Source organism: Gasterosteus aculeatus, chromosome X (genome assembly GCF_964276395.1).
Source record: "Gasterosteus aculeatus chromosome X, fGasAcu3.hap1.1, whole genome shotgun sequence".
NCBI classification, from domain to species: domain Eukaryota; kingdom Metazoa; phylum Chordata; class Actinopteri; order Perciformes; family Gasterosteidae; genus Gasterosteus; species Gasterosteus aculeatus.
The window spans coordinates 5,668,548-5,729,495 of NC_135698.1; the positions used below are offsets into that span (position 1 = coordinate 5,668,548).

General features: G+C 42.4%; 4 protein-coding genes across 8 annotated transcripts in view; all 4 read left to right on the forward strand.

Annotated features, from left to right (window-relative positions):
* Nucleotides 1–1,647, forward strand: part of LOC144382962 (uncharacterized) — a 7,255-nt gene extending 5,608 nt beyond the window's left edge. The window contains exon 2 of the mRNA XM_078082100.1: nucleotides 1–1,647. This exon is cut by the window's left edge and continues 1,308 nt beyond it. Within this exon, the coding sequence (XP_077938226.1) occupies nucleotides 1–1,183 (1,183 nt within the window). The 3' untranslated portion in view covers nucleotides 1,184–1,647.
* Nucleotides 1,648–10,833: 9,186 nt separating this feature from the next.
* On the forward strand, nucleotides 10,834–15,115 carry LOC120831733 (putative RNA-directed DNA polymerase from transposon BS). Its single transcript, XM_078082062.1, has one exon. It carries the CDS (start codon nucleotides 11,258–11,260, stop codon nucleotides 15,011–15,013), a length of 3,756 nt encoding a protein of 1,251 aa, XP_077938188.1. The 5' UTR covers nucleotides 10,834–11,257; the 3' UTR covers nucleotides 15,014–15,115.
* LOC120809814 (cytochrome P450 2F2) lies at nucleotides 15,104–26,589 on the forward strand. Of its 5 annotated transcripts, none has more exons than XM_040163910.2 (13): nucleotides 15,120–15,206; nucleotides 16,289–16,319; nucleotides 16,983–17,234; nucleotides 17,818–17,980; nucleotides 19,046–19,198; nucleotides 19,320–19,480; nucleotides 23,025–23,093; nucleotides 23,227–23,331; nucleotides 23,897–24,032; nucleotides 24,128–24,213; nucleotides 24,428–24,529; nucleotides 24,652–24,793; nucleotides 25,199–26,589. In XM_040163910.2, the coding sequence occupies exons 3-13, from the start codon at nucleotides 17,073–17,075 to the stop codon at nucleotides 25,396–25,398; spliced, it is 1,479 nt and encodes a 492-aa protein (XP_040019844.2). In that variant the 5' UTR covers nucleotides 15,120–15,206; nucleotides 16,289–16,319; nucleotides 16,983–17,072; the 3' UTR covers nucleotides 25,399–26,589. The 5 variants fall into 5 exon arrangements, with proteins under 5 accessions (XP_077938228.1, XP_040019844.2, XP_077938229.1 ...); XM_078082103.1 differs by having other exon boundaries at nucleotides 15,134–15,206; nucleotides 17,141–17,234; XM_078082102.1 differs by lacking the exon at nucleotides 16,289–16,319 and having other exon boundaries at nucleotides 15,104–15,206.
* A 12,108-nt stretch (nucleotides 26,590–38,697) lies between these two features.
* Nucleotides 38,698–53,096, forward strand: LOC120809833 (heat shock factor protein 4-like). Its single transcript, XM_078082104.1, has 14 exons — nucleotides 38,698–38,822; nucleotides 39,018–39,168; nucleotides 40,932–41,040; nucleotides 41,135–41,262; nucleotides 42,323–42,447; nucleotides 44,250–44,325; nucleotides 44,700–44,767; nucleotides 46,219–46,318; nucleotides 47,361–47,479; nucleotides 47,621–47,851; nucleotides 47,958–48,075; nucleotides 48,261–48,326; nucleotides 48,765–48,859; nucleotides 50,492–53,096. The coding sequence occupies exons 2-13, from the start codon at nucleotides 39,043–39,045 to the stop codon at nucleotides 48,822–48,824; spliced, it is 1,326 nt and encodes a 441-aa protein (XP_077938230.1). The 5' UTR covers nucleotides 38,698–38,822; nucleotides 39,018–39,042; the 3' UTR covers nucleotides 48,825–48,859; nucleotides 50,492–53,096.
* Nucleotides 53,097–60,948: the final 7,852 nt, after the last annotated feature.

The window sequence follows — 60,948 nt, forward strand, 5'->3', positions numbered from 1 at the left end:
TCTGTTTAAGTCTGTTCTGCCGTGGGAGGTAAAGCATCCTGTGATTCTGTCAAAGGATTTGCATGTTTCCCAGCTCATATTGCGTTACATCCATTGCCAACTTGGACATGCTGGACGCAATTACATGCTGCACAGATTGAGACAGAAGTATTGGATCATAAATGCCAACTCTGCGGCCAGGAAGATTCTCTCACAATGTACAGTGTGCAGAAGGTACAGAGGAAAGCTTGGAGAACAGAAGATGTCCGACTTACCGGAGGAACGAGTTGTGCCTGATAACGCACCCTTTACAAATGCGGGAGTGGACTATTTTGGACCATTGGAGGTGAGGAGAGGGAGAACTGTGCTGAAGCGATATGGAGTGATATTTACCTGTATGAGTAGCCGCGCAGTACACCTTGAGGTGGCACACTCCCTCGACACAGACTCCTGCATTAATGCTGTGCGAAGATTTATCTGCAGAAGGGGACCTGTGACAAGTATAAGGTCAGATAATGGCACAAATTTTGTTGGTGCGAAGAAGGAACTGAGGCAGGCATTGGCCGCTTTAAATCACTCTAAAATTGAAAGGACTTTTGTGCAGGAAGGAATGACGTGGAGTTTTAACACCCCAGCTGCATCTCACCAAGGTGGCGTTTGGGAGCGTCTGATTCGCTCTGTGCGCAGTGTACTTACCTCTGTTATTGGACATCAACTGCTGGACGAGGAAGGCCTGCAAACGCTGTTTTGCGAGGTGGAGGCGATACTCAATGACCGGCCAATAACTAAGGCTTCAGAAGATCCCAATGATTTAGAAGCGCTTACTCCAAATCACATTCTCCTGTTAAAAGGCAAGCCCATTCTGCCATTAGGTCTGTTTGAGAAATCTGATCTGTACATTAAGAGGAGATGGAGGCAAGTGCAGTACGTTGCGGAGCTTTTCTGGAAAAGATGGACAGCGGAGTATTTGCTTGTAATGCAAGAAAGGCAAAAATGGACGAAGCAAAAGAGAAACTTTATTCCAGGAGATATTGTCGTAATCGCTGATGCCACAGCTCCAAGAGGCTCATGGATGATGGGCAGAGTGCTAAGCGCCATAGCTGACTCCCGAGGACTGGTTCGCTCTGTGAAGGTCCAAACGAAGATCAGCGTCCTGGACAGACCAATAACCAAGCTCTGTCTTCTCTTGGAGGCTAATAATTGACTATACAACTCATTCTTTCTCCTATCTCTGTCTTCCATCTGTTTGTTTCTTTCAGATATGGAGAATCCGAAGATGTGAAGATTCCAGTTTAATGCTTAAGCTACAATTAGAAAATAGCTCCTTTGTGTTAAAGCTAAGGTTAATTGTGGGTAAAGTACCGTTACAATTAGGGGCTGGGTTGTTGGAGCTATATTTTTATTTTTGTTTATTTTGGGTTTAAGTTAATTTATAGCCTTACTTATTTCTTTTTCTTTTCCTGTTAAAGTTAATTTGGTGTATTTTGTATTTATGCTTTACTCGTATTGTCGTTTATTGGTCACATGGTGTTATGTTCATTTGCATAAGTAGGTCAAGGTGGGAGGTACTTCAGGCACGAGGGCATATGGTTTTTTACCAGCGTGAGAGAGGCAGCAGAAATGTCTGTGAGCTTGCTTATGTGTGTGAATAAACCGCCTCAAACTCAATCTTGTTATGGACATTACTTTGCTTTGGTACCTCTGAACCTGCGTAAAGCCTAACCATGACGTAGCCTCGAGTGGCCATTTGAGAAGTTTGTTATTATTTGTTTTTGTTTAAGTTTATGGACAAATAGCCACTACAGGGGGTTAGAGACACACCAACACTATTCAACATACACACTCTGTTTACGATGTTTACGTTAAGTCAGGAGTCTGGACATTGGATGTGACCGGATCTTAGATGCGGGAGGTGGAAGGTCCTCCTCTACGCCAGTTTAGGGCCAATAGAAATATTTCCTTCTCTGTCTTTCAAGGGTTATAAAACATGATGTTCTTGCTGATGTTAGTTAGTTGTTCTTCCGGCCTGTGTGCTGCCTGAACTGCTCCTGCCTTTGCAAACGCAGCGCTGATACTTGACCTGTGATCTGACAAATAAATTTTCCAGAACGAGAGAAGTCATTCGGCTGAATTTTTGATAACCCCGACCAGGCTCCAAATCTTGAACACGTATTCTTACAATTTGGTGACCCCGACGTGATTTGCTGACCTGGACAAAGAAAGACGGGGACGTCCGTTTTCCGGACCGAGCCGAAAGGACCGGCGGCGTGGTTCAGCATTGACAACAGGCGCGCAAACAGAATCAGGTGAGCAGACAACCTTTTGTTCTAAATGAATAAAATGTCTGTGATTGGATACTTCTAAAAAGATTTGTTGTCAACTGCAGAATTCGTCTCTGTCCATTGACTGAATAAGGTCGTTATAAGACCATTAAATTTAAAACTAAATTTGAAAATTTCCTGTTGATCACATGTAAAGTATAAGCACATACTCACACTGAATTCAACGTTAGGGAAAGTGAATAAGTGTCCATAGGTTTAGGGATTTAGGTAAAAATATATATAATCTTAGTCGGTAGAAATCCAAGTTGCAATCCGTGTGGTACGTAGATACCTCTGGTAACTGCAGTCCCACGTTTGCATGCAGTGGACTGGCAGTTTAGAATAGTGTAGGGATTTAGGTTTAGGGACTTAGGTAAATACATGAAGAGTTTAAAAAGGAATGACGGGGCTCACTTGAGTTCCCTGAGGTCGACTCTTAGTCTGTAGAAATCCAAGTTACAATCCGTGTGGTACGTAGATACCTCTGGTAACTGCAGTGCCACGTTTGCATGCAGTGGACTGGCAGTTTAGAACAGTGTAGGGGTTTAGGTTTAGGTTTAGGTTTAGGGACTTAGGTAAATATATGAGGAGTTTAAAAAGGAATGACGGGGCTCACTTGAGTTCCCTGAGGTCGACTCTTAGTCTGTAGAAATCCAAGTTACAATCCGTGTGGTACGTAGATACCTCTGGTGACTGGGGTCCCACGTTTGCATGCAGTGGGCTGGCAGTTTAGAATAGAGCAGGGATTTATGTTAATCTTAGTCTGTAGAAATCCAAGTTGCAATCCGTGTGGTACGTAGATACCTCTGGTCCTGCAGTCCTACTCGTGTGATTCTTGGACTGGCAGGTTAGAATATTAGATGAAGAAATAAGGACACAGGGAAAGATTTGTTGTTTTTCATACTGGGAAATGTGTGGGTGGTTGGTGTAACTCCTGGTGTTTTACCGAACCTGGAAGCTGGGCGTATCAGGACTTGAAAAAGGACTGAGAATCCGACAGTGAAAAGTGTTTGACCGGATTACACATCTGTGGGGATATGTATTAAAGGGTAAAAGGGAAAATCATAGTTAAATGATGGTGGTATAAATACGAGAGAAATAAAACAATACGAGTGAACTGGTGTTATAAGCCTCAACAATCGAGCGCTGTATTCCTCTAATACAGTAGAAGGTTCTTGATTGGGTTCACAGTATTGGGCATTGAGTCCTTTCTCTTGTGTTCAAAAACCACGTGTGAATAAATAAATAACCTGTGATGAAAATGGAGGAAACCATAACGATATGGGAGAGGTGTAAAGAAGGCACTCTGGGTTTCGCCCTATTTAAGACTTATAAGAGACATATGGATAAAACCCTAGAAAAAGATAGGAAATGTGTAACAAAAATATGTGAAGTGGGTTGCACAGATGCAGGAAAGAGGAATGTTTGGAAGGGAGACAGATTCTCAACCAACAGGCGAGCAGCTGCAGGACCATCTTAGGATGGCGAGAAGAGGAAAAGACCAAGCGCATGCGCTCCTTGCCGTTAAGGGGAGATTTTGTGGAAAAGAGAAGGAAAGTGCAGAAAAGGCAGATGAGTTCTTAGTGGACTGTAGAACATTTCTGGGAGAAATAAATGCGGTATTCGTGAGTAAGACGGCAATGCAGTTGCCGCAAACCAAAGCAGGAGAAGAGAAAGTGCATGAGACCGGTTGTAAATCTAGTGCGCCTCCTCCCTACTCGACAGGCCCATATGCGGAGGCTAATCGGTTGTTAAATGAACCACATCAGATGCCACTGAGGCAAGGGAAAGCTACTAATCCAGGAGAATCTCAGGTTTTGGTAGTTCAAAAAGGGTTGTTACAGCAGCCAGAGCGAATGTGCATCAATGTAATGATTTGAAGTCAAAAATCAGACGGGATGCTCAGGCCTCTCATCAACTACCACTGTTAACGGCTATTTGTAGAGACGGAAGTGAAAAAACAACATATGCGCCACTCGCATTGTCAGACCTAAGCATGATGAAGCTCGCATTACCTAAAATAGAGGGTGGTGCAGCGTGGATTCGTGGGTTCCTTGCTCAGTGTGCGGGTAGTGTTCCCGGTTTGGGGGATCTTAGAAGAATTTTTGTGGCGTGTGCCTCACTAGCTGACCTCCAGAAGTTAGAGGGGGAAGCCGGGACCTCTGACCTCCCTGACGGGGAGCCTCTGGCAAATTGGGTGTCAGTGCTCTGGCCAAAGCTCAGACTCCAATATCCTGTGAAGGTGGCTACCACAGAACTCACTTATGTTCCCCCACACGACGGTGAGGGTGGAAATAGTTATTTAAGGAGAGTCAGAGAATTATGGGACAACAAGTTAGGGGAAGGTGTCATGGATGATCACAGAACCGAGCTTCTTCGCGGCGCCATAGAGTCATCTGTCTCGGAGACAATGAAGACCCAACTAAGAGGAATAGTGGGGTTGTCTGACATGAATTTTGATGCTTGGTCCTCACAGATTAAACACTATGTGGACCGGAGCAAAGAAAAATATGATAAGGAAAAGGGTGAATTAAACAATATTCAGTTACAATTGGCGAAAGCACAGCTAGAGTAAAGCAGAAAGAAGTTGAACCAGGGCAAGAGTGAAGCCAAACAGATGACCCAAACAACAGCGCCATCTCAGGGGGAAGGGCCACCTCAATATGACCCTGATCCAGACCCCCCTCCCTTCCCATGTGCGCCAGCCTGCCAGCAGCCACAACAGGCCGCGTACACTCCTCCACAGGCTTACTATCCCCAACCTTATGCCCCGCAACCACAACACATGATGGGGGCCCCACTGTACGGTGGCTTCAGGCAACCGAAAAGACAGTGGGGAGGGGGAAATTGTGGCCGAGTTCCAAACAATTTAGGGCAGTTTAGACAACGACAGAATACTTGTTTCAGCTGTGGGCAGCTTGGACATTGGTCCGACGCATGCCCCCATCCACCTCAGGGTCAGAGGCCTCAGTCCAACCCAGCTCAATACCCTTACGATATCTATCCACCACAAGCACCACATACACTACAACAGGGTAATAGCCTGCGGCATCAGGCCCCAGGTCATCAGCAAATGCCATAGGGGTTCCCAGATCCGACGGCTGACGGTAACCTGTTTCCAGAACCCATGGTGACTCTGACAATCAACGGAAGAGATTACAGATGTATGCTGGACTCAGGTGCTAGGTATTCCACAATAAACACGCCACTGCCACCATCAAGGAATACTGTGCCAGTTATGCAAATGACGAAGGGATGTATCACTGTAACATTCCCGGATGGGACACAGCAACGATGTGCCACACCCCACTCTTATGGCCACCAGTTGCTGCAAGCTGAAGTTCAACAGACGCTGAATGACGAAGCAGAGGTCTGGTGGGGGAGAGTGGAGGACTATGATGGAACTGTTCTGCATGAGACTGTCCGCCGTTGGGGCCCATGGTTCAAGGTATTACACCCGACTGAACCACCTGCGGATCCTCCTCATTGCACGATGAACTATTCGCTGTCTCCTGATGAGAACTATGACACCCTGTGGAGTGGACTTGAGTTTGAAAGCGAGGTCCATGGACATCCTGCTGTTAAGGTCCGAGAGATCTATGTGGGGAAACAAGGTGTGGCAGCTGCGGTGGAACTAACCTCTGAGTTACAAGTTCTATATGCGCTACAAGAGACCTCTGCTCCTCACATCACCTTGCTCATCCAAAGCGGAGGAGAAGCCGAGAACATGGGGCCGATGGTTAAAGCGGGGGTTGATGCCACGGACTGGGTGCCCACTCAAAATGTTAACTTACATTACTCTCAGGCTAATGACATGTACCGTATTGCACATACCTCAGAAGTAAAACTTATACCAGAGAAACACCTGCTAAGCCGCACACATGGTAGGGAAAATACTGACCATGAGAACACACAGCTCATGCTAGTTGATTTTCCTGATACATTTTGGACAAAAGGGGGAGCTGATGTGGGATTGATTCCAATGGCCCCAGTGGTAATTGAATTAAAAACCGGAACGGTCCCAATTTACCGTCCTCAGTACCCCTTAAGGGAGGAACAAATCGCAGGGATAGAAAAAACAATTGAAGTGTTGCTGCAGGCAGGTGTATTGGAGAGGACGGGGTCCCCCTGGAATACCCCGATTAACCCGGTCCCTAAACCCGGAAAGCCTGACTATAGAATGGTGCATGATTTGAGGCTCGTCAACAAAGTTGTAGTACCAACTCACTATGACACCCCAAATCCTTATACAATGTTAAATGCAATAGGCCCTGATAAAAGATGGTTCACCTGCATTGACCTGGCGAATGCTTTTTTCTGTGTCCCTCTAGCTGTGCGCTCGAGACAAATGTTTGCGTTTACGTATGAGGGGCGCCAATATACATATACGCGGTTACCACAGGGTTATGTGGACTCACCATCGATTTTTAACCATGTTCTGGAGACCATTTTGGCCGAGTTGGAACTACCAGAAGGAGTTGTTTTACTACAATATGTGGATGACATCCTGCTAGCAGGGACTAGTTCAGAAACGATTATGTCTACCAGAACGGTTCTGCAGTGGTTACAGGAAAACGGCTTCAAAGTGTCTAAATCGAAATTGCAGATTGGGAGACAGAAGGTGAATTTTCTGTGGAGAATTGTGTCACCATCAGGGCAAGCTATGACTGACACACAGAAGTCGTCCATTTTGCAACATCCTCGGCCCACGACGGTTAGAGAAATGATGAAATTCTTAGGACTTGTAACATGGAGCTAGAATATTATACCTGATTTCTCGGTGCAGGTGGCTCCCTTGAGGGCGCTAATATTGGGTGCAGGCTATAAAACTACTCAAAGCCTTTGGTGTGGACCCGGGAGGCGGAGACTGCATTTATTGCCACCAAGCAGGCCATGGCCAGCGCAGCCACGTTGCGCCCCCCTGACTACTCGAGACCCTTCCATCTGGATGTTGATGAAAAGAACGGATTTGTGAATTCCGTTCTGTTTCAGAAGGGGGAGGGTAACACAGATCGTAAGGTTTTGATGTACTATAGTGGTAAGCTGGATAACGTGGAAATAGGGCATCCCTCGTGTGTCAGAAACGTAGCTGCTATTGGAAGAGCGTTGATTAAAACGGCCCATATAACAATGGAACACCAGACTGTTGTGCACACATCGCATGGAATAGTTGCGTTCTTACAGTCAAACGCGTTCACACTTTCCACGGCAAGACAATCAGTCATTGAAAATTAAGAGATAAGGTTGTGTAAGATTTAAATGAGGAATGAAGGTGATAAGGAATTAGGAGAGTTGTTGTATATATTGTCCATTTTTTGGATTAATGTTTGTAGTTTTTCGAGTTTTCTCCTAAATTCAGAGATGGGCGGTAAATTGTTGAGTGCTGCTATTGAGTGTATAGTGCACGATACACTTGATACAGTATCTTGATGATGGAAGCAAATGTCTGATCAAAGGAACATTTATAGCACCAGTACACGAAATATGGAAACTTGTTACAGACGGTCATCCTGTAATGTTCAACAAGTAGTACACCCTTACATTTGGATACGCTAACCATGAGAGCTTGGTGATCTATCAGTAATGAATGAATGGATTGGATCAAACTGAGCATGAGCTGAGTTTTATCTGCAAGTAACAGACATGTCTCCCACCCTCTGCTTTGCTTTTGGGCTGAAGAGCAATAAAAGTGGAGATTAACACTGAAGGCTGGACTTGGAAGTTTCCCTGCCCCTATGGCACCATGGAAAGAGGTGGTAATTGACTTCACAGACATGGGAATGAAGAATCGAGTTGAGGGCAAGAGGTATTTGTTGGTATGCGTTGATCCTTTTTCTAGGTGGGTGGAGACGATCCCCACAAAATCAGAAAGAGCAGCAGACGTAGTAAAATGGCTGACCAGAGAACTAATACCCAGATTTGGAATTCCAGAAGTCATACGATCGGATAATGGTTCACACTTCTCGAACGCTGAACTACAAGAAATAGAGAAAACGTTTGGGATCAAGCATAAATTTGGGGCAGTTTATCATCCTCAGTCTCAAGGGCTAGTTGAGAGAGCTAACAGAAAGAAGGTTTGGCTAAAGTCTGTGCTGAAACGAAGCTGACGTGGGTGGCAGCCCTGCCAATAGTGCTGTATGGGATAAGATCATGTCCTAACTCTAAGTTAGGGATAAGCCCCCATGAGGTATGAACGGGAAGAAAGATGCCTTGTCCGTTAACAACCACTTTGCCTACCACTGTCAGCCCATTGCAGTACCAACATGTGGAAATATCTTACTATATGAGAATGTGTAATAATACTGTGATGAGTATCTCTCAACAGGTGACAGAGATCCTTTCTGAAGAAGAAGGAGAGGGTGCACCAGTGGAGGTGGATGACTGGGTACTACGTAAAGTAGCCAGATTCAGTTGGACTGATCCCCGCTAGGAAGGTCCATACAATGTTGCAGAAGTAACCACGCACTGTGTGATAGTGTGCCGAGAGGGGTACCTGATCAATACAAGTTAACGGATCAGATAGCGGCCGGATGGGAATCATTGCTCCCTTTTTATAACTGTAAACAAAAATGTGGATCGACTAAATTATGTACATTTCAATATCCAGCGGCTCACCGATATGACAAGAGATGCTCTGGAAGGGGTGCACAGCCAACTATCGGCCACCTCATTGATGACTTACCAGGACCGGATGGCTTTGGATATGTTATTAGCTGAGAAAGGAGGAGTGTGTGCGATGTTTGGCCAAGCGTGCTGCACTTTTATCCCCAATAACACCCAGATGGATCCTTTACTAGACCATTACACGGACTAAGAGCCATGTCTGTTGAATTAGCTGAACACTCTGGTATAGACGGCACCGTCGGTAATTGGTTTGGTAAATACTTTGGACAATGGAAGGGCTTCTTACTGTCAGTTTTTCTGACCTTAGTAATCGCTAACCAATAGTGGTTTTTGTGGATGCTGCTGCATCCCCTTTATCAGACAACTATGTCTCCGACGCATCACCTCTGCAATAGATGCTAAAATACCCCTGCCATACCAGATGGCTTTGTTACATGAGAGGATCCAATTGTTAGGGCCGGAGGAGATTGGAGAGGGGATAGGTATGGTAAGAACCGACTTCGAGGGACCTGAAGAAGAAATCCTTTTAGGTTCAACATTCCTGTCCGCGTGATCTGCTAACTGTTGCACACATCATATATAGTGGATGCATACACGTAGATGGTGTGATATTTCTAGGCTAGGATGTATTCTGTGTCTATTATACTCGGTTTAGATTTTTTGTACTGTTTAGGGATTTCCATGACTGCTGCATTCACCCGTATTCACTGATATAGATATTTAGCGTTTAGATTGGTGGTTTCTTTTGATTTTTTTTGGTTTACATAATGAATTATGTAAAAAGGGGGAATTGATAATCAAAAGTTATTTTCATGGGCTTAGTTGGGGGTTTGCTGTCTTGTCTTGATTTAAGAGTTAGGTAAGGGGGAAGCAGGATCTGCCAAGCAGGCAGACACGAGTCTGACAGGATGGGGAGTCAGTTTGTGTCCTGGCTGAGGAATGTAAGGTCTGCGGGTCAACTAGAAGATTTACCAGCCAAAGGGGGGTTAGAGACACACCAACACTATTCAACATACACACTCTGTTTACGATGTTTACGTTAAGTCAGGAGTCTGGACATTGGATGTGACCGGATCTTAGATGCGGGAGGTGGAAGGTCCTCCTCTACGCCAGTTTAGGGCCAATAGAAATATTTCCTTCTCTGTCTTTCAAGGGTTATAAAACATGATGTTCTTGCTGATGTTAGTTAGTTGTTCTTCCGGCCTGTGTGCTGCCTGAACTGCTCCTGCCTTTGCAAACGCAGCGCTGATACTTGACCTGTGATCTGACAAATAAATTTTCCAGAACGAGAGAAGTCATTCGGCTGAATTTTTGATAACCCCGACCAGGCTCCAAATCTTGAACACGTATTCTTACAAATCCGATAGCATTATCTAAAGCTATTGAAGCAGAGGTGGGACATGTTAGAGATGCGAGGTGTGTTGGGCATGGGAGAGTGCTGATTTTTGCTGTTAATTGGGCGCAGCAAGGCAAGTTAATGACGTTGACGTCGCTGAATGGAGCGAAGGTGAAGTGTCACGTACCGGGTGGAAGGGCTAAGAGCAGGGGGGTGATTACGGGGGTACCGCTGGATATAACAATGGAGGAATTCAAGAAAGAAGTAAAAGGAGGACGGGTAGTGGAGGCAAAACGAATGACAAATAAAAACAAAGGGAACGGAGAGGAGAGCCCTAGTTTGATGGGCATATACCCAGTAGAGTGTGTCTGGGGTATGTGAGCTACTTTGTGAGGGAGTATGTGCCGGCGCCACTAAGGTGCTTCAAGTGTCAACGCATGGGGCATGTGGCCAGTGTGTGTAAGGGGCAGTGTCGGTGTGCTAAATGTGGGGGCCCACATGAGTATGGGAAATGTGAAGCACAGGCTAAAATAAGGTGTTGTAACTGCGGCGGGGAACATAGTGCGGCATATGGGGGGTGTATTGTGCAGAGAAAAGAGGCAGAGGTACAGAGATACAAGATAGTAAATAAAGTAACATATGCAGAGGCAGCAAGAAAAAGCCAAGGCAGCAGGAGGGAACAAGAAATAAGAGCCCAGGAACAGCCAGGAGTGATCACAGGGAGAGGGGAGGGGCAGGTGGTGGAGGGGGGAGATAAGAAGTGTAGTCATGGGGGATGCTCAGTTACAGAAGAGACACTGGTGGTGAAACGGGTGGATTTTTTGGCATTTATGTGTCATATTCTTAATATGAGTGAACAGGTGAAGAAAAAGTCGGCACGGATTGAGATGGTTGTTAGGGCTGCTAAGGAGTTTATGGGGATTATGGAAGTAACAGGGGAGATGTTACATGGGATGTTGGCACAGCCCAAGAGTGGGGATGTGGATATCAGTAGTAAATGATGTCACTGGTGGTGTTACAATGGAATGCAAGAAGCTTAGTAGCTAACGGGCAGGAGTTCAAGAGATATGTATATGGGTTAGATGTAGTGCCAAATGTAATTTGTGTGCAGGAAACGTGGCTAAAACCAATGCTGGAGTTTGCAATTCCAGGGTTTCATGCGGTAAGGAAGGATAGGATAGAGGGTGGAGGTGGGGGATGTGCTACGTTTGTTGAGGACGGACTGGCATACAGAGTAGTGGAGGTAAGTGATGCAGAGTGTGTCGGGATAGAGGTGTGCAGGAAGGAAGGCGGCATAGTGGTGTTAAATTTTTATAACCCGTGTAAGCCTCTAAGTGCAGAGCAGTTAGATGTAATGGGTAGGTGTGGTGGGGGTGGAAAGATGATTTGGTGTGGGGACTTTAATGCACATAATGAGATATGGGGAAGTGGACACACGGATGGTAATGGGGCAGTGGTGGAGGAATATATGGAGGGTTGTGGGATGGTATGTGTTAATGAGGGGGGCGGTACTAGGGTAAATATAGGGAAAGGGACTGAGTCCTGTTTAGATCTAATGTGGGTGTCTGCGGCTATGGCAGGGAGGTGTGAGTGGCGAGTGATGAGAGACTCCACTGTAGGGAGTGATCATTACCCTATTGTTTGTAGGTTTGAGGCTGGTGTATGTATGCAGAGCAGAGGGCATGGCAAGAGGTGGTGTTATGAGAAGGCTGATTGGATCAAGTTCAAGTACTTGTGTGAGAGGGAAGGACGGAAGTTGACAATGGAGGGATCAGTGAATGAATGTGCTCAGGAACTGACAAGCATGCTAGTGGCAGCAGCAGAGGTGGCTATTCCAGTTAGTAAGGGAGGTGGTAGGAGGAGGGTGGTACCGTGGTGGACTGATGAATGCTCCAAAAGAGTACGTGAGAGGAACAAGGCGTTTAGGGCACTGAGGAGAAGCATGACAGATACGAATGTGTTGGAGTTTCAACGTAAAAGGGCAGAGACAAGGAGAACAATAAAGAGAGCTAAAAGGGAAGCATGGCGTGAGTTCTGCTCTACCATTGGGAGGGGGACGGACATTGGCAGGGTGTGGAAAATGTTCCGGAAAATGTTGGGGAAAGGAGGAAATGCGGAAATACCAGTGTTGGTGGTGGGGGATGCAATTGCTATGACAGGTAAGGAAAAGGCGGATGCGTTGGGGGTAGCATTTGCGAAGGTTCACAGTGGCGAGCACCTATGTGAGGAGAGTAAGAGGAGGAGATGCGAGATATTAAAACAAAAGGGAGATGTGTTGCATAAGAAGGCAGGGACGGAGGAAGTGATGGATGCGGAATTCACTAAGTTTGAGCTGACTAAGGCACTGGTAGGATGCAGGCGTTCGGCACCGGGAGAGGACAGGGTAGGATATGAGATGGTGAACAAGGCACCTGATAATGTAATGGAAGCTATAGTAGGGCTGTTTAACAAGGTGTGGAGGACTGGGGTGCTGCCGGACGGGTGGAAGCAGGCGGTAGTACTGCCGTTTGCTAAACCGGGTAAAGATCCAGGGAAGGTGGATAGCTATAGACCAATAGCGTTGACCTCAAACCTATGTAAACTGATGGAGAAGATGATAGTGAAAAGATTGATATTCTACCTGGAAAGTAAGGGATTGATGAGTGAAGCACAGAGTGGGTTCAGGAGAGGAAGGTCTACTATGGATGCACTGGTGGTGGTTAGCACAGAAATAGCCAAGGCACTTGCTATGAAGGAGAAGATGGTGGTGGTGTACTTTGATATAGAGAAGGCGTATGACACTATGTGGAGAGAGGGGGTGTTAATGAAGTTAAGTGCATTGGGAGTTGAGGGCAGAATGTATAATTGGATTCTGGATTTCTTGTTTGACAGGTACATACAGGTGAGGGTTGGGACAATATTGTCAGAGAGGTATGAGGTTGCTAATGGCACCCCACAGGGCAGTGTGATTAGCCCTGTGTTGTTTACAATCATGATCGACGATGTGTTTAGGGATGTAGGGAGAGGTATGGGTAGGGCACTATATGCAGATGATGGGGCTTTGTGGAAGAGAGGTAAGAATGAAAAGTTTGTAATGAGGAAGATGCAAGAGGCGGTGGATGTGGTGGAGGAATGGTCCAAGAGATGGGGTTTTAGGATGTCGGTGACTAAATCGTGTTTCATGGTGTACTCGAGAAGGAGGGTGGGGGAGGTTCGGTTACACATGTATGGCCAAGAATTGGGAAGGGTGTTAGAGTTTAAATATTTGGGATTATGGTTTGACGGAAGGCTCACATGGAGGAAACATGTGGAGTTTATAGAACAGAAGTGCAGGAAGGTGCTGAATCTGATGAGGGCTGTGGCAGGTGTAGACTGGGGGGCAGATAGGAGGACACTGTTGTGTATGTATCAGGCACTGGTAAGATCCACGATAGACTATGGGTGTTTTATTTATGGAGCTGCGGCCAAGACGGTGATGCAGCGATTGGACAGGGTGCAGTCACGAGCACTGAGGCTGTGTGTGGGGGCTATCAGGACCACTCCAGTAGTGGTGTTGCAGGTGGATACAGGGGAATTGCCACTGAGCTTGAGGAGGGACAAGTTGGCGCTGTCGTATTGGGGCAGGCTGAAGGGGTGTGCTGAAAGCCACACGGCGGTTGTGGCAACTAGGGAGTGTTGGGAGAGGGACAAGAGTAGTTTGAGGATGTATGGGTGGACAATAGGGCAGAAAGTGACAGAGTATGGCTTGGAGGGGATAGAGATAGGGCCAGCGATTGCATTGGGGCCCATCCCTCCGTGGATGTTCCCGATGCCAAAAGTGGATGTAGGCATGATGGAGGAGAGGAGGGAGTGGGGCAAGGGGGACGTGAGTGTGTGTGTGGAGAAGTATGTCTGTAAACGGTTTTATGGTTTTGTAAGGGTGTACACTGATGGAGCTAAGGTAGTGAATGGGGGTAGAGCGGGTGCAGGAGTGCATGTGCCTGAGTTCAGTGTGAGTATCTGTAAAAGAGTCACTGATAATGTGTCGGTGTATACAGCAGAGATGGTGGCTATGATCATTGGGTTGAGATGGGTGGAGGATGTGACACCATGTAGGGTGCTGATATGTTCAGACTCAGCAGCAGTGTTAAGCAGTGTTCTGGATGGTAGGTCTGACAGGGAAGACCTACTGGGAGAACTGATGGGGATATTGCTGGGGTTGGAGAGACAGGGAGTAGAGGTGAGGTTCTGCTGGGTTCCTGCGCATGCTGGAGTGGGGGGTAATGAGGTGGCTGACATGGTGGCAAAGAGTGCTGTAAGGAGGACTGAGGTGGATGTAAGGGTGTCGTTAGGGCGCAGGGAGGTTAAGTCGTTGATACGGGAAGCAGGGATTGCGGAGTGGGAGAGACAGTGGGGTGAAGGTGGTAAAGGGAGGCACTTCCGGGGTATAAATAGGTCAGTGAAGGAGGTTGGGGGAATGATGGGGTGCAGGAGGGAAGAGGTAGTGTGGAGTAGGTTAAGGTATGGGCACACAGGGTTGAATGGCACGTTGAGAGTGGTGGCAAAACATGACACAGGTTTGTGTGATAGATGTGAGGTGGTGGAAACAGTTGAGCATGTACTGTTTGTCTGTGGGAGGTATGATAAGGAGAGGGTGGTGTTGTATGGTAGTGTCAGGGAGACAAAGCGGGGCTGGGACTTAGGTGGGGTGCTTGGGGGTGGAAAAGGGAAGGAGGCAGTAATGAAGGCAGTATTTATTTTTCTCAGGAACACGGGGCTGTACAACAGGATATAGAAGGGAGGCCGTGACCGGCCTCACACTCCAGTGCAGTAGGTGGCGGTATATGCACCTTTAAGTTGGTGCGATCTGCCAGTAAACAAAAAAGAAGAAGAAAGAAAGAAGGAAGCGAGGGACAGGTAGGTGATCACCAGACAGTTCTCACCAGACCACGAAGACAGACCACCATCAATTGGAGCACGTTCAACCGGTATGTTCATCTGTTTATACAATTGCCTGCAATCAATTACAAACCTCAACCACAATCATCGCTGGAAAATCTTTTGTGTGTCTGCGTTGAAACATCACTCCCACCTGTGCCTGATGGCAAAGAACAACAACAAGCCAGCTAAAGGGGCAGCAAACCTAAGATTGCTACTACAGTTAACTATATTCCATCAAACGGTGAACCGATGAGTATATGGATGAATTAAAATACATCTGCGTGTAGTCAACTACTGTTTCTATTACATCCCGTCGGACCATGATTATTTATTTATATTAATTAATGAACTTTTCTCCTGTTACCTTGGTTACCGCTGGCATGCAGACGTATTTCTAGCACACAACTTGCGTTGATTCTTACTGTGAAAATCGACGTACTTCCGGTTTGGCGGCTACGCCTCGTATTTTCTTTTTATGGGCCAAAAAAAGGGATTAATGGAAGGTTCTAAACGACAAACGAGAAAACGGCCGCCCACTACCTATTTACCGCTTTTGATTTAAAACGAAAAACGAGAAAAACTGTTTTCGTTTTTACGGTAAAAGAGATCAAAAGGTACACGGATCCACCCCCTCTATAAAAGCCTTTTACTAATGGAAACCAACCAGATGTAAAAATACCGTGGATCTGTTTTTCCCCAATGTTTAGATGCAGTTTCCTCATAGACCATTCTATTATTTAAACATAGATTTTCAGCAAACGTCTTTGCTATTAGTCAACCACTTAATCATATTTTTCATTTTGCAGCATTAATGTGCACCACAGTATGTTTCCCTTTCAACTGCTTTTGCTGTCGGGGCTGCAAATATTTCACGCCTTTGTTATATTGTGTGGAAGTTAGACCACACCCAATGTGCATGTATGGCCTGTATCACTGCTGGCTATACATCGTGTTCAGAGGGAGTAACTGTGCAAATAAGATCGTTGCGTAACCACAGGAAACAACGGCAGCCAGTAGAGTCGCGTTCTGTGCGCAGTGGTTTTGTCCATAGCTGGGGGTTAACAGTGATTCCGATCCACGCTGTAATAAGCAGTATAAGTATGAGGTAAGACTTTTTCTTTTTTTCCAGGTTTAGACTTTGAGGATGAAGACTCTCAGTGGTATGTTTGGCAAATGTTTGTTTCGGTACCAACTTCTTCTGCGTAAAGAGGCAGCCTCACTCAGGTCGCCTCCATTTTCTGCAGGACGCGTCGCTCATCGGCGCGAGCAGCCGCTGCGCTTCGGCTCCTTAATGGAATTGAACCCAACGTAAATAAAATAAATAAAATGACGTCATTTGGGGTGAGTGACGTATAGAGTTTTGAGTTTTGGACTGCAGGTCAAAAGATTATCTATAGAAATAATAAAACTAAAATAAAAAGTAGTTTTGAGAAGCTGCAAGTATAAATTGTTTGGCATATTTTGCATCAGTCATTATTTATAAGATACGGTATCGTGGACGCTCTTCATATGTTTTTCGTATGGAACAATCTGATGAATAATTGAAGTAGTTTAAAAATGTATATTTCTTTCTGGAATGTGGAAGCTGGTACCTCTAATTTTTAATTACAGTATTTGAAAAAAAAAAATCTATGTTGTATTGTGTAACTGGTTAGCTCTATTAACAAAGCCATGAGAATAATTTAGCTTTGTGGCTATGGAAAAAGTTTAGTAATATATAAACTGAAATTTTTGTGGACAATTCAAGCCAAATCCTGAAGAATATATGCCTCTCAAAGTGTAACCTGTTTCTATTTGATTTTCCCACTCACCTTTTACCACAGGTGAGCCAAACATAACTACAGGAGTAAGCATTCAGAACCGAGAAATACTCGCAGAAAGCCAGTAAACTCTTCAGTTCAGTCCCTTCCACCATGTTTGCGTCAATAATCCTGCTGTTAATCTGCATTGTCTTCATCGTCATTCAACTCAAATCCCGAAGGCCCAAGAACTTTCCACCGGGACCCCCAGTCTGGCCGATACTGGGGAACATTTTGGACCTGAGCCTAGAGAACCCCCTGAAGGACTTTGAGAGGGTAAGACAGCTGAAACTGACGATGTGGCTCTTCCAATACATTCACTTGTAATTGTATGAATGTAATCACTATCACAAAATGTGTTGAACATTTCAACACTTCAACCTTTGGCAAGATATGTAAAATAAAAACATGTGCGCCAAAGTCTTTGCACTGTTAGATATGCTTCTAAGGGTAAAGTGTACTCTCAAAAGGTGATTATTATTATTTTTTTTATAGAGTTGACAGTGTGTACTTAACTACTGGACTATAGCCAAACTGTGGCTAAGGTCATGCATACATATTAGCCGTTGCCTAACTTTCACACAAAGTTGCAAGGCCAAAGGCCAGGTGCTTAATGTAATGTGCTGTTAGCTTTCTCTTAATGTTTGCATTATTTAATCTTAATTTGTTTGACTGAGTGATGAGTCTGCTTAAGTTTGTCCAATATTTTTAATGCTGCGAACGTGATTTCCCAGGTTAGAGGATAAAGATCTAACAATATCAGAAAACTTTTTTTTGATTTTATTGAATTGCTGGAAGTAAATAACCATCTGAAGTTACATGATTTAAAACACTACCATGTCATCTGCTTTTCTCCCAGTTGAGGAAGACCTATGGAAATGTCTATAGTTTATTTCTCGGTCCCAAACCAGTAGTAGTCATTAATGAGATGAAGACCATAAAGGAGGCTTTGGTGACCAAGGGTGTCGATTTCGCTGGAAGACCCCAAGACCTATTGATCAATGACAGCAGCGAGAGGGAAGGTAGGACAGACATGATGTTTCAATGGACAATGAATGAATTTGTCATCCACCATAGCTGATTTAAAAAAAACAACCCGACATTCCTATGTTCACTTAAATATGTCCATATAGGGATGGGAGAGTCACTAGTGTATATATGTTGTTAAAACAAGGGTCAGTGTGCAGTTTTTTTTATTGCCGTTATTATTACAAAGTACATGGAACCTATTCGACAGCATAATAGGGACTATGGAGAAGGTAGAAGCAGGCACCTGAGCTATAAATGAAGGTAACTCGTAGACTAGAATCACCGTTGTTGAATGATCTGGCTCACGGGGCAGCAATTCAGCAATATGACTAGGACGTAAACCCCAAAGTGCCTTTTAAAGGCGATAAATCCCACACTTACTGGTAACCAGTGAAGGGAGGCCTAAATCGGGGTTATAGGATCTTGCTTCAAGTTTGTGTTTAATACAGAGCAGCTGCATTTGGTTTGAACGCACCTCTCTAATCAAAAGGAGGGAAAAAAAGAATTGTCTTATGTAACTGATGTATGTTTCACAATTCAGTTAACCAGAGAAAAAGAGGCAGGGCTGGAGAGGACTTATCGTCTTTCTTCATCAAACCTTGACGTCCATTCATCAGTCATCAAACTTGTATGCACTTGTCCTGCAGTTGCCCACTCACATGTTAGGCGGCACTCTATATTGTTACAACAACAAAGTCTTTTCCGAAAGCCAAGTTGTTCCTCTTTTTATTTACTTAAAGTCAGACTCCATTCAATTCTGTTGGCTGTAAAAGCCCTTTCATTGCACAACATTAAACAATTAGTCCAAATGCAAATGAGATGGTGACACGCAAAGTCATTCTAGTACTTGTGTAAGAAAGTACCAACATGGTCTTATGCATTGAAGGAACCAGCTATCTTCTCATTAACATACTGAGGAGAGGAAAAGATAAATCATGCTAGAAAGTAAACGAGCTCTGGAAAAACTCTGCTATAATCAAAGTAAACAGTGATATCTTGAGACATTTCTATTTCAGACTCCTACAACTGTTTTTGTGACACTTTTGTGCCTATTGTAGGACTGGTCATGACAGATTACGGTTCTAGTTGGAAGGAGCAACGTCGCTTTGCTCTGATGAACTTGAGGAACTTTGGAATGGGGAAGGACAGCATGGAGGAGAGGATTCATGGAGAGATACAATATACTGTGGACACGCTGGAGAAGAGCATTGGTATGTCATCTGTCCTCCCATGGATGGCAGCGTTCACTTTAATCAGGGACACTGACATCAAATTACTAATATTCGATAATATTACAGTGTTTTACTAAAGTGGACATTTTGTCTTTTCCAGGCAAATCCTTCAGTCCTCAAAACATGTTTCATAATGCGGCCTCCAACATCATCTGCCAGGTTCTATTTGGAAAACGCTTTGAGTATGAGGATGAGACTATCAAAACAGTTGTTCAATGCTTCACTGAGAATGCCAAGATAGCCAATGGGCCATGGGCTATGGTGAGTTATAGGCATGCGTCTGCCTTCAAATGTCGCTCAGAAATATCAGATAAATCTGACTTCAGTTAAGCTTGCGGCTCAGTGGGGCCGTAGTTCATTGATCGGTGGTGATTAGAACCAACTTTAGCAGGCTAAGATGGTTGTTAGCAGGTATAATGTTTACCACATACTCAGCCTTTTTGTTTTGTTTGTCTATTGCCCAAATGAAAAAGCTACAATTGGAGCTAAGGGTAGTGTTGCTTGCAAAGCTGACAATTGTCAGACCGCGAGAGTAACTCTCAAATTTTTCCAACGTCCATGTTGTCACCCAGAGGAAAACACATTTATAACTGAAACTAGAAAATACATTTCCTGCTGAAAATGCGTTGGAATGCAAAAAGCTGAAAGCTGAACTGAATTTTTAAAAATAGCTGAAAATACAGAAAGTTGAAAGGAATTTGTAATACATTTGCTAAAATTACAGATATTTGAGAAGCTGAAATTAATTTGGAATTGCTGAAAATACAGAAATGAGAGAAGCTGCATGGAATTTCAATAGATTTGCTGAAAAAGCAGAAATGAAAATAGCTGAAATAAATATTGAAATATTGCAAAAGAAAATTAATATTAAAACATTGCTGTTAATACAGGCATAAGAAAATCTGAAATTATTTTAAAGTATAAAGACTAAAACGTAGTTTTAAATAGTTTGTAGTAATATTAGTAGTTGTATTAGTTATAGTTGTAATTGTGGTATTAGCAGTAGAAGTAGTAATAGTAGGTTTAATATCAATTGCAGTAGAAACAGCTGGAATACTAATACTATTAGCCATAGTGGTATTTGTAATAACATTAGTAGTAGTTGTAGTATTAATAGCAGTAGAAATACTAGTAGTATGGTAGTAGAAGTATCAGTTGTATTAGTTGTACTACTAGAAGTACTCGTAATATTGATGAGGAAGAGATAGAGAGAAGGGAGAAACAGAGACTGAGTGATTGATTAAGAGTGAGTAGAGGTCAGGGTGGAGGGGGGGAAGTATTGGGTGGTGATTAATCAGGAATCAGGAATCAGGAAACATTTATTAGCCAAAATATGTCAAACATACAAGGAATTTGTCTTGGCGGTTAGTGCGCGACAGTAGACAGACAAGACAACAGTGCACAAGTAATAAAATAAAGTGGAATGAAACGCTAATGCAATGGGTTAGTAGAATAAGGCTATGGGTTAGTATAAAACAAGGGAATAAAGTTACAAAAATTTAAATATTAAAAAGAAAAATATTAAGCATAAAGTGCACTAACGAACAAGTAAGAGACAAAGTGACAAGTGACAAAGTGATGAGTGAGAGGAGGGGAGAAAGACCGACAGACAGACAGACTGAGTGAGTGATTAACAGTGAGAAGAGGTCAGGGGAGGGTGTCTTCATCATGTTAGTCTGTTGACAGAAAGCATAGCTGCGTCATGTGACTCCACTAATCAGGTAATAGGAGCAGCTGTGAGTCACAGACAGAGATACTGCAGCGTGTGTGCGAGTATCCACGGCAACGGCGCAGCTGGGTTCATTAACGAGCTGCTGAAAAGGGCAGAGACCGGACAGCGAGTTACACAGAATCCACACCTCAAACAAGTGTCCACCAGCGCAAAAACTATAACAGCTATCTAAAAAATAAGACGTTGTGAGAGACGCAAGACTCTACCGAACGCAAGAATGTGGTTTTTATGTCTGTCCAGTAATAAATACGGCTCCTGTCGCAGTTTACAAAACGTGTACCTTCTTTTTTGAGAAATATGTCGGCAGATTTGTATTGGAGCCTATGGGGCTTTTGGCAGAGGTTGTGTCATTCTAACACTCCTGAAGCCATCACTAAAGAACTCTGGGATTCCTTAGCCACATTAATCCAATCAGCACAACCATGCCAACACTTTCACCTAAAATGAAGTCTCAAAAGTGTATACTTTGGCTCTGAGGACAGAAGTTCCATATTTTTTTAACCAGATTCTGACACTGCTCTACACTCTAGCATCTCCAGCTCTCACTCTAAGACACGCAATACACACTCATGTAAAACTCAGAAACGGACCGAAGAACTAGTGAAACATAATCAGTGATTATGAAAAAAGTAGAATAGATATCAACAAGCAGTTTTTTCATTAAATTGTTGAGACTTGTGTCAACATTTGAAAGTTGAAATGGTGTTTGTAGCTGAAAGATTGTCAAAGCTGAAAATCTGAAAGTTTAAGAGGATTTGAAAATGATCTCCATTGGAAAACCATGTGAAGAAATATTACATTACATGTCATTTAGCTGACGCTTTTATCCAAAGCGACTTACACTTTTTTAACCCATGGTTCTTACATTTTGCCCGGGGAGCAATTGGGGGTTAGGTGTCTTGCTCAGGGACACTTTTGGCGCGTTTCCACCGAGCGGTACGGTACGGGTCGGGTCGATACCCTTTTATTTGTGTCTCCACTGCCAAAAGTTGAGAATGGTACCAAAAATCCGAACCGTATCGTACCACTTTTTGGGTACCCTTCCGTTGGGGTACCTGGCACAGTTGTTTGGTACTAAAGGGTGGAGCTAGACAGAACGTTGATTGTTTGTGTGTGTCGTCATTTGCGTGTGCCGCAAGGGGAAAGTAACACACTTGGAGCATGTAGCCTTTGCTCAAACAAAGATTGTCGTCTCCTTGTGACAAACAGCCACATATCGAGAAGCAAGAACAGGATCGGCTGTATGCCCTCCATTGTTGTTTGCGGTTAGCTTTCAGTTTTCGCGCGATCAAATCTACTTTCCGTCATATACCACGCCTATCAAGTGACGTTATCACTATTGATTTATATAAATTCAAGCTTAAGAGCTAGAAAGCTGAAAAGACATAGCACCCCTCCCATGGAAGAACTGAATATTTTAATATTTTAACGGTTTTAATAGCTGAAAGTGTGAAGGAGTTGAGAGGTGCGGCGGAAGAAGTAGAAAAAGTCGGAAATAAAGATTCGAAGAACAATACTTGGAATGCTTAATGCATTCCAACAAATGTATGATGGAGGATATTTTAACCTGCAACATGCTTAGTTGTAAACAGCATATCTAAAATGAAGAGGAGAAAACAACAGCATGTTATCTTAGTAATGTTTTATTCAACCTTTTGGGATATTAATGCTTGTTTCAAAATCAGGTTTTAAAGTAAGTAAGTGTTGCTGTCAAAGTATTTCTCTTAATCACACATATTACCAAATTAATTCAATTAGATCTGAAAGTATGACATTTTTCATAAAGTAATACGGACCTTCAGTCCAAAGTTTCCCAGAGCCACACTAAAGTAACTGATAGTCCAAATAAACTGCATCGTAAGCATGGATTGTCTGTCCCTCCAACTTTCATTTATGTATCCTTACATACCTACTCGCCTTGACTCACAGAGGAGTTGTTTTCCAGCACAGAATCTTAGCCCATATGTGATAATAAAATAATTTGTTCAGACCAATTTATGCCAAGATGCAGAATATACATGTTTGGTTTTAAATAACCTACTGTAAATTTATGTTTTCTTTTCATTTACACAGATTTATGACTCTTTTCCTTTGATCAGAAGCCTGCCACTTCCCTTCAGACGGGCCTTTAAGAATGTGGAGGTAGGTTAAGCGCCCTCTCTCTCTCTTCCTCTCTCTCTCTCTCTCTTTCTCTCTCTCTGCATGCATGCATCTTGTAAATTAAAAATGAAGAAATATAACATACATTTTGAATGTTGACTTGAATTTTTTTCAGACATGCCGGAAAATTGCAAAATCTTTGATGAATGAGCACAAGCAGACGAGAGTGCCTGGAGAGCCGCGAGACTTTGTTGACTGCTACTTGGATTGGCTGGATAAGGTGAATCATAGAACACAGAAAAGATGGGTACATTTATGAATTATGCATACTTGCAAATTTGGTGATGTTGTCAGCTTTGCATTATTTCTTTTTTTGATGTGACGTGCCGAATCTTGGCCAATCGGCGTTAAAAGGTCTCCAACTTTTCATCCTTTCACTCCAAGTTGAAATTACTGCCGATACTGGATTTTGCTCAGAACAATCAAAAGACCCTGGTTGTAAAAGCTTGTGGATGTGGTTTAGTTTGTTTAATGAAATGAAACTGCACTCTACCTAATTTATAAGATATAAGAATATTATTACATTCTACATTGGCTCACTTTGGACTACACTTAAGTCTCTCATAAATCCTGGGGGTTTGACGCAACCCTTTATGAGTTTAAAGGTATGAAAATGAATAATTTAATAATGCACTTACAGGTTTGTTTCCCATTTGCATCGTAATCTTTTAACTGACCACTTGGAAAAAACAGGCCATTCACGTTGAAAACTACACATTTACTTTGGTTTGGCGTGTGAAACGTCTTTATTTCTTGTTTTAAAACAATCATTCTCCTCTCTTTAGCCGGGTGATCGTTCGTCCTTTTCAGAAGCACAGCTCACTATGTATATCCTAGATCTTCACTTTGCTGGGACTGACACTACTTCCAACACCCTTCTTACTGGTTTCCTTTACTTAATGAACTACCCACATGTACAAGGTATGCAAATATTCTACAATTGAATGCTCCTAATTGTTTGTATCAGATTTTAGTAATACTGCAAATTTTTATTATCATCCTTCATGTTTTGTCAGAGCGGTGTCAGCAGGAGATAGACATGGTGCTGGAGGGAAAGGATCAGGCCAGTTCTGAGGACAGAAACAACATGCCTTATGTGCAGGTAAATCCCACACTTTTCTCATAGCCAATAAATCTTGGATTTATTTTTGGGATGTTCACCCGTGGGTACATCCTTGGGGTAAATTCAATTCACATTTCACATATATAACAATCCTCGTGCTAGTTCACATTTTGCTGCTTTTTTTGTGTGGCTGATCTTTTGAGAGCCGGTATTTAAGTATGGGAACATGATATTTAAATATTTCTTTATCCAGGCCGTAATCCATGAATTCCAGAGAGTAGCCAACACTGTCCCACTCAGCATCTTCCACTCTACAACTAAAGACACAGAGCTCAATGGATATTCCATCCCCAAAGTAAGAATCAACTGCTCTTGTCTTTTCTGTCACTATTGTGTAAAACAATTTAGGCGTCTCTGCTGGGAATATACATCTCTGCAAATTATTCATTCCTCTTTTAATTCATGTCTTGTCCACAGGGTACTCTGATCATCCCTAATCTCACTTCAGTGCTGAATGAGGAGGGCCAATGGAAATTCCCAAATGAATTCAACCCTGAAAACTTCCTCAATGACCAGGGAGAGTTTGTGAAACCAGAGGCCTTCATGCCTTTCTCTGCAGGTAGGTTCCAATTCTCGTCAAAACGATTATATTCATGTAGACCAATATCACAGTAACGAAATGGCCTGAGGTGGCTTCAGAATCTGTATAATATGTAACACCGGTTGTTGGCTAGAACGTCTCATTGCAGTCTTGTTCTAGGCAAGCCTGAACCAGCCTTAACTATAAGCTTTATTGAAGGTATTTAACCTACTCTAAAAAGTGGGAAAAGTGTTACACTCCGTGACTGAAACTGAAAGCTTGATCCACTGCAGTGGAGTCAACCGTCCATTCTGGCAGCAGTGTTTTAGTGGGGCGTTGAGGGTAGAGAGTAGTGGGGGTAGGAGAGCATAAGAAACAAACAACATGAAGAGGTTAAGTCCATGACCGTGAGCTCTTTTTTATATTGTATTCTGTATGTTTCAGGCCCTCGGATGTGTCTCGGAGAGGGTCTGGCCCGTATGGAACTCTTCCTCTTTACGGTGACGCTGCTGAGGAAGTTTAAGTTCATCTGGCCTGAGGATGCAGGAGAGCCAGACTTCACTCCAGTCTATGGGGTCACTCTGACTCCCAAACCTTATCGCATGAAGGTCCAACTCCGGGTATCGCAGAAAATCCCACATTAATGAATTGTTTTAACCAACCAGCAAACAACATGTTGATGTAACTATTAAGTGGACATCACTTACTTAACTTACTTACTTAACCTACATTCATCACCTTTAACAATCAATAAAACATACTTGTTTCAAAAGCATCACCGGTGAATGCTATGCGCTAAAACACGTTTTGCTATGGAACTGGTTGCCAACACTTGGTCTTTCTGGACACAAAACAAGATCGTTGTTGTATTAATTAAAGCTTTATACTGAGGAAATACACTACTCTCGTATAAATATAATCTAATTTTCTAGTCTTTCCCTGCCTTTAGCTGGCTTACCTCCTGCCTGTTCAAAATTGCTTGGTGTTGAGTGTGACCCACCAGTTATAGACTGTGGCTATAAGCATTACCTTTCCACTATTTGCACTTTGGCTTAGCTTGACCTGAGGGATTTCTTATTGTTTAAAAATTAGTGTGCATGTCTAGGGGTAATCATAACTCCCTGTCTATCACTAATATTTTTATCTGTATGCTTCTTAAGTCTCTCACTCCTTCTTAGTGTATTTGAACCTTGTATTTAGAGTTGCAAAAGCTTGTCCCTTTCTGTTTGTATTTCTTAACATCAATGGCATTTTTCTGTATCCTTCCTCTCAGGTAGTGGCTTTTTTGCTTTTCCTGTGTTGCGGCAAAGAGTGCAGCCTAACAAACTAAGCTGCCTCCCCCATAGATTATCAGACCACACAAAGCCCAGTATGGTCTATATTCTCCCATTGCATGTTTTTTTTCAGGCTGCCACTAGCTGATTGCCAGCTATGACACCTTACAATGCAATAGAGAATTATGCCAACCAGGGGTCAGTTGGCAAACCTACTACATAGTGGACTAATCAAACATGTTAGGCACCAACATATACTTACTCTATACTTGTGTATTAAATTAACACCCAAATGTGTTTAGAACTGTAACCATTACAACAAATCTCTCCTAACCTTGAAGAATTGTAAGCCAAACAATGAGGATACCCTAAACATCACCAATATTTTTGCGTGCATAAATGCAAACAAAACATTTTACGCAGTGTTGTGACATAATACCATGAATGTATTTTCATTCATATATTTGCAATTACTTGAAATAGTTTTGGAAGGATTATGCTATCATGCAGATATGGAGTCTTGTAGTGAGATGTTAATAAAACATTGTATTTTGTCATTTATTTTGATGGAATTTTTCATTCCATAAAATGCTTTCACATATGATTACAGGTTGATCTGCATCTGTATTCAACTCATATACTTTGGTGGCACGGACGACTCTGCGTCAGCAGTCTTTTTTCTGCGGCTTATAGACCGGTGCGGCTTACACACAATACAAACTTGTGAAGTTGCTCAGAAAAACAGTAGGTATCTCCCACAAAGTCTACAACAAGACTGTAAGCCACAGCCAAGGTTCATTTTTTAGAGAACTGGTAATAAAAAGACCATGGACATAGTCAAAATGTTCTTAAGTCGAGATGACAAAAGTTTCATTAAGATTCAAGATTCAAAAAGGAGAAACAAAAGAGGTTCCTCTCTGACACGATGCTGAATCAGAAGTTATTGCTGGAGAGGCCTCATCTCAAGCTGCCCTATTCGCTTTTCTGTAAGACAGAACCTTGTGGATTGTTGCCCCAAACATCAACAACAGGGAGACATGTGTCTGCAAACTGCATGACAATGCCCAAATGGAAGCAGACATGTTCAAGCACCTCGGTATTATTAACTCATAGAGTTTGAGCAAAGCCGCAGCGGAGTTGTGCTGTGACACTCATGCTAAAGCTTGCATGTACAGGGAATGTCTCTCATGAAAGAACGTTTCTTACACACACCGCAAGTACTGGTACATCAGGAACAGAAATCACATGGTGGTACCAGTGGCTAAGAAATAAGGCTGGACAAAGAGAGACTATCACAGTAGTTTGAATGTTTCTGGATGAACAGTTATGTCTTCAAAAAAAAAAATCTATTTATCACAAAACATTTTTGTTTGTAATATTCCCAACAAAGGTATGTTATGAGTTGAGATTAAGTAATAAGGTTGAGGAAATATTATACAGTTTTGTCTAGTGCTGTCACTTACCGAAACACTGGATGTTTTGTAAAAAATAAAGTATATTGAGTTATCAATTAATATGGTATCATACGGATTGGTTTGATCTATGTTCACTTTTATCAATCATGAACTCTGTAATCAATATAATTGTAATGAGGGGTCGGAAGCATGTGATCCATTTGCAGACTTATTAGGCAAGAGTCAGAGCAGGCATCAAAGCAGTCGAAGCTCCCGAGAGCGAGATCAAAAAGGCAGGCGGCAGAGAATCAAACGTAGTTAAAACAAAACTTTGCAATGAGTATGAGTATGAGTGTGAGTGTGAATGCTGTTTAAGTAGAGCAGGTAAAGGTAAACACCAGTGTTAATTTTGGCAGCTATTTTTGATTTAGTCTTAGTCTTCAGACGAAAAATGCATATTAGTTTTAGTCACATTTAGTCATTTTAATCCTTCTTAGTTTTACTCTAGTTTTCGTCGACAAAAACTAGACTAAAATGTAATTGTTTTAGTCTAGTTTTAGTCACATTTAATAGCCATATTAAACTAATTTTCTTCCCTTCTCAGGCCCAGGGACCCCCTGTGGTGTGTCTACAGCTGCATAATAGTCTAGCTTGCAGTACTTGGTTGTCCATCAGCTGTCCCTCATAGGACAGGTCTATAGCAGCAGTCGGCAAACTTTTTGACTCGCGGGCCACAATGGGTTGTGTCAGGATCTCCAATCCCCCCGAGTTGGTTGATGAGAAGAATCGCAGCACGTTGATGAATTAAAGTCAAAAAGTTAACATTTATTTAGAAGAGAAAAAGATTACATGAGCAATTCTCCGCAGATATCTGGCTCTAACTATTGCTTGCAAGCAGGAGGTCCAACACACCAACACGTATCTCAGCGCTCTGTGTAATGACGTCTCCGAGCAGTAAAAACGCTGAGTTTTTATACACATGTGAAGGACATTCTCCGTGCCAGCTACGAGAAGCTGCAAAGCAGATTGAGATAAGAACCCAGGTGAAGATGAGGGTAGCACACACACACACAAGATCCTCCTCAGTGGCCGGTGCAAATCATAATTAATTGACATAAAGCAAAAACGTGGATCCGGAACTTTCGTACCGAATAAGATATGAACCAAGGCCATGAACAGAAGTCCTTTGTTTTGAAGCGTCTATGAGCTTGAGTTGACCGCCCTCCCTTCTCAGGACACAGCTGCAAAGCAACATTTTGTATCATGCTGCTCTTTGCACATCAGGGTCAAATACAGGACACTTGAGACACGGCTTTAGCACAAAACAATGTTATAATATATTTTACCAGCACATGCATCTCACAGTTGTAAAATGTGACGGAGGAGCCGGGCCAAGAACAAATGGTTGAAGTGTTTGTTTGAGCGAATATAAATGACATGTGAAAAATCATTACATGAAAGGATTTGGATTTGAACAAATAGCAAAGCATTTATTTGCAAGGCAATTTAACAAATTGGCAAAGGTGTAACAACTTCATGAGGACCAGGGATCTAAACGCAACTTGTTGTTGTTGTCTTTGTCTGTTTACTTGCAATGCTTTTGACATGGCCACCGGAAACTTCATGGTCCTTTATTGTTTCCACTGTCCCAACAAAAGAGACCTTAACGTCCTACAATCGTTGCAATACATTATTTTCTTGGCTTCAGAACATGCAATGCGTTTATTACGTTAGACGTGTTTGGAGAAGCCCAGGCCTACCAACTCTCACGGTTTCGCCGTGTGACACACGCTTTGTTTTCACACGCACTCACGCCACACAACCAATTTCTCACGGCAAAAAAAAAAATCTGATTTTGGGCCGAAGCGCGTTCGTTCCTTTTCAAACTCCCCGACAATAGATGGCGCTAAGGAGCGCATCTGTAAACCCATTGGCTGCATAGACATCCTATTTACCCCAAAGAGTCCCGAAGTTAGCAACAGAAGAAGATTTTCAAACAGACACAACCGCGGGAGAAACTCAGGAGGAGCAAAGACTAAGGTATGTTAATGACATGTGGTTCAATTAAGTACTCACTCTCTTAAACTTTAAATCTTGAAAGAAATTATTTGTTGTGTTTGTGCGTGTGATTTTGAGTGGTGAATGTAAACTCAGCTGTCATAACAAGCAGCACTGCTGCTAATCTAATCTTAAACACAGGTCTATTAATTAGGCTATATTGTGGTACATAGACAGTCATTGAGGCACAGCAATAGTTTTCTGGTTGAATGTTCAGCTCAAGTCTAGAAGGCCCAACAAGTCATGAGCAGATGAACATAAATCAGAATAAGTTCAGGCATACCACCCAAAAATCCACGAGAATGCATGAAATAACATCTACTTAAACCAAAATGTCCTGGGGGTGGACCATCAGCTATGTCTTTGCTTCACAGAATGTAACCAATGTTGTCCATCTCCAGTAGGCCGCCCCTATCAACGACTTTGGGCCCCACAAACCACCAGAATGCAGGGTACAACATGGGTACTACGCCAAATGAATTCCAATTTCCTGATATTTGAGCCACCAACGTGTGTGGCTGCGTGCGCGGCAAAATTTTGGTCACCCCCGACAAAATCTCACTCCAAGGTTTTTTGAAAAGTTGGCAGCTCTGGAAGCCTGTGACGGAGCGTCTCATCCACCGAGGAAACGCTGCCTGCCGTCGCCAGAGAACAGAGCAGAAAGGTCCGACAGTCTGTTAAACGGGTCTTCATGTTTCTGTGAAGCACCGCGGCTTCAGCCTGCTAACAGTCAGCTAAACCGAGACAGCTGAGCTAAACTAACGAAGCCACATTCAAACTCGCCGAAGCGTAAAATAGTCGTCGCGGTCCGTAGTCGGTGCACAAGAACCACCGCTGCACCGATGTGAGCGCGCGTTCTGGGTTCGTGGATGACGTCATCATGACACGTTAATATCCGCCGTACTTTGCCTGTCCTTTGTCTGTCAGCTGCGTGCGAATTTAGGGGGGAAAAGTATCGTGACTTCGGATTGAGATTCTGAAGAATTGTATTAATTGAAATTAGAAATTTTATAAAACATGTCATTTTTATTGGTTTAATTGTGAAAAATAATTAGTAAAAATACTCTTCAGGGAAGGAAAGGAAACACAATCTTAACACGTCTACGATAATATCTTTTTACTATAGTTTATTACTATGTTTCAGTAGTGACAATTTTTGAAAGAGGAAAAATATTCCAATACAGTCTGAAAATACAATATAAAAATTGATGGTTCATCAAACTTATGGTACAATATATATACGTACAAAGTTTTTGGAATAAAACATACTGTCACGGTGTGGTTTTATTTCCTGTCTTATTTTGTAGTTTTCTGCTTGTCTCCCTGGGTAACTTCACTTCCTGGCTTGTCCTCTCATCGTCTGTGATTGTCTGATTGTTTCCACCTGTGTCCAATCACCTGCACCTCCCTAGTGTATTTAAGCTGTGTGTGTCTCCTGTCACTGGATGCGTCATCGTCTATCGTCATGGGGGAAATGCTCTCCCCGGATTCCCTGCTGGCTTCCTGGCCTTCTCGGTCGAATCTCCCAGAGTCCCCAGAAGGCGCTTGGGTCGCCGCACTCGCCATCCGCCGCCCACCACGCTGTCTCCAGAGGAGGAGGCCTTCTCGTGGTCAATCGGAGACCGAGCTCACTGGGATCGAGTGATGGACCTCGCGGCCAAGCTCCAGGCTACCTACTCCCTCCACGCTGGGCCGCAGCGCACCGCTTTCCGCGCTGGGTTGCAGCGCTCTCCCGTTCCCGCTGGGCCGCCCATGACACATACAACATTTTAAAATATTTCCAACCTGACTTTGAACCAATTCGTTAGAATGCCCCATACATAACACAAGCTTTATAGTTGTGCTTTTATACGTTTAAGAATCAAGACAACTGGGATATTAATAAATCATTTTGTCCAGCGTGTCTATTTTTTTGCGGTGGAACAGGTAAAGACTACTAAGTGACATGTGTAGCAATGTTCTTTTAAAGGTAGTATTTTGAGTTTAAATTCCTTATGACTTGTGTCCAATCACCATTATGGTATATGGTTGTATTAGAATGGTTTATCTTAGCAATACAAAATATTTAGATCCCTTTGACCATTTAAATCTGAGAAAAATAGAAAAAACAATTAATTATTCGAGCGAGTGCTGCTGCCTGGAGTGACGATGGGACCATAAAGTGGAAGCGGGTGTAGCGATCTCAGAGAATGGCTGGAATGGCCAGACTAAGAATGGTTCAAGACCCCATGAAAAAACGGAAGAGGGAAGGAGTTACCCGGCCCGGAGGAAGCCCGGGGCCCCCATTTGGAGCCAGGCCCAGATGGAGGGCCCGACAGCGAGCGTCTGGTGGCCGGGTTTACCGCGGAGCCCGGCCGGGCACAGCCCGAAGGAGTGACGCAGCAGCCCAATACTCTACTCCCCATGGGCTCACCACCTGTGGAGGAAACCGATGGGGTCGGGTGCACTGCTACAAGGGTGGCAGTGACAGTGGGGGGTCTAGACGGAACAGACCTCGGCGGCAGATGCTGGCTCTGGGGATGTGGAACGTAACCTCTCTGGGGGGGAAGGAGCCGGAGCTTGTGCGGGAGGTGGAGCGTTATCAGTTGGATCTGGTGGGGCTTACCTCTACGCACAGCCTCGGCTCTGGAACCACACCCCTGGATAGGGGGTGGACTCTATTCTACTCCGGAGTAGAATAGAGTCCACGGAGTGGTGTGAGGCGCCAGGCGGGTGTGGGGATACTCATAAGTCCCTGGCTGAGTGCTGCTACATTGGAGTTTACCCCGGTGGACAAAAGGGTCGCCTCCCAACGCCTTCGGGTGGTGGGGGGGAAAACTCTGACTGTTGTCTGTGCATATGCACCAAACAGCAGCTCAGAGTATTCTGCCTTTTTGGAGACCCTGAATGGAGTCCTGCATGGGGCTCCAGTAGGGGACTCCATAGTCCTACTGGGAGACTTCAATGCGCACGTGGGCGACGATGGAGATTACTGGAGAGGCGTGATTGGGAGGAATGGCCTCCCTGATCTGAACCCGAGCGGGTGTTTGTTACTGGACTTCTGTGCCAGTCACGGATTGTCCATAACAAACACCATGTTCGAACATAAGGATGTTCATAAGTGTACGTGGTACCAGAGCACCCTAGGCCAAAGATCAATGATCGATTTTGTAAAGAGAGGGGCAGAGCTGTCAACTGATCACCATCTGGTTGTGAGCTGGGTCAGAGGATGGGGGAAGACTCGGGACAGACCCGGTAAACCCAAGCGTGTAGTGAGGGTGAACTGGGAACGTCTGGAGGAGGCCCCGGTCCAAAAGATTTTCAACTCACACCTCCGGCGGAGCTTCTCTCACATTCCTGTGGAGGTAGGGGACATTGAACCAGAGTGGTGTATGTTCAAAACCTCCATTGCAGAAGCCGCAGCAGTGAGTTGTGGCCTCAAGGTCTTAGGTGCATCAAGGGGCGGTAACCCTCGAACCCCGTGGTGGACACCGGTGGTCAGGGAAGCCGTCCGACTGAAGAAGGAGGCCTCCCGGGTTATGATATCTGGTGGGACTCCGGAGGCAGTTGCAGTGTACCGACAGGCTCGAAGGGCAGCAGCCTCTGCCGTGATGGAGGCAAAACAGCGAGTATGGGAGGAGTTCGGGGTAACTATGGAGAAGGACTTTCGGTCGGCACCAAAGTGTTTCTGGAAGACCATCCGGCACCTCAGGAGGGGGAAACGGGGAACCATCCAAGCTGTGTACAGTAAGGATGGGACCCTGTTGACCGCGACTGAGGAGGTTATCGGGCGGTGGAAGGAACACTTTGAGGAACTCCTGAACCCAAGTACTACGCCCTCTTTGGTAGAGGTGGAGCTGGAGGCGGAGGAGGGATCATCGTCAATTGGCCTGGTGGAGGTCACTGAGGTAGTCAAACAACACCACAGTGGCAAAGCCCCGGGGATTGATGAGATCCGTCCAGAGATGCTAAAAGCAATGGGTGCTGGGGGGTTGTCTTGGATGACACGCCTCTTCAACATTGCGTGGAAGTCTGGGACAGTGCCAAAAGAGTGGCAGACCGGGGTGGTGGTACCCCTCTTCAAAAAGGGGGACCAGAGAGTGTGTGCCAATTACAGGGGTATCACACTACTCAGCCTCCCGGGTAAAGTCTATTCTAAGGTGCTGGAAAGGAGGATTCGGCCGATAGTCGAACCAAGGATTGAAGAGGAACAATGCGGTTTTCGTCCTGGTCGTGGAACAACGGACCAGCTCTTCACTCTTTCCAGGATCATAGAGGGGGCTTGGGAGTATGCTCATCCAGTCTACATGTGTTTTGTGGATTTAGAGAAGGCGTATGACCGGGTCCCCCGAGAGAAACTGTGGGAGGTGCTGTGGGAGTACGGGGTGAGGGGGTCCTTGCTTGGGGCCATCCAATCCTTGTACGCCCAAAGCGAGAGCTGTGTTCGGGTGCTCGGCAGTAAGTCAAAGGCGTTTCCGGTGGGGGTTGGCCTTCGCCAGGGCTGCGCCTTGTCACCAATCTTGTTTGTGGTTTTCATGGACAGGATATCGAGGCGTAGTCGGGGGGAGGAGGGTCTACAGTTCGGGGGGCTGCGGATCTCATCGCTGCTTTTTGCAGATGATGTGGTCCTGATGACATCTTCCGTTTGTGACCTCCAACTCTCACTGGAGCATTTCGCAGTCGAGTGTGAAGCGGTCGGGATGAGGATTAGCACCTCTAAATCTGCGGTATTGCACTCGCTTTACCGCACCGTTGTGACGAAAAGAGAGCTGAGCCGGAAGGCAAAACTCTCTATCTACCGGTCAATCTTCATTCCTACCCTCACCTATGGTCATGAAGGATGGGTCATGACCGAAAGAACTAGGTCACGGGTACAAGCGGCCGAAATGGGTTTCCTCAGGAGAGTGGCTGGCGTCTCCCTTAGGGATAGGGTGAGAAGCTCAGCCATTCGCGAGGAGCTCGGAGTAGAGCCGCTGCTCCTTTGCGTTGAAAGGAGCCAGTTGAGGTGGTTTGGGCATCTGGTGAGGATGCATCCTGGGCGCCTCCCTAGGGAGGTGTTCCAGGCACGGCCAGCTGGGAAGAGGCCCCGGGGAAGACCCAGGACTAGGTGGAGGGATTATATCTCTGCACTGGCCTGGGAACGCCTTGGGATCCCCCAGTCAGAGCTGGTAGATGTGGCCCGGGAAAGGGAAGTTTGGGGTCCCCTGCTGGAGCTGTTGCCCCCGCGACCCGACCCCGGATAAGCGGTTGAAAATGGATGGATGGATGGATGGTAAGGAAGGTACCTTACCTTAAGTGAAACACTTCCCTACTTGGCTTCTTTAGTGTAGGATCCACTGGACCATCCTTAACGAAAGGCAGGAAGAGAATTCTGTCCACAGTTCCTTGCGATGGCAATTTTTAAATATTGATGTATCATTTGGCCTTTACGAGAATTAACAATCATGACAGAAACGTAGAAATATCATGTGACTAACCGTTAGCATAACTCAGTTACACTGCGGATTAGCGAAGTGGAGTCGGATTCCCTGAACGCCGCGGTTGTCTTTTCCTAACATGAATTCTCCTAATCTTTCTTGACCCCATAACGTTTTCCACAGAGGTCAAGGAATAGTGGTTAGGAATATACATTAGTATGTACATTCTTGACGATTCAAATCCAGTCAGCAGTGGCGATGCACAGGGCAATAAAGTCTATGATAAATAAATAAACAAACCAACGACTTCCACACACAAAGACGTGACTCTCTAGGTCGTCTTCAAAAAAACGTTACTCCAGCTGTTGTGCTGGGGTGAATTGCTCTGCAACACATGCAAGACTTTTAGAACCATGAACTGAAACGAGTGTGTCGACGCAGCGGTGCGTAAAGACACAGACGCATGTGCCAGCCTTAAAGCATGTGCTTACTCATACAGTGCAAACCCAGTGGCGTGATTAGGAATAGCAGCTACTTTTATAGAAATGCAATTACTGTCTTTCTGTAATTCTTATTCTAACAAAGGAGGGCCGAGCTGGACGGGGTGGATCCGGCCCGCAGGCCGTATGTTTGACACCCGTGGTTTAAGGCCTGCTGTCGTCATTAACGAGCAGCAGGCGTTGAGAGTCCTGGTCAACAGTGCTGCTGACTTCTCTGGCCCAGCACAAGACTTTAGGGTTAATTAATGATGCTGTGAAAATGAAAGTTAGAAAGGGAGATTAGGCTTTTAAAGAAAATTCAGATAGATTTTTCAATTCCAGTGATTACCATACATTAATCTAATACGACAGAGAATATGAAAATACAGTTCTGTTTTTCACAGAGAAATAACTACTAACAAATTACTTACAAACAGGTTCAGTTTAATAGTCTGTTTTATGGTACCACCTTGTGGTAGCAATGGAAGATGTATCTTTGTCATCGACAGGTTTTATCAGCAGAACTTAGTTGATAAGCACTTGATATGTTATTCATGACATTGTAAGATTGTTGATGATGAAATGTAAGCAGCATCTTTTTAAATTTCTACTGTCAAGTCAAACAGTTAAAGATGTAAAGTATAACTTGACCCTTCAAGCAGCTGGAAAAATGATATAAACATTAAAACATTTCACTGAATCTTTCTGTAAGTTTCTATAAACTGTGTCCTTCTTTGTCCGTGCTGTATATCTCCAATGTATCCAATTACAGCTGTTGCTCTTGAAAAGCATTATTCAAAGCCACTGGAGTTGGTGTTCAACAGAGTTTTATGTATGTGAACTAAACAAAAAGCCTTTAAAACTTCTATAATGTAATTTTGTTGGCATTAAAAAAAAACATTCCTGTTCAATATGTCACTCAACTTAAGCATCATATACAGCTTTCAAAAAGTGTTGCAACAGGCACATAGTTTCTATGCAGGACACTATGAGTGTGTTCCATTAAAATGCTGAGTCTTTACTGCGCGGCCTGAGTCTTATATCCTAAATATAAGCATTCCGCAACGTTCATCTGCCTGAAAGCCTTTTCCACATATTTTTGTTATGTCACAAGTCTTGCAAAAACAAAAAGTTGTAACAGTGCATGTTTTAACACTAAATGTAGCACAACAGTTTGACAAATGCACTGCAGTGTAGAATGAAAATTGCAAAACCCCATGCACACTACAGCAGATGAACCCATTATCACATTCATAAACATCAGCAAATGGATTCACTGTTAGATTGCAGACAATATGTGGGTGTTTTAACCTGCATGCTCTCGTATGTGTCTCGGAGAAGCTCTGGCTCATATGGCTCTGCTGAGGAGGTTCAAGTTTGTGTTGCCTGAGGATGCAGCAGAGCCGGATAACCAGCTTGTTTTTGGGACGACTTAATATTTTCGATATTGATCTTGAAATACGGTCAAGATTTAATCAAAACTCCATTCCTGATTCAGTATTGATTCCTCATTCATTAGGCCTACGTTGGGGGGCTAATAAAGGCAGTGGGGCCAAATATAATATTATGGGAGTTTTCCCTAATTATGTCAATAATGTTAACAAAGAAAAGGCTGAAAAGTTAACATTGATTCATTTAAAAACTGCTTAAATATTATAGTATTTCCTTTAATAAAAATGACGCCTGTTGATTACTACGACTAGCAGACTTTTCATTCCCATTTCAAATATTTATTGTACACAAAATAACACTGTTGAACTGGTATGGTTAAATCATGAACATTGTGTCCAAGCATTATGTCCATGGCGACATGTTATAATTGTAAAATTAGAAGAAATAAAAGTAGATATTTAAAGATGACTATTTACATCAATGAATAAATTAATCTGCCGCTTAGATTTTGGAAAATTAACTTGTGTACAAGGACATTTGAACCTGTGGGTAGCAGGAGAGGTCACACACTGCAAGTCAACAGAATATAAACCTGAACTACAACATGGGTGGCTTCCTGAAGAGCGCATAGCTGTGATCAAGTGACTGCACAGACCTCAGCTTTTATCAAGTGGATCACTTCTCAGCAGTGAGGATGTAGACAGACGTTCCATCAAGTCGGTCACAGTGGGACATTTAATCAACTTGATTCATTATTTTCAAGCCTACTTTGCTATGGAGGAGAAATCTGCACACCTGGATCGGAGCAGTTGCTGGGGCTGCTTTATGAATATGTGTAGGGGACGCTATCAAGCCAAAATGCTCTTTGGAAGCATTGACATCATATGAAGTAACTACATCTGTTGAGTTGGGTTACTCGCATTCTTGCAGCTAACGTTGCATTCGGAGGAAAAGAGCGGACGATTCAGATGAGCCATCTTTAGCCGTCTTCGGCATGTTTATTTCAGGAGCTGCCGCTGACACATCAGTCTCACGGTCAGACAGCCTTCATTACTTCTTATAAAAAACGGCAAAACATTTGGGACAAACAAAACAGCAATGCAAATGAGTGCCCCCTTGTGGCTCATGCACAACACAGATCAGCACTGTACTACACCATCACCACAACTGAGGACATAATGAACATATCCCAACAACATCTTTAACTGTGAAGATGGCATTGAGCCAATAGTGATTCCCTAAAACTTACATGAGAATTGGATCCAGCGTCTGGGAGGAATTCGCAAAAAATTCCTGGGAGGAATTTTACAAAATTCAAAATGGCGGAAAATCTAGTTAGGTGCATTTGTATACCATGATTGACTTTTTTGTAGTTAATTGGTGAAACTAGGCAAAAATCTCCTCAGAGGGAGCACTTCCAGGGGGCGTTAGAGAGACATTTTTTCATACCCATATGCACAACTCCCAAAAATATATAGATATAAATTTTTTGCACTTAAGGCGCACATGATGCGCATGCCAAAATTCAAGAGTTTTGGAAACACAATAGGACTTTGCCTGACTTTCAGTCGGCTTAGGCCCTGATTAAACTACCCCTCATCGACGGGCAAAATAACACCTAAAGTGGGCTGGTACATTTGCTCTGCTGCACAAGCCTCACAGTAGGATATATTGACTTCACAACAAGGCGAAGACATTTCTGATGTCTGTGAGTTGACAGAAATGATAAGGGAGGCATTCTTCTGGTACAAAGGTGCTCTGAATCCTACACTATTCAGTAGCCTTCTGATGATTGGACAGTGGTGTATTATTGGAGCTTTTGTGTGGATGCTGTATTGTTTTGCTGGGTGGTCTCTTGGTTGTCAGCGGCAGGCCCGGGGTAACTATGGGGGGCATGAATGGTTTGTGTATGTGTGTGTGCTGACATGGACCTTCCATGATGACGTTCTGTCAGATGACTGGTGTGGCAGGGAGAACCGAGAAAGAGAGCAGAAGAGAAACATAAACCATAGAGCGGCAGGATTAAATGAGAACATATTGAACAGTAAAAGAGAAATTGAAAACAAAAAGACAAGGTGAGTTTGTGTTGACAAGGACAGCTAAAGAGACGGTTTGACCAAATGAAATGGAATCAAAGAGACTGAGACAAACTTGGGATTATCAGTAACGGATCATCAGAAGTGGAGTTTCTCAAGCATGGACTAGCTTGGGTGTCTGCGTACACACACATACTCTTTCTACGAACACACACTTTGGTTTCCTGTTGTTAGCCGTCTCGGTGGTGGACAGGACAGTATGCAGGAGTCTCCAGGTGCCGTGGGTGTAGATGGCAGCTACGCCAGCAACGTTCCAGCCTTTCTCACCAAGCTGTGGACCCTAGTGGAGGATCCAGATACCAACCTCCTCATCTGCTGGAGCACTGTGAGTCCGTCTGCACACCACATCACATCATAGTTACTCTGTGAGGAATTTCATTTCTGTTCACAAACCATCTCCTCTTAATCATCCATTTTATGATATTCCCATTTGAATATAGCAATAAAATATAATGTAAATCAACATAAGTCACAAAAGGCGTGACTCAGCGGCTGCTTAGTGGTCTCATGCTGCCTTCTAGACAAATATGAGTTTTCTCAGAGGAAATTTCCATCTTCCAAACTTTAACTCTTCCAGGTGCACAGCGGCAAACAAAACAAAAAGCATGGCCGACTGTGACGAACGAATGTTTCTTTGTCAAGCATACACATAATTGAGCTCTAAGCAGTGTAGCCCTCTTTGCATTATTAATGTTTTCCCATAGAACTTTTGTGCAGAGAAGATATATTTCTGTTGTTCTCTACGGTAACCAGCTACCCAACAATATTGCAGCATATTTAAATTATCTACTAGCATGCAAAAAAGTTTTTGCTATGTAATATTGTCATTAAATGCAGGCAAATTAACTTTACGGCATATTGTTTACTTCCAAATGTATATAAAGTGAAGTAACTATAGAAATCTGACTCATGTCATTGTCACAGATGCATTCAATTGTACTGTTATTGTGGAGCTAGGTGAGTTACTTTATGTTCAGTAGTATAGTCCCAAACAATTATTTTAAATAAAACCATTTTAGAAACTTTGATGGTACATCACTGTTTATATACCATGAAGGTGCTTTGTTAGGTTTTCTCCTTTCAGTTAAGTGAGGAGTTTCTTTCAGTAGTTTGTGTTCTTTGATGTTAAAAGTGCATTGTGATTATCTCACTTTTGAATTTTACCATAAAAAAAGCACATTTGACCTTCAACCCACAGATGAGCATTCAATGGTTCAATCGTTATTCAATGCTTTTAAAACTATACAATTTCTATAGTTAGATTTAACAACGTTAAACTACTAGATGAACCCCAAGTGGGTTTGTTGTACATGGAGTGAGTTTTGCAGGATTGATGTGTGTACTTCACTGAACAGGAAGAGGACAGCTTCTCTTTTCTTCTTGCTAGGGACTCAAACATGCAGAAGGAAGCTCTCCAGTCCCATGACATGCGTAGCTAGACTGTGCATCATCAGCAGCTGCATTGTCAGTCTATTAGAAGGGAAATGACAATTTATATATGGTAACAGCTAGGTCTTAGAAAATGTTTAAACTTCTTGAATTTCTCAATGGTTTGGCTTTTCCTCAATGTAAAGTGTTTTTAACGTTGTAGCTTTTTTTTTTTACATTATAGCAATTCTACAGTTGCATAGAAAGATTGCAATGTTGCGAGAGACCATGACTAATCACACAAAGTGGGAGAGATTGTGTGTTTGATTGGCTGACTAAGCTGATCTAATGAATATAATATATAATTACTTCATGCAGAAAAACATAAAATTAAAAAGTTCAACATGTCTGTATATCCAGATGCCTAAATATCTGTATGCTCATTTGTATGGATTTTATGAGTGTTGAGCCTGATTAGCCTGATTTTCTAAACCAGTATTTATGATAACCCAATGCATCATTTACTGAGAGGTTTTGGCATCTAAGTTACACTTTTTGTCACACTAAGCAACTGCTAGCAGTAACCAGATAAGTGAAGTAATTTGCTTATTGTGAAGTAAAAACAATGATCAGAATGAAAATAGTAAAAAATATTTGACCAGGCTCTGTCATGTCTGTTTTGACCATGGATTGAGCTTTCCTGACCTTTCTCTATTTCAGTCTGGGACCAGTTTTCATGTGTTTGACCAGGGACGCTTTGCCAAGGAAGTCCTTCCAAAGTACTTTAAACACAACAATATGGCCAGCTTTGTTCGACAGCTCAACATGTGTGAGTAACCTACACGTCTCTCCTTGTCTTGTCTGTTCTAATTTAAGGCAGGTACTGATACTCTGTGTGTTGCCTTTAAAATGTGTGTGTGCAGATGGATTCCGTAAGGTGGTCAACATTGAGCAAAGCGGCCTGGTGAAGCCCGAGAGAGACGACACAGAGTTTCAACATCTTTACTTCCTCCAGGGACACGAACACATGTTGGAACACATCAAGAGGAAGGTATGGACACACCTACAGTAAAATAAGATACTAATACAAGAAATACATTATCTAATAGAAGTCAAATATTGGACAGAAAACATAAAAGCGTACGAAGTTATGAGATATTTGCCATTGACCCTGTGTAGTCACACCTCACTGTCAAAAGCTATTAGTTGTCACTCCCTTGCGGCAAGCCGCACGGTTCTGATTTAGTGGTGATGTATGCAAGTGAAATGAAGTCTCTGGAGAGAGAGAGATTGTGGTTTTTAATTTCCTGTATTTCTTAAGTCACAGCTTATTCTTGGAGAAGCTAATGAGAGCACTAAAGACATTTAGCCTCTGCTTGTACAAACTGGACTGTATTTCGTTGAAATGTTTACATTTTGTAGATTGTCATCTTAATAACATAGGAAGACTTTATTTTCGACATAAGACACATAGATGTTTGGCAAAGGCAGGTAGAATGGGAAATATTATTGATGTCGAGATGGTAGCTTGTCTAAGCTGACGACCCAAGTTTTTCAATAACACACACACACACACACGCAGTACCGTGAGCTAAATGCTGTGCCAACATGATAACATGCTCACATTGATAACCTGCAGATGCTAGGAGTGTAGCTAATGTTTACAGTTTGCCATATTAGTTGTGCTTGCTAACATTAGTTTATTTGCAATAAACAGAAATGATGCCTGACGTTGAAGGGAAACATTAGTTTTAGTTTTTTTTAAATGTTTCTCCAATGATGAAAACGTAGATGAAAAGGTAGGGAATCACCAAGGTTACTACAATTTGTCGCAAAGGGGTTATAAATGTACCAAAATCCTTACAGTCTGTCCTCTACCATTCAATGGCATTGCACTCGAAACCACCATTTTTAAACTTATGGTGGAGAAGTCATGGGTTTCTTCACCTGGGGACAACAGATGTCTGAAAAAAACGTTGTTAACCCACCCAATAGTTTTGGACTATTGGATGGACCAACTGGAGTCACGCTGCTGCATTCACTTTCTCAGTTGCTCACTGCAGGTGCTGCATCTGAGCAACTTAACAAATCAGGCTGTGCTTTGAGTTCAGGTGTCCATAGTAAAAAGCGAGGAGACCAAAGTCCGTCAGGAGGACCTCAGTAAACTGCTCTATGAAGTCCAGCTTCTCCGAACACAACAAGACAACATGGAGTGTCAGATGCAGGACATGAAACAGTGAGTATAAAGATTTTGGGGCTGTGCCATAACCCACAAGACATTTCCATTGCAATGAAGGCAACTGTCCCAGGGCCAAAAATGTCATGTGAAATTTGTATTTCGCTTTGTGTATTGATTAAATAACTGCTATTTTGTTTGGATATTTGGAAAGTTAGCATGTTGTACCAAGTTTTAAGGTGATGATTCAGGTTAATATTCTATTTAAATTTCAAGTTCACAGGTCAGGCTAATGTGACACAGAGATGTCTATGTCAGAGGGAAATGGGGGAAGAGCAGTTGACCGGTTTCTTATTCCTTTTGCTAAATTGGAACAAATCATCCAGTAGATGAACTGACTTTTTCTCTAGAGGCTATTGTGTCTATTGTGAGGTAGAGCTGCTTTGTGATGGTTATTGTTTGCTAACGTGAGGAGAGAATGTTCAGCTGACCAGCGCACATCAATAAAGACATTCTTAGAAAGGATGAGCACATCAACGGCCAGGGATCTGGTTTGGAGAACGCTCTCTCAAAATATTACACCACAGACATCAGTATTTAGTGCCCGCACTAAACTTATTCTCAATTTTCTAAAAAAGAACGTATTGAGCGGCTTGACTCTGAAAGTTCAGTCAGTTTGCGTTACATTGAGAGGGATGGACTGCACGTCCAAAAACACATTGACCTGCCCCTCCCAATGTCCCAGCATGGGACTGTCAATTCTCTTGAGAAGCAATACGCAGCTGAGTGATGTGGTACCAACACACAGTAAAGAAAAGACAGAGATACACAGTACTGTGGAGGATTGCATGTAGCATGTCATTTATTTCTGATTTGGACCAGAATAAAGGTTAACATAAAGTTTGTGTGACCATGCTTTGCACTTTTTTTTAAGAGACCAGCAATGCTGATTCACACTTCAACACACACGCATATCACGCACAGCGTTCTACATGAATTCCATACATCTATCAAAAACAAGCACCTCAAAAACAAAAAAGGGGCCAGAGTCAAGCCGCAGACAGTGAGTGTTTGAGCAATCAAAGTGGAGAAATCAGCCACAGCACATTGTGGCCCTTCTTTAAAGTTATCTTGATGAGTCATTATATTGTAGTTTGGAGGGTCAAGCATGTGGTCTTCACAGTGTCATGATTGTTGGACTATATTATCGCGGAAAAACTCAAGATAATGCTTTTCCGCTTGCGGATAGTGTTCTGTACTCATGTGTGTTCCCTTTGTATGCAGTAAACAATGCATCAATAACTCTTTTCTGGGTCAAAACACAGCAATTTACATTACATTTTGATTTCATTAATCTAAACACACCTGAATCTCTTACCAAATGGTTTGAGGAGTTAGGTAATGTACATAGGTGCCGTGTTTGTGCCATCAAAAATAGAATGGAGTATGTGAAATTGAGCCAACCACATCTCTTGCTCTGCATCAGTTTTGAGATGTCTAGAAAGGTCCATCTTGGGCCTAACAGTTTTTTTAAGTGTACAACGCTAAATCAATTCAGTGATCTTCTTGGTTTCCAGTGCAGGTTCTGCAGCGACATCTATATTTATTTATTTACATAAACTCAAGGCCAGTATTTTTAAGAGCAAACTATTTGGAGCATTAAACTGTTTTTGGTTGGAGGGGCGTATCCATTGTATAGACCTCATTCCTGGTGTAGTGTTGATCAGTTGAGTTAACAAACAACTTTGGGTTTGCTTCATATGTTTCACCAAGTAATAATAAAAAAAAAGATAAACCGGATTTTGTTTATCTTGTTTCTCCCTCCTCTTCCTCCCCCCTCCTCTTCCTCCTCGGGTCTGCAGGCAGAATGAAGTGCTGTGGAGAGAGGTGGTCTCACTGAGACAGAACCACACACAGCAACAGAAAGTCATGAACAAGGTCAGTCTAAATGCGTGTGTGTCTCTGTGTGTGTGTGTGCCCTGAGGGGAATACTCTCACATTAACAACAACTCTTACACTTACACTCATTATTGTGGTACAGCTACTCTGCAATTAGAGGAATAAGACACACTTAAGTTACTTTTCAGGAAAACTATTGTGTAAGATAGAATCCAAAATGTGTGATGTGTGAATGTCATATTACATGTTTGGACATGATGAAAGAGGGTAAGTGACAAGCAGGAATTAATGTGTTAATGTGTGTGTGTGTGTGTGTGTGTGTGTGTGTGTGTGTGTGTGTGTGTGTGTGTGTGTGTGTGTGTGTGTTTATGTGAGGATGCTGATTCATGCTGTGCTTTTTCTCTCATTGCCAGCTGATTCAGTTTCTGTTCAGCCAGATGCAGTCCAACACACCCAGCACTGTAGGCTTAAAGAGAAAGCTGTGAGTACACGCACGCGTGAGCACGTGCACGCACACAAACACGCACATACACAGTGGAGAAATCAACAAAAGTGAGACAAACAGGGCCTGTGCTGCATAGGGAAGGGCTGGCTCAGCTGACAAACTGGACAATCTAACTCAACAAGTGCTGTGAATGGTAACAATTGCTGAATCAGTCAGACACACACACACACACACACACACACGCATGCACACACACACACACAGGCTGTAGGGTGCATGACCCTGCTACAGCCTGTGTGTGTAAAGCGCTGGATCAGCGTTGCTGCTGAGTGTGAACAAGGCCGGCATGAGAAGTGAAAGGCACGCTGAAAAACAAAAGTGCTTTAGAAACGTGTATTTCAGGGTCAGAGTGTTGGCCAACAAAAGTAACAATTTTGCCCCGTGCTTTAATCTACACGTCTACACATGAACTATCTAAAAAAAACAATAAATAAACTTGTAGTTGGTCGAGACCAACGGAAAAATATGATACCTCAGCTCAAATGAACCGCATTAACAGGGACAACTGAGGGAGTTCCTCGAGTTCACTCTGACAGAACCAACTCAGGGAAACTCTCAGAGAGTCTACAACCACGTTAGTGACTGTGGGAGGCTTCAGCGGCTAAAACCACATGCTTATGTTGATGTTGAGAAAGTATAATGTTTGCCATGATCCCCCTCTTTGTTTTATAAATCGTGTTATCTTAAGAATACCTGTGTAATGTTTTTGGCCAATCGTGTGTGGTGTGCTTCCGTAAACCGGTGGCCAATTCGGTCACACTTTTGTTTACATGTTCACATTGATAACGTAGCAGATAATAAATGACATCGACAAGTTAAAGGGAACTCATTAACGCTCTGGCGTTGTTGTCAGGGCTTATCAATACTCCAGTAATGTAGCACTGGCACCCTACTGTCAGATAACACATAATGCAAAGCCAGTGTCCGCTGTAGAAACATGGCAGTTCAAGACGGCTGACTCCGTGGAAGAAAACCTCTCCAAGACTACAAATGGCTGTGATTCTTAGTTTTAGGTGATAGAACACTGTTTAAAAATAGTTAAGAATATTGTATACAATTGCTGCCAATTAATCCCCTTAAGCGTAAAACACAGTTCCTTTAACTAAATACAACATGGCTGACATTTCACTACTTTCACTTGAAGTGTAATATTACCACAAGAGTTGATGGCCTTTCTTAAATGTTTTGATATTGACATTCAGCATTAGTAATTATGAATAAGAGTAAAGTGAGGCTGTGATATGCACTAAACAAAATCTAACATGTGTACCATTCAGCTACTTTATCAGATCCAACGTATTTACCCAATAAATCTTTCTTTGCAACAGCTTCTGTCCATTGGTTGGAACTCTAATGATGATGCCCTAATCTCACAGAGTGTTATGAGTCAAGATTCGTAACTGATTGAAAACAAATGTTCCCTCCAGGCCCTTGATGTTGGACGATGGTTCTCCCGGAGCTCCGGGCTCCAAGTTCAGCCATAGTCACCCGATGGAGCCCATGCATGAGCCTTTCTACATCCAGTCGGTGAGAAAATATGAAAGCTATGCACCTTATTATTCTACTACATTCTTAGTAGTGCATTAAGTCCAGTAAACAACCATATTTTTTTTTTGTTGTTAAATTATCTTTTTTCTTAAATTCATTAGAATAAAAAATAAATCTCCCAATGAATTATTAGTGCACTGCCATCTTTTTTAACTGTAAAAGGAAGCCACTGTGCTGCACAACGCCCTACAAATGGTTCTGGGAGGCTCATGCAGGAAACATCCACTTAAGTAGAAGTGGATGCCTTTCTAAGCGCTTGGCCATGTTGGGATTATGTATCTATTGGTTACTAGACACAATTCCTAATAAGGAAGGCATCCTTTAGCAGGTCAAGCCGCAGAAAAATATTATTCAGACATTATCCTTCTTTAACCTCCTGCCATCAGTGTAGCTCTTACGTTACCTTCCCACTAGAGGGAAGCAGTGCGCATTGACAGTTTCGGAGGGGTAGAAAGAGTTGTGTATATATATTAGAACCCGGATTAGTGATTATTTTTGTTGCAGAGAAAAATGAAACATAGGAAACATATTGCCCCACAGAAAGGGAAAGAGCAGTAACCATACAGTGGCTCTTCTCTATGTCATTGATTTTGCTTCAGCTGTAGTTCTTTCTCAGAGTGCAGTAAGTGTTGATGGAGGGTTTTATAGCCCAGATGTTACCGGCTACAGCAAAATGATTGCTTCCTGGACCGCTTTACAATACCAGGATGCAGCTACTGCGGTTTACCTCGGTACATAACTTCATTTTGTAGTTACGGCCCGTTCTGGTGTCATGGAATTACATTTCTGTGCCGTATTGTTTTCATATGGTTCAAACCCATGTTTATTGATTCTGGCTCTTGTCGACCAGCTATGTGCGTAAGTGTTTCGCAGTGCAGTAGAGGTCTGTAAATCTGTAATGTCACTTTACAAACAACGTAGAAATTCTAAATGAACAACACCGTGGGCCAAAGACGGAGAGAGCGCAAAAAATAGTTTGGAAAAGGAAAACCAGCAGACATTTCCTCTTCTTGCTCCGCAGCCATCCAGTGATACTGCCTCTTGCTCTACCAGTGGGCTGACAGGAGGACCGATAATATCCGATGTAACTGACATGTCTCAGCCCAGTATGGCCCTCCAGATGCAGCCTGATGAGACGAGGTGAGCGAGGAAATGTAGCATCCCTATTTCCCATTATAACCTGTACAAATACAGAACCCGGCATAAAACCCTTATGGGAAATATGTTGTGTAAAACAGCATTATCAATATGTGCTGATAGAGCATTTTACTGCGGCAACAGGGAAAAGTGCATGATGCTTATCAAAGAGGAGCCTGTGAGTCCAGGGGTGCGAGGAGGAAGGAAAGGAGACAATGCAGGGGGAGAAGATGCCGTAGCGTTGCCGTCCTCCTGTGAGGTGTGCTCCTCGGAACCTCCTGTGCTCCCCGTCGCGATGGTCCAGTCTGTTCTGGAGGGAAGGGGTTCCCTGGCCTCTATGGTGGAGAGGAGAAGTAAGAGACCTGCCCTGGACAGGTGAGCTCACACCGGATTCCATTAAGACATGTGTATGCAAGGTGTTGAGGTGTTGAGAAGCGATGCCCAATCGACCTTGTGTGTCTGTGTTTGTTTGTGCGCTCAGAGTGGAGGTTTCCGATGCGGTGGAGAACGTGGACATGAGCCTGGAGGAGCTGCAGCAGCTGCTGCTCAGGAGCCATCAGCAGAGCACTGTGGACGCTGGGACCAGTTCTGCTCTGGATGTCAGTAGACCTGCGCTAATCACAAACAAACGTACAACTTGTTTAACTGCACATACATTCCGTCATGTCTAAAGTGGTATCCGTCTCTGCCTCTCAAAGACCACAATGGCCTTGATTCCTTAACATACTGATCTACTAAACATCTGCTCACTCCTGTTTCTCTTTCACTCACTTTCTCTCTGCAGCCTTTCAGTTTAAGTCTTCCTCTGACTGAGTGGAACTTCACAGAGATTGAGTCCAACCTGAAATCAGTAAGCCATATAGTGTGGAAATTGTATGGACAGACCTTTGAGATTGTTTTCTACTCCAGAGTGAAAGGACTTTCTCCCTTTAACCATTTTATTGCAGCTTCACTACTTAACTGCTTTGTTCTCTCACCAAAGGCTCTGCATAATTATTCCTTACTTATTACACAACTCATTTTTGACTCTCCTGTTTGTCTGCCGTGAGGTTTTCACAAAAGCCTCTTTTAGTAGTCTATCCGTACTCTATCAATGTGAAACTTTATATGTGTACTGTCCACAAACTGGCCTATCACATGGATGTGGTTTGGACCTATAGGGCTGTTTTCTTTTTAAAACTTTTTTTAATGAAATATTGCTGTATTTTCTCGCCAATACATACTTAATGTATTATTATGTGTTATGCGAATAAGGAGTTACGGGTATTAAATATGTACATGTTCACAGTACATGTTCCAGAACCAGGAAGCGGAGGCTTTTCCAGCGGCTGGCTGTGAGGAGCAGTGATCCATCTGCGCTGTGGACGGTTTTCAAAAAGGAAGGTAATGATTCTGTGATGATTCAATTTTTTAGCGAAGTGGACCGTTTTGCAACACTCTGATAATACAATTTACTAAGCTCAGTGCCAGGCAAGGTGAAAAACAGAAGGGTTCTCGTGTCACCTTGACACTTGAGACCAAATCAGTGCGTTAAAGCAAAGTTTAAACATGAACAAATACTTTTCTTGAAAAAGGAAATACAACAATTTCCCCAAAACAGCAAGGCATTGTTGTTTGTTCCCCAAATGTGAGTGAAAAAAACATTTTTGGGGACTTTTTTATGGTAAATGGCCTGTACTTGTATAGCGCTTTTCTAGTCTTCTGACCACTCAAAGCGCCATTCATACACTGATGACAGCAGAACCATACACAGTGACACCTGCCATCAGTAACCACCATTCACACACTGTAGTCGCAGCTACAGGAGCAATGTTGGATTAAGTGTCTTGCCCAAGGACACAACGACATGCGGGTTAGCCGGGCCTGGGATTGAACCGACAACCCTCTGATTGGAGGACGACCGTGCTCCCCACTCACCCACAGTCACCCCTTTATCTGTGGATTAATACATATTTGGTACAGAAATGACTTTTTCCACCATTAGAAAAGTGTTCGTGGGATTGAATAATTAAAAATGCTATTTGTTGATGTTAAGAAAAATGTAGGTTCTTCTTTAAAACAGGATTACCAAATAGCACACATTTATAAGTATAAGTATAATCAATACTCACATGGCATATATATGCTGAGTGATAGTCCGGCAAAAATAACCATTCCCTCCATATATTTTGTCCCTTAGTGTAAAACTAACTAACAAAATCCAACACAGTTGAAGATAAAACTTCAAAACAAATCAGTGTGGTATCTTTCAAGTTGAATCTTTTTACTGAGAAATCCCCCCCTTGTGTTTTTCTGGACAGGGTTCCTTGTAGAACCACAAATGAATAAATTCTGGAAGTGACATGTAGATATTTTATCCAGGACAAAGGCCCCCACAAGCCACATATCAGAACTACCCGACCCAGTTGAATAAGGGAGAGCCGTCACTGATGGTCCAATGCTGTTTGATGGTGTTGTGTGGTTATTAATTATTCACAGCGAGTTAGTGACCCCTGGTGCTGAAAACTGAAGCCCATGTGGAAGAACCAAACTGGCAGGTCCCCAATAGTCAACATGTTTACAACCTAGTTAATGAAAACAGTTTCTACATTTGATGTCCCGTTAATGACACCTGTACAGGGAGTTCGCAGTCCTGTAGAACTCATACGTTTCAATTGTACAAAAAGGCTTGAAGTTTTGGACTCTCCATGCAGCTTTATCTGTCACAACTCTTTTTAGCCCCTTCATTCACTTTCTGGTTACCTAGTTCTATTTTTTAGCTTATTTGACTGATACATTAAAATACGTGAGATTTAATCACAACATATCTGGGAGACATTTAGACGTAGGGATTTGCTTTTGCTAGGAACTTGGGCTGTAGATTTTCAGTATTTAGAGGATGAATGAATACAGCAACAAGTAACTGTACATGAAACGGCATTAGTGTAGACGGACCTGAAAACTGTTTTTAAAACAAAATTTAAATCCTGAAGGTGCTGTGCGTGCCCGTCGACCGATTCTGCTTTTCCTCCTCAGGCCACAGAAGCGGATGTTCTCCTCATTATTCCGCTCTGCATGGATTTGATCCCACGGCTCTGCCAGGCTGCTTCTTACATGTGGTATTCTTTGCTCCCCTCCTTCTTTCTTTATTTCCATTAACACACCTACAAAATGGCCAAATCAATATATTTCCATCAGCCAGCAGCTCTTTATGCATGATTCTTGAACGAGAAAAGAACTTCTTTAAAGTTTTCTGACGTCACCCAAACAAACAAGCGTGTTCTGACAGTTATACCTGAATTCCACTATTAAGCCACCTGGATGCAGACAGTGCATTCTTGGCTGCGGCACTTTAGTCTTTGTGCGAGAGGGAGTTCTTGCTTGTGGAAGTGACTTTTTTTTCCTCTACTGTATAAACATCTATATTTATCTATTAAGCAAGTAACAAATAATATTTTTAATATTTAATCCTTATTATTTTTTTAAATTTGTATTTAAGAGAATGGTTGAAAAGTCACTCTGAAAATAAATCTTGGAGTGCAATGTAGCATACTGTATATTATAAGTCCTTTTTTCAGTCGGCTTAAGGGTGTTGAAAATGTAAGGACTCATCCAATATTTCATGCATTTCTAATCATGATAAATGTGTTGAGGTGGATGAGAGGGGATTCAGCCTTTCATGATATCAAAGCTTCTTGTCCGAAAATCTGTATTCAAGCCACTAAAATCTGTCTCTCTTTTAATAATATCATGATAGGAGGTTTAACACACTGACGCGCCCATCTAATGTATCTTTGCACAGGCCCGACATGTAACTAGAGACTTGGTTACTTCTCTTCTGTCCATTTAAATGGGAAGTTTAAGGAAATATTTAAAAAGAGACTTCTCATTTAACTAAACCATGAACACAACTGCATTTTTGCACAATCTGTATCACTAGTTATATATAGTCATGACAACAGGTCAGTTATTTTGTGTCTGTAGACGATCAACACTTTGTCAATCTACACATCCCTGTCTAGGAAAGATACTGGCCTCAAGATTTGTGGGCAAATTTTAGTCTTGGAGACATAAAATGTACCACAGTTTATATTTGGAAACAAACGGCACCCTTGGAGTTGAGACTTAAGCGTGCATAGGACAAAAAAAACCTGTTAGTAAGTCATGACACTGACTTTTCATTATATGGTGGGGTGGTTATTTCAGAATTTAATCTGTTATAGAACAACAAAGATCTGCTTAAAAGACTGCATATTATTCTCTGCATTATTTAAGAAAACCAATAACCATTCAATGTGAAATGTGTGTTCTCTGCACTGGTTGCAGGCAACAGTTTAAAGGTAAATTGATCGTAAATATTGGAAATATCCTGGAGATGAGTTGAATCGTGCAATACTGTACAAAAATGTGAGAACTCACAAAGTTGCAATACATGAATGACCATAGGAATGTAGGAAACAGCTACAGCAGCTTGGAGTGGTGGACTAGAACACACGGATGATGTTAGCCTGTGAGATTAAAAGCCCTGCTAGCACTTTACATGAGTCAGACAAAGCTTCAACCTGTAGTTTCAGACATCGTTAACGCCTCCATTCAACTGTGAATCTAGCTTTAAGCTTTAACACTTTTTGCACAGATTTACCTGTGCAATTAGGCGCCTTTGTTAATCTAAAAGCAAAAAGAATTCAACTATGTTGACCCTCAACTTTTTTGTCAGAGCTGATGCTAGCAAGGTTAAAAATTAGCTGTTGCATTAGCTTTTTGAAAAAGTTCTTAAAATCCATGTATTACAACCACTACTCATAAGAATGACTCCAATTACTGAAAGTTAAAAAATAAATTCCTCTGACGGACGTGAAGATGGTTCATGTTTTGGAAAATGCGGTAAGGAAGCTCATGAATGTGTTCCTCTTGTGTCGATTTACCTCGACATTCCATTCCATTCGCAAAATTAAAAAGCTAATGCAAACTGCTCCCTGCAGGTTAACATTGTTTTTGTTGCAAAGCCTCCTTCTCAGTGCAGTCTTTAGGGAGAACGGTGGAAAAACAGGCTGTGGTGTATTGTAAGTGAAATTGCACTATATCACAGTTGTATGCTTCTTGAGAGTATACAGTACATTTTACATATAGCATTTTTATTGTTCTTCATGGAAAAATGAGTGTTATTGATTTTTTTCAAGGAGTGATGAATCCTGACATTTAGTTGCTGTTGTGTTCCTAATTTATTCTGTTTTCAATTCTCACTGGCTTTTAAGCTTGTCGGGATTGCAGATAGATAAGGAAGTATTATTGTTGACTGAGTGAAAATATATCTGCTCTCACTAAGCCTGGTATCCCAAAAGCACTGGTTCAAATCCAACCATACTTCAGCATATTGATACATTTACAATGAATACAAAACAGACGAAAAAACCCTTTCTTGTTTTAACAAAGTATGCTAGCTGTCCATACGGACACAGGGAATCTGAGCGCTTAGATGCCTTTAAAGTGGGCCTCAACCTGCAGAAAATGTGAATTGTTTTTGATGTTTTTTTGCAAAGACTAAAGAGTTTTGTTATTGAGTCAAAGAAAGTGAACATGTATTCCACCTGTAAGAAATATTCAAGTTGTTAAAAGAAATAAAAGCAAAAGAATGCAAACTAATACCATTTTGATTCCTTTCTTTGAATGTGTGCAATTGAATTGTTGTCTATTTACTGAATGTATATCTGCATGCAATTGACCGTTATCTAAACCTTCTTATCAGTTCTTATCTATATAGCTAATCTCTGCCGTAACAGTTTTATCTGGGCGCAGCAGGGCGGTCAAGCTTTGCATTTGGATACTTTTACGCTGTGATCTATTTCAGTCTTTTTGACAAGCTATTTGTCATACATGTTGGTGAAGTTTGTGTTTGTGTCCCGTCTTACGTCTGATTTGGATACTTCCTGTTTTATTGTGGCGTCTAAACCCCCTCTCGTTTCAGGTTTCTTGCCCTTCCTCAGGTGTCTCCTGTCGATTGTCTCCCCTGATTCCTAATTGTCTCCATCTGTTCCCTCACCTCCCTCATGTATACTTATTGTCTGCGTCTCCCTTTGTCCTGTGCCAGTGTGTCTTGTAGTCGTGCATGTCCACACCCGCGTTCGTGTTAGTTTGTGAAAGGATCTTTGCATATGGTATTATTAGATATAGGAATAATTGGATGATTGTACAACTGGATTAATGGAATAAATCTCTAGCAGTCAAACCTCTCTGCGTTCTAGATAAATCCATCAAATGCATATTGGAGATGCTTTGTCTGTTTCTCTCTGAAATTGCTTTTCCTTTACTTAAGAATTAGATAATATTCATACAGTTTGAGACAGTGTGGACGCTGCTTAGCAACCGGTCAATTGATGTCCTTCAAAAATCTTTATTCCCAAAGCTGCCATGTTAACAAAACGTTACTCCAGTATGTACATTTTCTATAACGAAACAATGTTAGAATAGGTTTACATTTTGTACTATAGAAAATTACATATCACACTCACACCTGGTGTATTTTTAGAACAAAAAATAAAATAAAATAAAAATAGCAATGCAGATTTTACGAAATCTGCATTGCTATCTTACCAAAAAGTCAGGTTTGAGGGTAAGATGAATGCAGCAATGTACGGAGACATCCTCGATGAAAACATGTTCCAAAGCGCTCTGGACCTCAGACTGGGGCGACGGTTCATCTTCCAACAGGACAACGACACGAAGCACACAGCCAAGATAACAAAGGAGTGGCTTCGGGACAACTCTGTGAATGTCCTTGAGTGGCCCAGCCAGACCCCTGACTTGAACCCGATTGAACATCTCTGGAGAGATTTGAAAATGGCTGTGCACCGACGCTCCCCATCCAACCTGATGGAACTTGAGAGGTTCTGCAAAGAAGAATGGCAGAAACTGCCCAGAAATAAGTGTGCCACGCTTGTGGAATCATATCTCCAATCCTCCAATCAGAGGGTTTCCACCAATCAGAGGGTTGTCGGTTCCATCCCAGGCCCGGCTAACCCGCATGTCGTTGTGTCCTTGGGCAAGACACTTAACCCAACATTGCTCCTGTAGCTGCGACTACAGTGTGTGAATGGTAGTTACTGATGGCAGGTGTCACTGTGTATGGTTCTCTGTAGAATGTTGAGCGCTGTGAATACTTTCCGGATGCACTGTATATGTATATACACAAACCATATGAGCTTGCAACTTAAAAAAAAAGGGGTTGCAATCAATCGCTGCTCGTGCTACTTAATGTTTTTAATGAATCAACTGATCATGAGGTTAGTCCCATTAGCTGTTGTAATGATTTCTGCCGTTGATATTTGTTTTTTGTTTGTTTTGCCTATTATTAATCCTAAATTACCGTATCCCATTCAAGTGTGCTGATTGACAGGGCAAAACATCTTTGTTTCTTTCATGAGTCCTAATATTTTAAACTGAACATGTTGGTTGTGTCTTTGTAAGGGATCAGGACTGAGACTCAGACGACAAAATACTTCTTTTCAGGTTCAGGATCTTTACTGCCAAAAGATCAACTTTACAAAAAAAAAACAGGTGGACTGAACACCCTTGGTGAGGGAGAAAGAAAAAAAAAAACAGGAAGACCAAAAACAAACACTAGGAATACTGGTGGCTTGAAACATACAATCTCATGGTAAGACGATGGATAACCTGACATGGATGACTGGGTGACTGGGGCTTAAATACAGGTGGGGTGATGGTGGACTGAACTCAGCTGTGGGGGGGAAAGGGAGGGAAAGTAAACAAAGACAGGAATAAAGGAGATGAAAGAATGAAATAGGAAGTTATTACATTACATGTCATTTAGCTGGCGCTTTTGTCCAAAGCGACTTACATTACATTTTTAACCCATGGCTGTTTTTTACATTTTGCCCAGGGAGAAAATAGGGGTTAGGTGTCTTGCTCATGGACACTTCAACATGGGGCAGTCGGGGCTCGAACCACCAACCTTGGATTTGGAGAAATCGTATGTAAAAGGTCTTTTAAAGGCTTTTATACCTCTTATGTAACCCACATTTCTTGCATTGATGTGTTAAGATTGATGACATATTGCTGATAATGAGTGCTCCATAGACTTACGCATAATCTCTGTTTTTCTTTTTCAATGTTGATGTTTCCTCGAGGGATCAAGCTATTTTATTTAGCTTATGATAAGATATATGTTACAAATCATGCTGAAATCCGCCTTATATAATAATAATGTTGTAGCTGCATGAATTGATTTGTTTGGCCACTAGCTGTAAATACACAGTGGCTCATGTTTGATGGGTTTGAAGAAGCTGGGCATCTTGGACAGCATGGAAATGTACCTGCAACTTTCCCAGTTAAATGTTGCATACTCTTCCAAAGCATTGTTGTGTAATTTAAACTGTATCATTTGAACACACAGGATTAACAATTGTAGTTTCTTGCAAAGATCAAAGCCACCCCAACAAGGACCATGCACAATGGGAATACATCCTGTCTCATTTTTGTGTAATCGTTGATGCTCTTTAAATGGTGAATGTATATTGGTTTTGCGAGGTTTACCTCCTCTACTTCAATCCATCACCTTATTTTTTCCCCTCATCTCACTTTCACTTTCTATAGAGCTTGTATCATCCTTTGCTCTTTTCTCTTACACGCCCTCCTCTTTCATCTTCTTCTTCCTCCTCCCTTCCTCTGTGCTGTTGCATTATTCAGACTAAGTGCTTGTGTTGTCCCTGAGTACCTCTCCGCTCATCGCGCTCCATGGAGCATGGCTCCCTGAAAAGAGTCCACACGTACAGATTCCTTCAAATCAGGCGTTTTTTGCAGATACATTGGCGAGTGTCAATATGTAAATCGTCATGTGACACATGCTCCTTCCTTCTTTTTCTTTTTTTTTCTTCCTCAAAAACCAGCAAGGGTTCCTCAGAGATCACTTAAGCTGCAGAGCAGACTACAACAGAACAAAGTGTCTTTTATTCATAACTACTAGTAGCACAAAGCTGAAAACCTTCAACTGCAGGCACCATGGACTTACAACACAGGACGGGTTTTGCACCAATAAAAAATAAAGGAAATAGAGGAAACAACCACGCATAGTTAATTGTTTAATTATTGGACTGAACAGAAATACAAATAGATACAGTACAAAAAGAGTCGCTGTAGAGTCACTTTACTGGATGGCCGTGCATCTTTGGTGATGTGTAAAAGGGCAGAAAGTGAGAGAGGCCAGAGGAGTTGTAATAACTTTCAAAGAAATATTGCAAAATTATGCCATTTAGTATGTTGCATTGTTCCTTTTACTACATATTATCATTCAGTCGTAAGTAGGGAATCAAGATTTTTCTGGGAGAAACTGAATACCCTTTGTTCAATGTTAAGATGCTTTAGGTGGCTTATAGTGTTTTATAGCTCATTTAATGTGTTTTCTCCCCCTTCGCTCAACTATCCCTTTATTCTGACAGAAAAGTGCTTTTGCTTCCCTCTTTACAACATATTGGAGAAAACCCACTGCAGGGAACCCAAGAAAAGATATGAACTATGCATGTTCTTGGGGAAAGCAAATCTGGTTTAGGGGTCGTGGTTGATGACGTGACTGGGGCATAAGGGTTGAAAATCTTCAAACAAGACTGTCACTGAATCAGTGATGATTTATGAACAAAAGATAAGACAACTGAATTTGGACACTGTGCTATCCTTCCAATGTACGGTGGATTTAATCATGTATTAGGGTTTTAGCAACAGTAAATGTTTTATTGTAGAGCTGTAAATAAGCCATTTCACCATTGCTTTGGCGATAAAATTATAATTCTTTTTTAATTCTCTGCGGTCCGGTAGTTTGGGGACTATTAAAATAGACAGCGTAGGCCTGGTGAATGGTCAATGCATGCAAGTTAACTGTAACTAATAATGCTCAGCATAACTAATGCATATCTAATATTTAATAGCCCGTGGAGACGTTGATATATTTATATTTCCTTCCCATAATCACAAATGGAAACATAAAAGATTCTCCTTAGATAACACCGACGCCTCAGTGAGTGTCTCTAGGTGTCTGAAGGACAAACCTATGCTCTCTTTAGCATCTGTAGCACCTGTATGGGACGCCAAATAACCTTAATGTAGTACCATCCGCATAATTAGGTAGGAGGAAAGGGAAGGGAATAAGGAAGATTGGACTTTTCTTACGTAACTAACGTAAGCCGGAACTGCCGTGCATGGAACGAAAACAAAAAAGTGATGCTAAACGGGCACCTACAATGTTTAGATTGGAATTTTGATTAAGAACATACCTTCTGTTGGAGATTTGTCAGTATGAATTAAAATTACAATATTTTAAATCTAAATCTCAAAAGTTTTAAATATTGCTTTTTGGAAATTATAAATGAATGTTGGAATGGCTGGAATGGGTAAAGCAATATTTGTGACAACATACAATATGCCATTTCAGTTTGTGATTTTATAATCTAAATGTTTTTAATTACAGTTGACAAACAACATGACTTAAATTTGTTTTCAGTTTGGGAGCATGTCGCTACCGAGGAGGCGGTGCAGCAACGGACTTTGGATCACAGAAAAAATATATTCAATGCAACAAAAAAAACTTTAACAAGTAATCAACAAGTCAATGGCGACACACACAGACACCTTTCTCTTGTGGATGAAAGAAAGCTTTAAAAAATCCTATATTAATGAACGGTTGCAGCCAATCATTTTCAACCCTTAACAATCTACTCAACCTTATAAGAGAGAAATTGTGGGAAATTGTACACTTGGCTTTTCATATTCAGCGCCTTTTGGGGGTTTCCCTGTGAGTGTGTATAAGTCATTTTGTGTCACTGTGAATTCCTGCTTTTAGCGGCCCCACTACTTATTATATTAGTAGTGGGGATATTAGATTAGATTAGATTAGATTCAACTTTTTTGTCATTGCACAGGGTACAAGTACTGAGGCAACGCAATGCAGTTTAACATCCAACCAGAAGTGCAAAGTAGCAAAAAAGTGCAGAGTATGTGCATGGCTGCAGACTGCTGGTGTTTATATTTTGCAGTCTGGGTAATGTCTACAGGTTGGCGGTGAGGGGTCTGCAGATGACAGTGATTTCCTTAACAAAGGTTGAAGTAGCTTCTGCGTTTAGCTCTAACTCTGCAGACATGGTTTGTCCTCACATGTGGACTAAATAGCTGCTGACTCAATTTATACAACGGAGAGCATTGATATATATGTACATTCAAGTAATGTAGTGTTTGTGTGTCTGTGTGTTTCTGTGCACTTGATCATTAGAGCAGTAGACTCCTTATTTACTCCTTATTACTCTTTGAACAATGTTTACTACTATACTGTATAATCCTTGCACTGGTCCAGGTGTTACCACTGGACAATCTAGGCTATTACTACTGCTGTAAAATGTGTGAACAAGTTTGTCTTCAGAAGCTTTGGAGGCAAATCTTTACACATGGGCATTCGTCCAACACTTTTAAAATATGCGATATCATGCTTTGAATCACTTTCTTTGTTGTGATGTTCACTTCCTGTTTTATTTTGTAGACAATAGATCCACACCTCTCATATCACTTTTCCTCCCATCGTTGTTCCCTCTCCCGCTTGCTTTTCCCCACACCAGTCTCCTGTTTCCCATCACACACACCTCACTATTTAAACCCCAGCTATTCACATACAGCACTGCTGCTGTGGCCCATGAACCCGTCAGTCACTTGTTTACCTGTGACTTTGTGCAACCCGTGTTCGGTCCGAGCGTCAGATCTACCGTCTCTCTAAGGATCCGCTGCCACCAGGCCGTCACCCAGACCCCAGTCAACCTAGACTGCTGCCTATTTCACCGCTGGTTTCCATTAAATACACAGCTTTGAACTGGTACTTGTCCTCTTAGTAGTCTCTCCTTTGGTCCAGCCCAACACCAACAAAGACATTCTCACCAGAACGTCTCCCCACTGCCGCACCTCTTTTTCTTTTTCTTTTTGGCTTCTCCCACAGAGCTAACGTACTTACGTTACACGCCTGTTTACTTGATGGCTTGTCGTCCCTAACATATTACACCAGACTTTCCCCACTTCTTCATATGTAATCAGTTTTGCCTCAAATAATTGACTCGATATGTGAGTGGTTTGTTTCACAAGCATTAAATAAACAGTGAGTAAAAGCTCTGAATGTAATAAATCAACATGCAGCTGGTTTGGGTGGACGCCTTCGGTCTATCGTAGATTCCTCTCCAATCAGATAAAAAAGAGATTCATTCGTTAACATTATTACTCTGCTCAATCATTCTAGAAAACAAAATTCCCACACATAAAATGTTCCTCTGCAATGCGTTTTGATTACTTATTAGAACATCTCTCCTGGTACACTTAAACATACACACATGTTATGTATTTATAGCAACAAAAGAGGCAAATCATAAGGAATCTTTTTTGTTTGGTCTGGGTGTTTAAATAGGAATGTGGATTCAAATCAATTTGAGGAGTGCTTATAGTTTGAGTGTTCCACATTTGTCTTGTTAATCTCTCCACATATCTATGAACCTTTATTTCCATTTTTTGTTCTGCTAAAGAGATAGGAGGGGGAAATTAGGATGTGTCAATTAAAATCTTTTTGCAACTACTATATTAGGTAATTATATTTCCTCAAAATTGTATTATAGTATTTGTTTGGACAAACAGCACTGGTAGATACAAAATAAATATTTCTTAACCCACTCGCCAAACCCACTACAAAAGGATTAATTATATGAATGTAACGAAAAATATAAATAAAACAGCTGCGGAAGAAAAAAATGTCTGACAATAAATATAATTCTTCTCCTTATGTAAGCCCAAACAAAACCAGAATACAGAAATAGTGGCTGTGTGGTGGGCAAAGACAAAACACATCACAACATCTTCTCCAATGATTCTCTGCTCTTTAAAGACACATTTGGAACGGCCTCAAACTTCTCTCAGGAAGCATGAGTGGGCGTGTTGCTCTAGAAGCCCCACTCTGCGCCTCCAGATCAGTCAGCGCTGAGAGGCTTCGTTTTTGTTTATAACTGTAATAACTCCCACTCTAAAACGGAAATCGTTTTCCCGTCACCTGGTCACTTCAAAGCCAAATAGCCACACAAGCTGCGAATGAGGGCTACGACAACTGACATCAGGAAGTGCTCAGCAACCTCATCTGAGAACGTGATGTTGTGGCTGAGTCTGATTGGCTGAGAGGAAGTGTTAATGCTTGCGTCAGCTGCTTCATTTGGAAGCAGTTGGTTGTTGCGGCATTTGAAAACAGTTGATAGACGTTCTTGACCTATACCAAATTTTCTTCCAGTCCATCGAGTACTGAAGATCTTAAGCATTTCATAGGATAAACCAAAACCTGCTAGTGGAGCTAAAATCACCAAAGCCCGTTAAGAGCACTAGGATGTCTCTTTCTGTCTCCACACTACTTCCTTTCCCACTTCTTCTTTAGGCCTGTCTCTTTTTTTCTCTCCATCACATCATTCTGACCTTATTTC

Bases quoted from the DNA above. Each gene is read 5' to 3' on its own strand.
- LOC120831733 (XM_078082062.1), top strand. From the start codon at position 11,258: ATGATGTCACTGGTGGTGTTACAATGGAATGCAAGAAGCTTAGTAGCT.
- LOC120809814 (XM_040163908.2), top strand. From the start codon at position 16,080: ATGGCCTGTATCACTGCTGGCTATACATCGTGTTCAGAGGGAGTAACT. The intron at 23,094-23,226 runs GTAGGTTAAGCG...AATTTTTTTCAG, and splicing joins GGGCCTTTAAGAATGTGGAG to ACATGCCGGAAAATTGCAAA. The intron at 24,794-25,198 runs GTAGGTTCCAAT...TGTATGTTTCAG, and splicing joins CTTCATGCCTTTCTCTGCAG to GCCCTCGGATGTGTCTCGGA.
- LOC120809833 (XM_078082104.1), top strand. From the start codon at position 39,043: ATGCAGGAGTCTCCAGGTGCCGTGGGTGTAGATGGCAGCTACGCCAGC. The intron at 47,480-47,620 runs GTGAGCGAGGAA...CTGCGGCAACAG, and splicing joins ATGCAGCCTGATGAGACGAG to GGAAAAGTGCATGATGCTTA. The intron at 48,327-48,764 runs GTAAGCCATATA...ACATGTTCACAG, and splicing joins TTGAGTCCAACCTGAAATCA to TACATGTTCCAGAACCAGGA.